Source organism: Mustela lutreola, chromosome 16 (genome assembly GCF_030435805.1).
Source record: "Mustela lutreola isolate mMusLut2 chromosome 16, mMusLut2.pri, whole genome shotgun sequence".
NCBI lineage: Eukaryota > Metazoa > Chordata > Mammalia > Carnivora > Mustelidae > Mustela > Mustela lutreola.
In genome coordinates, this window is record NC_081305.1 from 42438675 (window position 1) to 42506806 (window position 68132).

The 68132-nt window shown below is 51.4% G+C and overlaps 4 protein-coding genes and 1 pseudogene across 5 annotated transcripts; 2 read left to right on the plus strand and 3 right to left on the minus strand.

Moving 5' to 3' along the window:
• Positions 1-4557: 4557 nt before the first annotated feature.
• SBSN (suprabasin) lies at positions 4558-9039 on the minus strand. 2 transcript variants are annotated; one of them, XM_059152074.1, is made up of 4 exons: positions 8728-9039; positions 5614-5679; positions 5466-5510; positions 4558-4656 (listed from the first exon to the last, which is right to left on the minus strand). In XM_059152074.1, exons 1-4 carry the CDS (start codon positions 9013-9015, stop codon positions 4633-4635), a joined length of 423 nt encoding a protein of 140 aa, XP_059008057.1. In that variant the 5' UTR covers positions 9016-9039; the 3' UTR covers positions 4558-4632. The 2 variants fall into 2 exon arrangements, with proteins under 2 accessions (XP_059008057.1, XP_059008056.1); XM_059152073.1 differs by having other exon boundaries at positions 8641-9039.
• A 3980-nt stretch (positions 9040-13019) lies between these two features.
• GAPDHS (glyceraldehyde-3-phosphate dehydrogenase, spermatogenic) lies at positions 13020-22704 on the plus strand. The gene is made up of 11 exons (XM_059152910.1): positions 13020-13174; positions 15586-15760; positions 16469-16565; positions 16739-16845; positions 19559-19649; positions 19745-19863; positions 20200-20281; positions 20798-20949; positions 21110-21272; positions 22289-22386; positions 22470-22704. Exons 1-11 carry the CDS (start codon positions 13108-13110, stop codon positions 22540-22542), a joined length of 1224 nt encoding a protein of 407 aa, XP_059008893.1. The 5' UTR covers positions 13020-13107; the 3' UTR covers positions 22543-22704.
• A 164-nt stretch (positions 22705-22868) lies between these two features.
• TMEM147 (transmembrane protein 147) lies at positions 22869-24597 on the plus strand. Its single transcript, XM_059152911.1, has 7 exons — positions 22869-23053; positions 23122-23191; positions 23596-23655; positions 23741-23877; positions 24024-24108; positions 24196-24317; positions 24398-24597. Exons 1-7 carry the CDS (start codon positions 22977-22979, stop codon positions 24519-24521), a joined length of 675 nt encoding a protein of 224 aa, XP_059008894.1. The 5' UTR covers positions 22869-22976; the 3' UTR covers positions 24522-24597.
• Positions 24598-26668: 2071 nt separating this feature from the next.
• On the minus strand, positions 26669-39234 carry ATP4A (ATPase H+/K+ transporting subunit alpha). Its single transcript, XM_059153019.1, has 22 exons — positions 39166-39234; positions 38930-39070; positions 38785-38844; positions 38159-38362; positions 36750-36863; positions 36258-36510; positions 35804-36072; positions 35027-35225; positions 34566-34675; positions 34352-34486; positions 33704-33896; positions 32799-32974; positions 31551-31687; positions 31320-31470; positions 31066-31234; positions 30801-30955; positions 29622-29745; positions 29109-29254; positions 27723-27856; positions 27371-27472; positions 27188-27279; positions 26669-27014 (listed from the first exon to the last, which is right to left on the minus strand). The coding sequence occupies exons 1-22, from the start codon at positions 39175-39177 to the stop codon at positions 26986-26988; spliced, it is 3105 nt and encodes a 1034-aa protein (XP_059009002.1). The 5' UTR covers positions 39178-39234; the 3' UTR covers positions 26669-26985.
• Positions 39235-63361: 24127 nt separating this feature from the next.
• Positions 63362-63992, minus strand: LOC131818446 (large ribosomal subunit protein uL5-like; annotated as a pseudogene).
• Between the last annotated feature and the right edge of the window lie 4140 nt (positions 63993-68132).

Sequence of the window (68132 nt, forward strand, 5' to 3'; positions counted from 1 at the left end):
AGCGGTGTTACATGAGAGCTGGCCGTGGCTCCTGTGTTAAAAAAGGAGACTGGCAAGTCTGAGGGAGGTAGTCAAGGCACGGGAGCACAGAACTTGAGTCTTCCTCTCTAACATAAACAGAAAGCTTGAGGGAAAATTGAGAAAAGGGCAGGGCTCTCACTGAGTAATTCAGGCTTACTCAAAGCCATGTTCCTGAACCAGCTGGATTCTCCCCTGTGCTCCCATGTTCTGCCTTCTGGGGGAAACTGCCCTCAGGCATCTCTGGACCCAAGAGGTCAACTCACAAGGTCTGCAGGCATATTTATGAAATGCCTGTTGTGAACCAAATAGAAGGCTAAGTGCTTCCATATGCATGATCTCATTCAATCCTTTCAACAGCCTCGGGGCAGGGGAAGTAGACATTCCCATTTTGCAGGTGAGGTAACTGAGGCCCAGGGCTGGTCAATACACATATCAGAGGTATTTTGAAAATATGGTGGTAAAATGGTGGTGTCCAAATATGACCCAGGTCTGTCTGACTCCAACCAGCTTTTCCTACCTCATCCCCATGACTCCTTTGTGCCTGTACCGAATGGCATCCACAAATCTGACCTACACGACCTCACATCCAAGACCCTCTGATTTCAGCTTTCCTAAGTCACTAATTCATTCATTCTGCTAAGTATTTATTGAGTACCTTCTGTGTGTCAGACCTGTTCTAGGCACAGAGGATACAGCGTGGGAGATCATCTAAATCTCTCCCCTTAGGGAGCTCACATTCATTGTGAGGATGTTGGACAATTAACATAGCAGGTGGTGAGCACTAATGAAAAATACAGTGAGTATTTTAAATCGGGCAATCAGGAAAGGCTTTTTGAGATGTGACTTATGAATTGACACCCAAAGGAAGTGAGAGAGTGAGCCATAAGGATGTCTGGGGATAGAGTATCCCAAGCAGAGGGACGGCAGTGCAAAGGCCCTGGAGCAGGGACCTACTTACTCTATTTGAGGACCACTGACAGGAGCAGGGGGAAAAATGGGAAGTGTTGAAGTCAAAGAGAAATGGACCCAGACAGGAGGACTTGGGGCCATTGTGAGGACTCAGACCCTTACTCTGAATGAGGTAGAAAGAGTGGTGGGTTTTGATGGAGGAGGGCTGTTGTCTGACTCAATGTTAACAGGGTCCCTCTGAGGAACAGACTGGGGGGCAAGGGGCAGGAGGTGGGTACAGAGACCAGGGAGGAGGGTTCAGTGGGGGGAGGAGAGAGGCTGGACTCAAGCAGAGAAAGGAGATGAGGCTTTGGGTCTGGGTGCTGTCTCTGCTCCCCTCCATGGTGTCCTGAGCTTCCAGCTGGCATCTGCTGATCCACCTGTGCGCAGTACCTGTCCTGGAGCCCAGCTTCAGATCCTGATACCCCCCGTTACTAGCTGTGATCTTAACCTGTGCAGCAGTTTCCTTGACTGTCAGAGGCAGGAATGCGAGGGTGAAGGGAGGGAGTCCTGGTGGGGTGCCCAGAATGGTGTCTGGCACACTCGCATGCACGCGCTCTGTATTCTTGCTAGTGGTGGGCATGTTGGGATTGTTGGAGTGGTTTTTTGGCAGTTTAACTGTGAGACACATACACAGGCATGCACGTACCTCCTGAAGGCAGAAACTTAATTTTAAAGAGGACTTATTTTGAAGTAGCTCCTTCTCACTCCCCCAAGGGTCCCCGGGAGGCAGGCCCCCTCAGCAGCAGAGACCAGCAGCAGGGAAATGCTCGTGACTAGGAGGAGCCAGGGCCATCACCACTCACTAGCTGGGCGTCCTCAGTCTGGGAGGGGGACCATCATGGTGCCTGCCTCACCGGGAGCTCGGGCGGGTAGAATGAATCATGTCTGAAAGTGCTCGGCACAGACGTAGTCAGCCCCAATAAAAGAGGGCTGTGAGGGTCCCGCCCCAACTCCCCTCCCTGTTCTTCCACTTCTGCACAAACTGGCCCCTCCTCTCCTCACCCCTAGCCTGCCTCTGCCTGTCTATCTCAGATGCCTGCTTCCTGCTCCCACTTACTCCATGCCAATGGGAAAACCAAGTCCGCACAAGGCAGCAGACTCCCCCCTGTTAGCTGCCGGCCATCTGTGCCTGGCCTCAACCTCTCCTCTTGAACATGTTATTCTAGGGTGTAAATGGATGTTAAATGAGTAAATACCTAATTACACATCATCATAAGTGCCGTGAAGGAAAAGATCAGTGTGCCAGGCCAGAGAGTAGCAAAGGCAGCCCTCTGTTCAGGTGGTGTGGTCAAGGTTAAGATCACAGCTAGTAAAGGGAGAAGTCAGGATTTGAAGCTCAGCTCCAGGACAGGTACTACCAACACCTGCAGGGTCAGGAGGCGACAGCGCAGGGCCCAAGAGGGACATGGGGGAATATTCCTGGCAGAGGGAGGGACACACCAGACCTCAAGGCAGAAGTGATCCATGCCTCTTTCCACACTTGAAAACGGGCAAATAAACAGGTGATTGCCATTTACTTTGAAACACATTAAAAATATATTGATGATTTGCAACAACATGGATGGAACTAGAGCGTATCATGCTTAGCGAAATAAGTCAAGCAGAGAAAGACAACTATCATATGATCTCCCTGATATGAGGAAGTGGTGATGCAACATGGAGGCTTAAGTGGGTAGAAGAATAAATGAAACAAGATGGGATTGGGAGGGAGACAAACCATAAGTGACTCTTAATCTCACAAAACAAACTGAGGGTTGCCGGGGGGAGGGGGTTGGGGAGAAGGGGGTGGGATTATGGACATTGGGGAGGGTATGTGATTTGGTGAGTGCTGTGAAGTGTGTAAACCTGGTGATTCACAGACCTGGGGATAAAAATATATGTATATAAAAAATATATGTTTATAAAAAATAAAAAATAAAAAAAAAAATATATTGATGCATGGTTTGATGTATAGATATGTGACAGACGGATGTGTGATAAAGCAAGGAGAGTAAAATGTTAATGGAAGACTGTGAGTGGTGGCTACATAGGTATTCACTATGAAACTCATCTTTATGATGCATTTGCAACATTTTCAATTTAAAATATCGTAAGGGAGGGACGCCTGGGTGGCTCAGTTGGTTAAAATATCGTAAGGGAAGGAAAGGACCGCAGGTCATAAAATGATGATAGTCTACAAATCAGGAAAAAGGCAGTGACCATGAAGTGGCAGGGATGTCACCTTTATTGTACACACACAGCACACACCCCCCCCAGACCGTTCCTGGTGGCATCTGGTTCTTACTGATGCATTGCTTCGTATTTGTTTTCATATTCTGTTTATGTGCCTTGTATCCACAGGAAGCCTGTAAATTCCCCAAGGGCAATTTTTGGTCTTTTATTTTTGACCCCACAATTGATGGGATTTTGGTGCTGGAAGTCGTGTTTGTTGTCCCTTCTCTGCAGACACAACCCCCCCCCCCAATATATAGAAGGAAATTGTGGCCCCCAGAAGGGAAGGGAGCTGCCCACAGGTACATGGTCCTACTAGGAAGGCACGTCTCCCCACACCCAGGCCAGTACATGGCAAACCTTCTAGAGACTTTTTAGGCAACTCTGAAAGGTCCGTTTCTGGCAGTGGACAGCCAGGACCCTGACCCCTCTAAGCCTGTTTCCCCATCCATACAATGGGGATCACAAGAGGACTTCTGCCTTTGGGTTATGGGAGGCTTAAATGGTTTTAGCTCTTCACACAGTCCTGGAAGCTAGCTAGTGCATAGTGAACAGTCTCAGCTATCACACATCTGAAAACTAGGACTTCTGTGTCCCCATTCTTGTCGTTGTAAAGAGGCCCACCCTCCTGTCACCAGGGTGCCTTCCCCCTGAGCCTTTGGTGCTTCTCCCGTGCAAGGGAGAAGCATCCCTTTCCTCTCCTCTGCATGACTTCCCACTACTTGATACCAAACAGGAAAAGACTGTATTTTCAGAATGTTTTGTAGCTCTTAAGTCGCTTATCCTCCACTTCCTGACTATGTGACCTTGGTCATGTTTCTTAACGTGCGGGAACCTCCATGTGCTTCTCTATAAAAGGGGCGATACCTAACCAGGGGGTTGGGAGGATTCAGTGATGTCATGCATGGAAAGCACCCAGCAGGGAGCCCAGCATTGCACAATAAATACAAGTTACCATTGTTATTCCTTTCATGCCACACACCCCCCAACGAGGATGCTACCCCATTGGGCTCCACCTAGGTAGGTTCTGGCCATTCTCTTCACTAGTGCTTTGCCCCGACTGCTGGCCTGAGGTGGCCTTCTCTGCACAGTGCTGAGCACCCATGGATTTTGACTGCTAGCGAAGCCTGACTTGTCCCCCTGAACGCCCTCTTACATCTGACCTGCCTGAAGTCTCCAGCTCAGCACCTCTGTGCATCAGCTCCCAGCTCCTTCTGCAAAATAGCAAGGAAAGAGTAGCCTCCCCCCACCCACCCCTCCTCGGGGAGCACAGGGGATCATGATGAGAGTATAATATGTCATATTTATTCACAAATCCCAGTACAGCCCACTTCCGGGACTTAGGAAATCTGCCCACCCACCCACCCCCCCGCCCCCAGCTCCTCCGGGTCATTTCAGCTAGTATGATAACAGGAATGGCTGTCTGCTGAGTGAGGCCAGTGTGTCAGTTTAGGGAATGATGTTGGCGACGCTCTGGAAGAGAGGAAAGAGGGAATGAATGCAGGAGACACAGCCCTGAGGGGACCCAGACCTCTGCCCTCACGTCCGCGAGAGAAATGAGGGGGACATTGACATGAGCTTCTCAGACCTAGAAATTGCTTATGTTCTGCGGAATGTCTTAGGAGAGTGTCAGGGGCCTGTGGAGGAGCCAAGAAGCCTTGTCTGTTTTGCCTCCGAGGGTCCCCTGGCATGCCCATTGCCCAGGAATAAACAAGGCTGTGCCTTTGGGTTCAGGGCACAGTCCACGGGGCTGTTCCACACCCTCATCCTCTGCCATATGCTACATGCAAAGAGATAAATGCAAAACTAGGACTTTGCTTTGGGCCCAGAGTAGGGACCAGGGTTCCTCAGGAGGCTTTCTACTGCGGGCTCCTGTGAGCCAGGAGAAGCCCAGAGCCTCAGGTTCCTACCCCAGCGCACTGCTGTAAGGCAGAAGAGGGCCTCGTAGTGGGTTGAGGTAGGGAGAGACTCGGGGCGGGGGGATGGGGGGGGGTGATGAGACATGATGAGCACACAGAGGGATGGGTTCAGCAGCGCCTCTCTCTCTCTGGCCCCTGGGGGTCTGTTCGCCAGCTTACATTTGCCTCAGCAGGAACGGAAAGCAGGCAGAAGAGGAAAGCAGGGTGTCAGGGACAAAGAACAGGGAAGGCCAGAGCTGGGAAACAGGTTGGAGGGTTTGAGTCTGTCCCCAACGAAGTTGTCCATGAACACGCAGCGGGAAGGGAGTGTGAGACCATCTCCAGAGACAGGAAGCAGAAAGTTAAAACCTCCTGGGCACTCACCTTCCACAGAGCTGGAAAGTTGATGAAGGGCTTGTTGACCGAGGCCTGGAATTCAAGAACAAGAGGGTCGGTCACCAGCATCCATCCCCGCAATCCTAGGAGGGCTCCCCTCCCCCCACCGAGTCCTGGCTGCGCTCCGGAGACTTACTCCAGATGTTGCTGTTGTGGTTGCGCCCCCTCCGTGCTGGCCGGTGGAAACGCCTGGATGAGCGCCCTGCGGACGAAGCCCAGACTGTCATTATAACCGCTCCCCCCCCCCCCGCCCCGGCCCTTGAGGGTCTCTTTCCCCTCTTAAATCCCTCGAAAGTTCCTCTTCCCAGGTGACCTGCCATCCTCTAGGGTGGCTGGGGCCGGGGTGGAGGCAGAGGCTAACCCTCTACCCCCTCATTATGCAGAAAGAAACCCAAAGCCCATGTCACTGTGGGAATTCTGTGAGATGGAAGGAAAATCCTGGAAGGAAGGATGTCTGCCCCTACTGACTAATCTTCCCCCAATTCCCTTTTATGTCAGTGAATGAAATGCCCTCAGTCGCTGAAAAGGGCCTGACTGGAAACTGGAAAGGGAACCCAGGGGACCCAAGCAAATCCTAGGACCACAGTTTAACCTCAGCCCCGACCTCAGCTCTACCCCTCCTGTACCCCCTCTGGCCTGGTCCCTAACATCCATCCGTTGATCCCTGTCCTCGTTTTACGCCCAGATACTCAGCCATGCCTCTGCTCCTGCTGTGGCCAGCTCTGAATCCCATAACAAACCTCCCCCTCCTGACCCCTTCCCAGTGAAGACTGTCCACTCCTCTACTGGGTACACTTTCTGTGGAGTCCCTGCCTCCGCACTCACCCATCCCTGGGTCCCTGCCTGCAGCCCATGTGGCTATCAGCTTCCAGGTCTGGGCTGGTCTTCAAGATGGTGTCCCAAAGACTCCTCATGGAGATTGGAGAGTGGGGACTGAGGCAGGCAGAGGTCAGCCTTTTCCTATTCCCCAAGCCCCCAGCCCGGTCTGCTGTGACCCTTGCTTCCCCCTGGCCTCCAGTATTTGTTCCCTTTAGAAAGATGTTTTCTCTACAGAAATCCTCCAGGAGACCTCCCCCGAAGGGGCAGTATAGAGTAAGAGAAAGAACCCTGACTTATGATTCGCCAGACCTGCGCACTAGCCACCTGACCTTGGCAAATCCCCTTAAAACCTTACTGAGCTTCTGTCTCCTTATCTGAGAATCAGGGAGTCAGCCTCCTCACCCTGACTACCTCAGAGGCTTGTTATGAAAATTAAACCAAACAGGGCTTATCTCCCAGAGCCATTCCTCATGCTTACTCTGATGCTCTGGATTTTCTCAACACTCACTCTGTTTGCACTGCGCAAGATCTTGACTCAGTAATCGTTTCCTGTTCCCCAAGAGAGGCTTCACGTTCCTCTCTTTACACCTCCTCAACTAGGAGGGCAGCGCCCTGAAGTGTGAAGGTTCTTGCTGTCTGATCTAGGGCTTTGCGGACGAGATGGTTTGATCCATCTGACCGGCTGAGCACCAGCTCCTTTGTGAGGAGATGGAGAGGAAAAAAGAGAATGTGGTCATAGAGCTCCCCAAGCTTCTTTCACGGAATGAAGCCTACATGGACAACCCAAATGTCCCAGGGGCTTAACCTCTCCCTCCCCCAGCCCCTTCTCCCCATTTCCCCACCTCTGTTCACCTACATTCAGCAGCTGGTTGGCCTCCTTGCCGGCTTGGTTGACCCCATTATGAACATTCTGCTGCAACCTTTCCACCTCCTTCCCGGCCTGGCCAGCAGCATGGTGGACACCTTGGCCAAGTTTCTCCGCTTCCTTTCCAGCCTGGCCAGCAGCGTGGTTGACCCCTTGGCCAAACTTCTCTGCCTCCTTCCCGGCCTGGTTGACCCCATCATGGACCCCTTGGACCACCTTGTCTGCCTCCTTTCCAGCCTGTTCAACGGCATGGTGAACTCCCTGGCCAATGTGCTCCACCTCCTTCCCAGCCTGGTTGACCCCAGGATGGATCCCCTGGACTATTTTGTCTCCCTCTGCCCCAGCCTGCCCTGCAGCATAATTAACATCATGGCCAAACTTCTCTGCCTCCTTCCCAGCCTGGTTAACTGCATGGTGGACTCCTTGGACTATTTTGTCTCCCTCCTTCCCAGCCTGCCCAGCAGCATGGTGGATCCCCTGGCCAAATTTCTCCACCTCTTTCCCAGCTTGGTTAACCCCATGATGGACCCCTTGGATTATTTTTTCTCCCTCTTTCCCAACCTGCCCACCAGCATGGTGGATCCCCTGACCAAACTTCTCTGCCTCCTTCCCAGCCTGGCTAACCCCATGATGGATCCCCTGACCAAATTTCTCTGCCTCGTTCCCAGCCTGCCCAGCAGCATGGTGGACCCCTTGGCCAAACCTCCCTGCCTCATTTCCCGCCTGGTTCACCCCATGATGGACCCCCTGACCAAACTTCTCTGCCTCCTTCCCAGCCTGATTCACCCCATGATGGATCCCATGGCCAAACTTCTCTGCCTCCTTCCCAGCCTGGCTCACCCCATGATGGACCCCCTGACCAAACTTCTCTGCCTCCTTCCCAGCCTGGTTCACCCCATGATGGACACCCTGACCAAACTTCTCTGCCTCCTTCCCAGCCTGGTTCACCCCATGATGGACACCCTGACCAAACTTCTCTGCCTCCTTCCCAGCCTGGTTCACTCCATGATGGATCCCATGGCCAAACTTCTCTGCCTCCTTCCCAGCCTGGCTCACCCCATGATGGACACCCTGACCAAACTTCTCTGCCTCCTTCCCAGCCTGGTTCACCCCATGATGGATCCCATGGCCAAACTTCTCTGCCTCATTCCCAGCCTGGTTCACTCCATGATGGATCCCATGGCCAAACTTCTCTGCCTCATTCCCAGCCTGGTTCACCCCATGATGGATCCCATGGCCAAACTTCTCTGCCTCGTTCCCAGCCTGGTTCACCCCGTGGTGGATCCCATGGCCAAACTTCTCTGCCTCGTTCCCAGCCTGGTTCACCCCATGATGGACCCCCTGACCAAACTTCTCTGCCCCATTCCCAGCCTGCCCAGCAGCATGGTGGACCCCTTGGCCAAACCTCCCTGCTTCACTTCCCGCCTGGTTCACCCCATGATGGACCCCCTGGATCACTTTGTCTGCCTCCTTCCCAACCTGTCCAGCAGCATGGTTGACCCCATGGGCAAACTTCTCTGCCTCCTTTCCTGCTTGTCCGACGCCATTGTTGATCCCATGGGCTACCTTGTCCAAGCCGTTGTTGAGCCCCTGGACGCCTTTGTCCAGTTCCTTGCCGGCCTGGCTTCCCATGTGGCTAAGTCCATTAAAAACTTTCTCCACTTCCCTTCCAGCGTGAGTGATTCCATTATTGATGCCTTCCAGGGCCTTGCCCACCTCTCTCTCTGCATTGCTCAGCCCTCGGTTGATTCCTTCAATGACCTTCTCAATGGGGTCATCATTGGCTGCCCATCCAGGAAGGGCCCCCAATAGCAGTAGGAGGGAGCAGGAGCTGACCAAACTGGCAAGGTGCATGTTGTTGGCAGGGTGGGGAGGATGCAGAGAGGTGCAAGGGAAGCAAAGCTGCTATTTATACTCTAACTCCCTCCCATCTCCACCCCTCATGACTCAATTACCCCTGTGAGGCACTGACTTGGTCCCCAGTCAGGGAGGTATTTCCCAGGGAGCTTTGAGTTGAGCAACAAAGAGGAGGAGGAAGTGAAGGTGAGTCATGAATGGAGAACACTCACGTGGCATCTTTGCTCCTTGCCCAGCTCAGGCCCTCCACCCCAAAGCCCAGATGTCTGCTCTTCCAATCACCTCCTCTTTTCATTCCTCACCCACTATCCAGGCCTCCTCTCTCCCAACCCCACCTTCAATAACCCCCATCTCCAGGACCCAGGCCTGCTTCTCCACTCCTCTCAGGGGATCGAAGGATCCAGTTTCCCCATCAGCAAGAGTCTTGGAAGATGGGGGTGCTCAGCCAGGGGAGGGAGGGCATTCCTGGGGAGTTGAGGGCGTCATCAGACCTTGCTCTTTCTGTTCTCCTTGACTCCCCCCTATGCTTACCACATCCCAGCCCCACAGGTCTTCTTCTCCTTGGTTCTCAGACACACCAGGCTCATTCCTGCCTCATGGTCTTTGCACATGCTATGTGCATGGAAGATAGAACTCACATCTTTACATTGTGGGTTCTTTCTTATTCTGTTCTTGGTTCAAATGTCACCTCAGAAAAACCCTTCCCTGGCCATCCCTCAGTTATACTGGGTGATATCATCCTTTTGTTTTTACAAGCACTTACCACAATCCGAAATTATCTTTTATACCATGTGCCTCACCTATTGGATTGTAAACTTCTGGAGGACAGGGCTTTTGTGTTGGTCACTGCTATATCCCCAATTTTTAGAACATAGCCTGGGGTTCAGTAAATATTTATATATTGAACAAATGGATGGATTAAAAAAAAGGACTCCCAAAAGGTATGCGATGTAAGTGCACATAGTATGATTGCTAAGGGAAGCCCAGGGAAGACCAGTCAAGCCTCAGCCTGAGTCTCAGAGGGTGCTGGAGAGAAGGGTGCCTGGGCCCCCAGAGAAGCCTGGGGCCCCTTGGGGAGGCTTATAGATTTTGGAGCTGGGACACATTCTCATAACAGAACCTTGGCCTCCCGCTTCCCAGCCCTTGGGCGAGGGCAGAGGACCAATTGCCATGAGCTGGGACAGGACGCAGTGTCTCCTGAAAAGCCGGTTGAGGCAGCCACGGGGAGGGGCCTAAGACCTGCGGCAGCAGGAGACTGTCAGCCAGAACCTGGGCTGGAGGCCAGGGGCTCATCCTTCCCTCCTCCCCCTGGGACCTCCTCAGTCCCAACCTAAAGCTCCAAGCATTGACATGGTGGCACGGGTTGGAGGGGAACAGCTGGGAGTCTAGCCTGGGCATGAAGAGGGTCATCAGAAGGAAGGGCAGGTGGTAGCTGGGAGATCTGTGGCAGCATAGCAATCTGGGACTAGCTTAGAGGCTGGCCAAGACCAGAAGGGCAAGAGCCAGTGGGTGGGTAAGTTGGGTGCAGGGGTGCAAGATATTTGGGTTTTGGTGCCAAGGGGAGAGATAGAGAGGGGGTGGAGGTGGGATTGCGGGCGGGCAGGCTGGTGGGAAGGAATGTGTAGGGTGTGAGCTGGTGGGGTGGCAGAGTTATGTGTGTGGGCGCCTGGGTGTGGTGAGAATCTGCACGTGGTTTCAGGCTTTGCTCAAATAAGGGTGACCAGGCCCACTCCCCTTGGAGGACCCACGCTTCCACCCTGGGTCCTGGACACCCAGGCCCAGAGACCCAGGAGCTTCTGCCATTTCTAGGCACTGCCTATAGAGGGTGACTAATCAGGCCGTCTCTCCAAGCTTGAGCTCATTAAATCTGTTTCCCAGTTTCACGCTCCAGGGACAAAGCCAGATCCCTGGGCAACCTCAGGCGTGGCTCTTCTGCCCTTGTCCAGTGCCTAAATGAGGGAGTTTCCCATGCCAGGAGATTGCAGGGTGGGGAAGGGTGGGCGGTGAGCCGCAGAATCCCAGTCCACCCTGAGATGGAGAGGTGGGGTTTCTCCTTTTGAAATGTATTCCCATCTTCTCTTTCCAACCCTCTCTCTGCCCATCCCACCATCTTCCATCAGCCCCAATCCCTGCTGGTCCCATTCCCATTTGCCACTAATTGATTCAGAACTTTGGCATCTGTCCCCGTAAGAGATTGGCCTGGAGTTGTCCCTTGTTTGCTGCCCTCGGCTGGTTTGGGGAATGTGAGCCTGCTGCTTTGCCAGAGCAAGTGGAGGAGATTTCCATGGCCCATCGTCACAGCACTCCCGCAGAGCACTGCAGAGCGCTCCAGGGAAGAGTGCGGGCGGGTCTGTGTGTCCCTGGGGCCTGGGGGCCTCAGAGCGCGCGCCATGCCCAGAGCCTCACCTTGCAGAGCTGCCACCCTACTTCCCTACTCTGGTTGGGATCCGCACCAGTTCCCACTGGCTAGCAGACATTTGTTCCCAATGCTTTTTGGCAAATCCTGCCGATAAAGTCATCTGGATCTGGATCTGAATCAGCCTTGGGGAGAAGAGATCATAGCTCCAATTCTTCTGTTATTTGCCTGCTGAGATTTGCCATTTCTGTTTGAAGCAGGGTTGAGCCTTTATATTTTATAAGAGAAATTTTAATTGCATCTAGCTTCTCATATCTATTATTGTAAAGTTGTACGAAATTGACCCCTTTTCAGTCCTGTTTTTATTTGTGTGAACTTCCACACCCCGCCTCCACCCAACCTCCATCACGTGTGTTAAATTTGTCCCCTTTGTTTAATTAATACCTGCATTTTGGCCTTGGGTCATTGAAATTCCCCATCTGTACACTGGATTTATTTTCAGTTCCACCTCCCTGGACCATCCAAGGAGGAGAGCCTTGCCCTTACCCTGTCCCACTGCAGGTGCTTGGCGAACTGAGTTCCTGTGAAGACTCAGGGAAGGAAGAGATTATGTCATTCTGCCCCTTCTTGCTTCCACACCTCTATCTGGGATGATGACTCCTTCCTGGCCCAAACCCCCACACCCCCTAAATCTTGGTCACAGCTGTGTCAGCCAGCCCTGCAGGTGAAGGCGCGTATCTGTGAATCACAGGTGTGCAAATGAGTGCCCACCCCCAGGGCGTTAGAGGAAAGAGCCACCTGTCCTCTTCTTTCCCAGAAGCTGCTTTGTGCCAGGCAGAGTTCTAGGTGGTGGCGGAAGGCCCCATGGTGAACAACAGGACACAGTGAACAAGTAAATCAGTAACTAGATCATGACAAAGCTACATGAAAAGCCCCGAGGAGAAGAACGGGGTGCAGTGAGGGGATCTGGCTTGGAGGTCACTTAAAGATTGAGAGTCAGAAGGAATGGGAGGCAGTGATATTTACATATGCATTCTGGCACCCGCAGGTGCCAACCCTTCTAACCAATGGGATACAAAAGCGAAGGTAGACCAGCAGTCTGCCCTCCGAGAGTGTACAGTCCATTGGGCAGAAAACGTATAAACAGGATGATTTTGAGAGAGAGACATATGCTATGAGGAAAACAAAAAATATAGAGAGGGTAGCCGTGGAGTAGCTTTGCACACTGGAGCATCTCTCCCGTCAAGCAAAGTCAGAGGAGGCTTCTGGAAGATGAGCGGGTTGAGAGGGTGAGGGCTATGGTGACTGAGGGAGGAGAGAACTTTACATGGGGATTTAGAAGGACCCCTCTTAAAGGGCTGCACCTGAGGGAAACCAGGAGCCGGGAGCAAGGACTGGGCAGGGCTTTCCAGGCAAGAGAAAACAGCTAGGGTAGATAAGTATCAAGAGGAGGGTAAAAGAGCAACACAGAGCCAGGGGGAAGGAAGGTAAGGGGGAGAGAAAAGGGCTTTGAAGCCCAGTGTAAAAAGCTGGATTCTATGCTGGACGCCGGGGGTGGCCTGGGGACCGTGGGGCTCGACATGCGCTCATCACGTGCTTCGCCTCCGCCTCTGTGAAGTCATTGGGCACTGTGACGTCACAGCGAGAAGCTTCTGCCCCACTAGCCCGGGCGCCCCCGCACCGCAGTAACATCGCGGCGGTCCCCAGGCGCCTAGGTCATGAAACCTTAGACCATGTCGAAACGCGACATCGTCCTCACCAATGTCACCGTTGTCCAGCTGCTGCGACAGCCATGCCGGGGTGAGGGAGGCAACGGGGCGGCCTCAGGGAAGGGGAGACAGGGCAGTCGGGAGCCCCTGCGGCGCTCGTGTCCGCCTCGCTGTGTGCAGGAGGGAGCGGGCAGGAGGCCGGCTGCTGCGTCCCTTCCCTCCAGCTCTCCTGCCCCACCCTCCCTACCCCTGCCCTGCCGGTGGAGTGGTTTCTATAGCGATGGTGGCGGGCCAGGAAGAGGGTCCCCACCTGTCTTGGCGCCGCTAGCAAGCGGTGGAAGGGTGGAATCCGGGCCGGAGCCGCGCCTCCCTGCGCGCGTTTCTGGGGATGAACGCTCCGGTCGCCCAGCGCCAAAGGGTCGCTTGGGGGTTGGTGGGCTTTGTCCTCTTGGGCGCTAGCAACCTGCCGGGGCCGCGCCAAGCACTTTGCACGCGTGCGCGCACTGAAGCCTCACAACCCCCCCGGGGAGGCCAGTGTGTTTACTGTCGCCACTCACGGAGCGACCACAGAGGTAAGAGGGCGCAAGTCGCCTCCCCAGGGCTCTCAGCACCGGAATAGCAAAGTTGACACTCAGAGTCCCCTGGCTCGCCCCCACTGGGCAGCCCTACCCATCCAGCCAGAGTTGCACACACACTCCAGCCGGATGAACCCAGGTCGGTCCGCAGGGCAACACGCATTCCCTCGCTGCCTCCGCACTGGCGGGCCGGGCCGGGGTGGGCGGGACGGACGTCAGGGTCAGGGCGGTGGGAAGGACCCCCCAAGAAGCAGCGCCCGCCGGGACAGGTTCTCTGCTGCAGGCTTCGAACCTCCTCCCTTGCTCAGCACTCGCTCTGTGACCTCGGGCCTCGGTTTCCCCTCCATAAAGTAGTTTATAGCGCACGCCTTACAGCGCTCAGTGAGCTGGTGCGCGCAAGGGCTCAGCACATTGCCTAGCCCGTGGCAGCGCCCAGGAAGTGCGAGCGTCATCCTAATTAGGAGAGCGCGCGCCCTTGTCCTTGTTTCACCTACCAGGTGACGCTTCATCACTGAAGCTCCTTCAGGCTCTTCCTTCCTAGTGCAGCAGCTTTCCTCCCACCCAAGCACCCCACCCCTGGAGAGGAGAGGAGGAGAGGAAGCCTGGGGGAAGATGGGAGAGGAGAACCATCCAAATTTTCTTTTGAAAGGTCGAGAGGAGTGGGCTCGGATTCCCACTCAATCCCATGGACAGATCTTCCCCTTTAGTGATTGTGGAAGCAGAACCCCTAGGAATGCAAACATCCTAGGGTCACCAAAACCACAGGGTCATTGCTGCAAATAAACACTCATAATACCTTTAGGAACTGGTATTGCCATAGGAAACCCACAGCGCAGGCTCAGACCACATGGTCTGCAGCAGCCCCTAGAGGTCAGGGGGCCCCACAGGCCAGCTGGCCGGTGGTTTCCAGCCCACCTTCTCCCAGTGCCTTTGACTCTGGTGCCAAGAACAAGGGCCACCTTCCTCTTCCAGTCCCACTCCAACCTCTTCTCACTTCCTTTCCTCACAAATACCCTTAGTAGCAATTTCCTCCCTCTGTTGACGCCAGCATCTACCGGGTGGTGAGATCTGAGTCCTCACAGTAGCCCCCAGGCAGAAGGTCAGATGTGGCCCCAGCAAACAGGCAAGAGAGGTCATTAACTTGCTCAAGACTACACAGCTGGCAGGCGGCTGGGCAGGGCATGAGAGTCAGGCCTGACTCCCAGCTGGAAACCTCTGCCGACCCGACTGCTGCCTCCACATCTGCCCACCTCTCCTCCTTCTCAGCAGCCAGGCTCACACACATATGAGCACGGGGATTTTCAAACGCAGTATAGGAATGGGGGGGGGGGTGCATTTGCAGAGGTGGACGCTGCGTGTGTTTCCAGCCGTTTCACCTCTTATTTCCTACTCTGAGGATAAGAATCATCTGGAGTGCTTTTAGAGCCACGATTGCTGGACCTCTGAGTCAGATTTCCCTGGGAAGAGGTCTACCCTGGGGTTCTTATCATAACAACTTGTGCTCTGCTGAATTGGAGCAATTATCAGATGAGTTTGGGAAACAATCTTTGAAATACTCATGTAAGTGGACTCTTTCCTAGACACTCTGATAAGCATTACATCACCTCCCTTCATCATCAGAGTGACACTCAGAAGTACCATCATCTTCCTTTTACAGAGGAGGAAACTGAGGCACAGACAATATCACCCCAAGTAATTGTTAAAAAGACATGTGCACTGAGTTAGACTCTCCGGGGAAGGGGCCCTGGCATTGGTATTTTAAAGCAAGCCCAGCCCCTGCTCATTGTTTGGATCAGGTATTTGGGGAAACAGCTAGATGGTTAGCTGCCAGGGGCCAGGAGCCAGCAATGGGTTCTGGTTGGTCAAAATGGTTCATTCTCTCCCACCGTGATGGCGCAGCTCATTCCCCCCATCCAACCCCCAACAGTGACCAGAGAACCACCCCCTCCAGAGCCCAAGGTTGAAGCCGAGCCAGAGCCCCAGCCTGAGGCCGAGCCAGAGCCCCAGCCTGAGCCAGAGCCTGAGCCAGTCAAGGAGGAACCCCCACCTCCTCAACCTAAGAAGCCTTCTGTGGTTCAGAAGCTGACAGTGGGCATCAATGGGTAAGTTGGCCCCCGCCCAAGCCATGCCTGAAGTCTTAGGGCCCAGTCTTTCCTCTGGTTGCTGCCTGGGACATTTCCCCATTTCTCACCGTCAGTGTCTTCCTTCTGCCCACCCTTAGGAAACACAGGGGAAAGGGCTCCACCCTCAGAGAGTTCACATTCCAGAGGAAAGACAGCAATGAAAGAAGGAACATGACAGTTCAGTGACGCATGTTGTGAACAGTGTGGAAGTCGGTTACATTGAGACTGGGGAATGCAGCGACAGCCAGATCTGGGCTCAGTGCACTAAGAAGTCGGTGTGTGGAGCAAGCAAGGGAGGAAGGGGAAGGGAGGTGGGAAGCTGGCAGGGGCCTGGCAGCCACGGTAAGCAGTCTGGATCTGGTTTTACTGATTGAGAGCCATAGAGGTGTTCAGGCCAAGTGATACACCCTGACCTGAAGTTCTAGAGGCTCCATCCAGCTACAAGGTCAGGAATGCGAGGGAGCGATGGATGACTAGAGGAAGCAGGAAAAGCAGTTAAGAGCCTGGAGAGGACATCTGGGCAAGAGAGGACAGTGCCCACACTTTGCCTTCTTTCCCCAGACTGAGGAGTCCCACCCAGCCCCCTAGAGCGCACCTCCTCTATCATCCCTTTCTCTCCCATCCCCTCCTCTGCCTGCTGGTGGGTAGGATTCTGAGCACAACCCCACCAGCCTTGTCCCTGGACAGATTCGGACGCATCGGTCGCCTGGTGCTCCGCGCCTGCATGGAGAAGGATGTGAAGGTGGTGGCGGTGAATGATCCGTTCATTGACCCGGAATACATGGTGAGCAGCAGGCAAGGCGGAGACCCGGGAAAGGTGGGACACGGGTGGGGAGGAGAGCTTCCTGGAAGGCTCCCAGATGCCATGTGGAACCTTCACCAAGGTAGGGACTCCCTTGGGATGCTCGCACCTCCACCCTTGCCACCCAAGACTGGGAACCGTCCTGTCCCCCGCAGGTGTACATGTTTAAATATGACTCCACCCATGGTCAGTACAAGGGGAGTGTGGAGTACAGGAATGGAAAGCTGGTGGTAGACAAGCAGGAGATCAGCGTCTTCCAGTGGTAAGCACAGCTGGCTGGCGCCTACCCGTAGCATATTAATACCGGGGCTGTGGGGGGCCTGGAATAGGATTCCAACCTCTCAGTTGGGCTCCAAAACCTCCCAAAATGTGTGTGTGCATGCCTCTGGGTCCTGGGTCAGAGAGGGGTCTCAGAGAAGTCCCTGACCCCTAAAATGGTTAAAAAGCACTAATCTAGAAAGGTGTCCCACTCTACTCAAAATACTTTTTATTTAACACACATCTACATGTTTCCTCACAGGCGTGTCAGCTCAGTAAGTATAACACTCAACTTCTGATTCTCCTTCAACCCCCAAACCTAGTCACCTCCCTCCCCAGGAAATGGCACGGCCATCTAGCCAACCCTTTCCACTCGGTTCCTGCTCAGCAGCCACAGAGGTCTTTTACAAACGTCAAAGGACCCGGTAATTCCCGCACTCAAACCCTCCAATGGCTTCCCATCCCCCCATGAATAAAATCCCAGCTCCTACGGGAGGGCCCCAACACTATGCACTGCCCCACTGCCTTTTCTCATCATCCCAACTGCTCCAGCTGTCCACAGAACCATATGCTGTCTTTTTTTTTTTTTTAAGATTTTATTTGTTTATTTGATAGACAGAGATCACAAGTAGTCAGAGACGCAGGCAGAGAGAGAGGAGGAAGCAGGTTCCCCGCTGAGCAGAGAGCACGATGCAGGGCTCCATCCCAGAACCCTGACACCATAACCTGAGCCAAAGGCAGAGCCTTTAACCCACTGAGCCACCCAGGTGCTCCCATACCCTGTCTTTCTACTGTGAATTAGCAGCCTCCGTGGGCCGCTCCAAGGCATGAGATTTTCCCTTTGCTCTGGCTTCGTGCACCGGCCCTGGGGTGCAGCCTCTCCCAGCCTCGGGGCTTGTACCTGTGGGTAGGAGAGCTTGTGCTGAGGTGCTCGGCCTCTGGGTGTGGGAGTAGGAGGGTGGGTGGAGGTGGGGACTGGAGACTTGGTGCCAATGAGAAGCTGCCTGACCCAACTTTGAAATCTTAACACCAAACACAGTTCCAGCAGAGGAGTCGCTGTCCAGCCATCCGGTGTCCTTTCCTTACTCGGCCTGGCACTGCTGCCATGCAGGGCACTCTCCCTGTCTTCCTGGTCCCCACACAGCTGTCCCCTCAACAGCACCAGGTGCTGCCCTCTCTGGTGACTCCAGCAGCGTTTCCCATCTGCTCCACTCCACCCCTAGGCCGTGTTCTCTGGGCACTTGGCACAAGGCAGGTTGCTTGCATACTTTACTCCCACCTCACCCCTTCCTATTTGGGTGACTTTGGGCAAGAGATTGAACTTGCCCTAGCCTGTTTCATAGGGCATCTGATGGGCATGATGATCATAGCCCCCAGAGCGGGAGCGGGGAGCACAGTCGGAGGTAAAAGGTGTGTGGGGACACCAGGAAGGGCATCTCCCCGCAAAGCCACAGCTTCATCGTTGGAGGGCCCCCGCTTGCTTCACGTCTCCATCACAGACACAGGCCGTGACTCTGAGTAGACTCTGTACTTCCTTAAGAATGAATGAACACAATCTTCAAACCAGCCAGCCCTCTGGGCAGAAGGGCAGGGCCCAGGACAATCTAGACAAGGGGCCGGGGTCTTCTGGGGCTCCAGCTTCTCCCCTTCTCCCTGCCCTGGGGCTGGCTGGCTCTGAGAAATGCCAGGATTGGTACTTACTCCCCAGGTCACCAGGGTTCACGGGGTCAATACAGGTAAGAGCACTTAAAACATGAGCACGTGGCAGGTAATCAATAAACGTGTAGAATGGTTAACAAAACCCACATTGATTGAACCCCGCCAGGCTCAGTGGTGTAGAGTGGTCTAGAGGACAAGACAGATGTTAACAAATCATCACAGAAGAAAACACCACCGTTGGGATAAGCCCTGTGAGGGGGAGAAACCAGTATATGGTTTCTTTATTCATCGCTTGTTGGCTAAAGCCAACTAGTAGATGTTTAATGTTTCAAATATAAACATTTGATATCAAGTAGAAATGTGATCTTCTCAAACAGGAAACAAAATCTTTTCTTTTTTTTAATATTTGAGAGAGAGAAAGAGAGCAGGAGGTAGGGAGAAAGAAATCCAAGTAGACTCTAGGCTGAGAGGGAGCCCGACACAGGGTTCCATCCATGATCCCGAGATCTGAGATCCCAACCAAGAATTGACCACCCAGGGGGCCCTCCTTTCCCTTTCTAATGTAAACCACTAGCCACTGCTGGCCCCGGGGCTGCCTCAGGCTTCAGTCCTCCCCCCCAACCCCGGAGCTGCTCTCTGGGATGCAGTGTGTCTTCAGAGAGCTACCCAGCCTCTGGCAGCGGGAGCCATGTGGTAAGGAGGGGCCATGGGGAGGTTGCCAGGGCCCGGTATCAGAAGCAGCCAGCCGGCCTCACCTTCCTGGGGTGCATTCTGGGCAGCACAGGAGGAATGGGCCTGAGCTGGCTGGGAGCAGTCCGGATGGTTCCCCCTGAGGAGTCAAGAAAACTGGCCTGCAAGGCGGAGTCAGTGATGGAAGGGGAGCCCAGCAGGGTGGACCGCATCCGGACAGTGAGGATGTTGGGCTTGGGAAGAGATGGTTGCAGGCCAGGCAGGAAGGCGTCCGGCACAGCAAAGGCCTCTGGCACAGTGAAGGCCACAACTGCAAAGGCCAGGGCATGCAGAAAGAGACTGACTTGGGCGCCGCCACCCCTCCACAGCATGCAGCCCCGAGACATTCCCTGGAAGTCCGTCGGGAACCCCTTTGTGGTGGAGTCCACAGGCGTGTACCTGTCCTTAGAGGAAGCTTCAGTAAGTGGGGGACAGGTGCCTAGGGCTGGGCAGTGGGAGGGGGCGTGGAGGTGGTGCTCAAAGGGCCCCCCCTGACACCTGTGCTGCTCCTCTAGGACCACATCGAGGCAGGTGCCACACGTGTGGTCATCTCTGCGCCCTCACCCAATGCGCCCACATTTGTCATGGGGGTAAATGAGAAGGACTATGATCCTGGCTCCATGAAAGTTGTCAGGTAACAGGCAGCCAACATTCTCAAGAGCGTGGTCGGCACCCAGAGGACATGCCAGCCTCACCCTCCTCACCCCCACCCACAGTAGACCCCTAGGGCTGTCTTCACACCTCCCTTCCCAAAGCCTTAATGCCTGGCTGTTAGAACAGCAGGACTCCTGGAGAACATGCCTGGGGAGCTTCCCAAACCATACCTCTGGGCACCCCCATTGACCCCTCTCATCTCTATCCTGACTTTCACAAAACCAGGCCCCTGTGCATCAGCCAGGAGGGAGGGGAAGGTGCCGGGCTAGCTCTGTGACTCCCCTCACGGTGCTCTCTCACACCCGTGCCCTTTCAGCAATGCCTCCTGCACCACCAACTGCCTGGCCCCCCTTGCCAAGGTCATCCATGAGCAATTCGGGATCGTGGAAGGGCTGATGGTGAGTTGGGGAGAGGGCCTGAGGCAGGAGGGGTGGCAGAAAAACTCTTACCTCTTCTTCCCAGTATTGCTTAGTGTGGGGGGTGAACAGGGAGAGATAGTTTTGGTTGGAAGTGGTGAAGTCTCTTAAAACATCGGGCAACTTGGGACGCCTGGGTGGCTCAGTTGGTTAAGCAGCTGCCTTCAGCTCGGGTCATGATCCCAGCGTCCTGGGATCGAGTCCCACATCCGGCTCCTTGCTCGGCAGGGAGCCTGCTTCTCCCTCTGCCTCCCTCTGCCAGTGCTCACTCTCTCTCTCTCTCTGACAAATAAATAAATAAAATCTTTAAAAAAAAAAAAAAAAAAAAACACTGGGTAACTTGCAGACAAGTCTGGACCCTGGCCTGCACATGGTCCCCTTGTGGTCTGTGGGGATGGTCCCACCAGCCTCCACACCTGGGTCACCACCTCAGGCCTGAGAAAAAGAGGCAGGGGAGCTTAGGAGGAAGGGCTCACCTCAGCCTTCTTCTTCCCCAAGACCACAGTTCATTCCTACACTGCCACCCAGAAGACGGTGGACGGGCCATCAAAGAAGTCCTGGCGAGATGGGCGGGGTGCCCATCAGAACATCATCCCAGCCTCCACAGGGGCTGCCAAGGCTGTTGGAAAAGTCATCCCAGACCTCAAAGGGTATGAGGGCAGAAAGCTGCAATCAGGGTTGGGGATACACCCCAGGAGGACTGGACTGGCTCCCAATCCCTGAAGTGTCTGTTGAGGGGAAAGTAGAGACGATGTGGGATGGATGGAAAGATCCTGGGTTGACTCCCATCTCTAATGTGGGATTCTCCAGGAAGCTGACAGGAATGGCGTTCCGAGTGCCAACCCCAGATGTATCTGTAGTGGACCTGACTTGCCGCCTGGCCCAGCCTACCTCGTATGAGGCCATCAAAGACGCCATAAAAGCAGCAGCCAAGGGGCCTATGGTGGGCATCCTCGCCTACACTGAGGATGAGGTAGGGGCTGAGGAGAGGGACCCTGGGAGGAGCCCTCTGGGGAGAAAATGTGATTTTCCACTTGCCAAAGAGCTGTTACAATGTATCAAGACAGGGACTGTAGGGCTGGGAAGGTCTGCTCTTGCTGCCTCAGGGTCTTTGCACTTGCTGTTGCTTTGGACTAGGTAGCTTTTCTTCCAGGTGGCCACATAGTCTGCCCTCACCTTCCCTGTCCTCAGTAAGATAGTCTCTTTCTGGCCCTTTCCCTTACCTAAAATTTCATTTTATAGTCACTGTTGGCCCTGCTAGCAAGTGCACAAGAAAGCAGGGACTTTGGGACTCCATGGCTCTAGCCATCGTCCCAGGGCCGGCCACCCCAGCAGGTGCTCAATGTGAGCTTAGTGAACAAGACAGTGGCTCCTCTTTTTCAACACTTGTTCAGGGCAGGCCATGGCCAGGGGCCTTCCCTGTGAAGAAAGGATGTCACCGTGCATTTGCTGGTAGCCGTGCCCTCCCTGGACCTCCTACAGCTCCCCTCTCACACAGCCACCAGGATCTCTGGTTTTAAGGTTTTTAAGGAAAGCAGATCACATCCTCCCACAGCTGACAACTTTCCTCTGGGGCCTTACACTACATCACTAGGGCCAAACCCTCAGGGCCTCTGTGCTGTAGCTCCTTCCACCTCAGCCACTGCGGAGGGCCTGAGGTGACTAGATCCTCCTAGATATCCAGACCCAGCCTCCCCGTGTGCCCTCAGAGAGGGCCTCTATCCTGGCCCCCTATAATGGTGAAGGCCTGCATCACTGCCAGAAGTGATGTGTACTGGTGCAGCATCAAGGGGTCTGTGGTCTTCGTCCTCTGGCTGCAGACAAAGCCTCTGCGTGCCTTCCTCTCGCCGTCCCCAGAACCTGGGCACAACAGGGCTCCACCAGATTTTGTAGGTGAAGGGATGGCCCATGTAACTAAGAGTCAGAGCCTGGGCTCCTGGAAGGCCTTGCTCCACGACCCACACTTATCTTTGAAATTCGGACGCCCAGGTCGTTTCCACGGACTTTGTGGGCAACACCCACTCGTCCATCTTCGACGCTAAGGCTGGCATCGCGCTCAACGACAACTTTGTGAAGCTAATTTCCTGGTGAGGGGAAAGGAATCCCCGGGCGTGGGGGGCGGACCAGGAGCGGTCGGGAGGGATGACCAACCCGCCGCCTCCCTCCCCAGGTACGACAACGAATACGGGTACAGCCACCGGGTGGTGGATCTCCTCCGCTATATGTTCAGCCGCAACAAGTGAAGCAGGATGGTCCTTCCTCCGCTTCCCCGGGTTCCGGGCCCTGGAACCCTTACCTCCCGTTCCCGCTCTCGCCTCCCTGGGGAAAGGAGGGCGCCCCGCTGTAGAAATAAAAACACAGAGTGTCACAGGCGCACCCCTGTCTCTGCGCGGGTCACTACGGGGTCACGGCACGCCCGGCACTTAACCGCGCTCTACCTGCGCCCGCCAGCCACCGCGCCCCACCTCGGAGCCTAGCTCCGCGCGGGCGCACTGGGGCTCCTCAGGCTCCGGGGGCCGGCCGCGGGCCGTGACGTCAGTGCGCCGCGCCACCGGCCTCGGGTTCCCAGAAGGCCGCGCGGGTCGCGGCGGAGGCAGGTGGGCGGCGGGCCCGGGCACGGGCGCCAGGCAGGCCGAGGCAGAGACCCGCGCTCCGGCGGGCCCGGGCGGCCGGCGCCATGACCCTGTTCCACTTCGGGAACTGCTTCGCCCTGGCGTACTTCCCCTACTTCATCACCTACAAATGCAGCGGCCTGTGAGTGCGGGGCGTCCGCGGGCGGGAGGGCGCGGGCCCGGGCTAAGCCTCACCGCCCGCTCCTGCAGGTCTGAGTACAACGCCTTCTGGAAGTGCGTGCAGGCCGGGGTCACCTACCTCTTCGTGCAGCTGTGCAAGGTGAGGACGCCTGGGTACCCCCGAAAATACCCTGGAAGACGTGCTCCGGAAGGGGTGGAACTGGGGAGAGGTCCCCGAGCAACTTTTGTATAGCATCTTAGTAAAATGGAGAAAACTCAGTTGAGTGAGGGTCCACTCGGTGCTGCTGACACTGCTGGGCTGTGCCCGAGCCCTGGCACCTGCATGCCTTACCCGATGGCCTGGGATCACCACAGAACCCAAACTTGAGACCCCTATCCTCTGTCTCCCTGATCCTATAATCTCGTCCCCCCTTCTGATGGTCTCTCTCCACAAGGGTCCCCTAAACCTCAGAGCCTTACCCTCCACATCCACACTGATTTCCTACATATTCCACTTGGTTTATTCTCTTCCCCTGCAGTGATCTCTCTGTTTCCTGTTCTCAGATGCTGTTCCTGGCCACTTTTTTCCCCACCTGGGAAGGCGGCATCTATGACTTCATTGGGGTGAGTGGGGCAAGGGAGGGGGAGGGAGTACAGGAGTGGGGCCCCCTGGCACCTGTGCTCACTCAAACCTCAACCTGACCCACAGGAGTTCATGAAGGCCAGCGTGGATGTGGCAGACCTGATAGGCCTAAACCTTGTCATGTCCCGGAATGCAGGCAAGGGGGAGTACAAGATCATGGTTGCTGCCCTGGGCTGGGCCACCGCCGAGCTCATTATGTCCCGGTGTGTGCAGCATCCTGGAGCCCAGAATCCTGAGAAAAGAGACCTGGGTTCTAGGGAGGTGCTGGAGGGCGGGGGCTCAGATTCTGAGTGTGTTTGGATCTAAGGGTGTTTGGATGCTGGAGAATCCCTCCCTTTGCCTTCCTCAGCTGCATCCCCCTCTGGGTTGGAGCCCGGGGCATTGAGTTTGATTGGAAGTACATCCAGATGAGCATTGACTCCAACATCAGTCTGGTACGAAGTCTCACTCTCCCACACACCTCCTTGCCAGTGGCTGTGCTCTCCCTCAAGGCCTGGCCCTGACTTCCTGCCTCCCTGCAGGTCCATTATATCGTTGCATCTGCCCAGGTCTGGATGATAACACGCTATGACCTCTACCACACTTTTCGGCCCGCGGTACTCCTACTGATGTTCCTTAGCGTCTACAAGGCCTTTGTCATGGAGTGAGCTGCATGGGGTTTGAGGTTGGGTGCCAGTGGGGGTGGATTATCTGTTCTCCTCTCATGATGATGTTTCCCCACAGGACCTTCGTCCACCTCTGTTCCCTGGGCAGCTGGACAGCACTGCTGGCCCGGGCAGTAGTGACAGGGCTGCTGGCCCTCAGCACCCTGGCCCTCTATGTCGCCGTTGTCAACGTGCACTCCTAGGCTTGGTGCCCCAGGCATTCACATACCCTTTCTCTGCCTCCAGGTTTCAGTGAAGTAAACAGTATTTGGAACATTGTTTCTGCCTTCATCTCTGTCTCTAGAACGATCTACCAGTACCACGCACATTGGGTTCTAGAGGCCCTTGTTCTGGCTTTGAAGCCAGGTAGACAGGCTGGAAACTGGCCAACACTGGTTGGTTCTGTGTTCTGCAGTGGTTCCCCAGCTCCTTGTTTTCCCCGGATAGAAGGGGTTAGAGTAGAGGGATCATCTTTGAGCTGCTGCAGAGACCAGGGCTCTGGGGCAACAGGTGATATAAGGGAGCCAGAATCCAGGAATACAGTTCTTGGAGGCTTTTCCTGTCAGCCTTAATGTGGCCCTTCCCTGGCTGCTTTCCTCTGGGGCTCTCAGTCCTGCTCTCCTCTTCTGACCCACCCTTCATATGGCAGCCAAAGAGATCTGTCTGAAATCCCAGTTTTATTAGTGACCCTCCTTGTCTACAACCATCTGAGACCCCCCATTGCACACTGAACAGTCCAGCCACCTGCACACTCGGGTTCGCTTTTGAGAGCAGACATCCGTGATTCCGAGCTCTTCCATGCTTTGGGTCTGTAGCCCTCCCATCCAGTCCTGGCTGGAGTCTCCTCAGGGTGGGGTACGGACACCATTGCGGCCGACTAGCACGGTAGCTGAGCCCACCAACTTGGATATTGTCCCAAATGTTGCCCTCCCTACCTCTTGTTTCACAAACTCTTTGGGAGCTTCTCAGGTGCAATCAGAAACTGCCCCCATTAGGCAGAGGGCAGAGAGGAGAAAGGCAGCCACTCCAGGTTGGTAGGTGGCGGGTTTAAGAAGCAAGGGAACTTTTCAAGGCTTTTCTTTGGGTTGCAAGACACCTAGATCTCTGCACCCACCTTCCAAATTTTAAAAGTTTAGATCGGGGCCTTAACTGGGTTCAGTCATACACACCATCTAATACTGCATCGCTATCTCAAGGCCATGTCCAGCATCTGGGAGGGGCAGGAGAATGCACATTCCCAGGACTAAGGGGGTGAGGAGCCTCCCAGCTCAGGTCAACCTGTCACGTTCACAGGCTCTCCAGCTCCAGTATCACCCCAGCCTTTCCCCAGTGGAGCCAGCTGCCTGCCCCATTCCCTCCCCCTCCATGAGGGACATGGGTCAGAAGCAGGGCTTTGAATGTCATGTTTATGACCACCCAGGAAGGAGCGCCCCAGCCCTGATGGATCTCCCAAGGCACCTGCAATAGGGCCAGTGCCCGCTCCCTCCGTCCCTCTGGCTGGCAGGTCCTGCCACACTGTTGCTTAATCCTGGGCTAGGAAGGCACGGAGCACAGCTGTGCTGTGAGTCTTGGTGTGTTCAGAGAGCGTGTTTGCCCTCAGGTGGGGCAGCCACCACTTAGCCCTGCACCCTTATTCTTGTGTCCCAGAGAAGCAGTCCACAGGAGTCCTGGGGGAGGGGTGGGGAGGCGAGCGATTGAATGGTCATGGAGAATACGGGCACTCCCCCAGTCCAGTGGGGTGGACCTGTGATAGGATTGCGCTCCCACACCTCCATCCCATCCCCTGCCTAGCCTCGGACCAGTATAGGGACAAGTGAAGGTTGCAGAAATGATTTCAACTCTTTGCTGAGCAGGGACTCTGATCCGGAGCCCCTGTTGTTGGCTGTGTGCAATAATCCCAGTTTATGTGGGGAGACCAGAGCGGCCAGGGCTGAAGTGGGGGGAGCAAAGGCCATATCAGCGCTGGGCTGGGGGTAGGAGGAGTTCCCTGGAAAAGGAGATGGGAGCTGAGACCTGATGAGCTTTGGGGGCAGGAGGAAAATCCTGGTAGTGGATCCTGTGTAAAGGCCTTGAGGTCAGAGAGCAGGCCTGGCTTTTCCGGTGAAACAAGAATTGGCTAGAATAAGATCGAGGTGGCTTGTGAGCTCACTGTGAACGCTGTCACCCCAGGCAAAGGAATGGGAATTCATTCCCCCAAGGAAGGTGCCGAGTGTCCCTACTCTGCACGAGGCTGTGTTTAGGAACTGAGCTGCAGCTCTGAGCAAACAGCTCCTGAGCTGGAGGACTGTGGGAGACGAAAGGAGATCAGGAAAGACACTTGGACAGGCGCTGGCACCAAATGAAAGCCTGGTTCGTGTGAGCAGGTTTATTACTACGACGCAGCACAAGTGTGTGTGTGTGAAGAGCCCCAGGCAGGGAGCTCCCACCCTCTGCCCACCCCGCCAGAGCACCGGGCCCGGGACGGCTCTGCCAGGTGGTGCAGGGTGCTCTCTGTGGATGGGGAAAGGGAGTGGGACGGTCTCTCCAAGGTTGGGGTGCTGTGGGCCATGGGAGCAGACACAGGTGGTGCTGGGGCTCTTGATCGCTTAGATGTTTGGGTGGCTGCCCAGAGGGTCCCCCCACCTCTGCTGTCGGGGGTGCAAGGGTGGCTTGAACGCGGCAGTCCCTCTAATAGTACAGCTCCTGATCCCACCAGCCTGGGAGAGAGAGAGAGAGAGGACTCAGGGCTGCGAGACGTGGGTCAGAGGCACCAAGGGCTAAGAGGTATGGATGAATGGAGAGTCAAGGGCTTGGAGGTCAAAGGTTAAGGGCAGCTGTTCTGAGGCTCTCCCAGCACCCCCAGCCCCAGGCCCTTGGTCTCCACACTCACTTCCTGGGCAACAGCGAACTCCCAATTTCCGAAGCTCATCATAGACGAAGATGAGGAGGCCAAAGGGCATGGGGACCAGCCACCACTGGTACCTGAAGGTCCAGGCGAGATGACAAGGTGAAGGCTACGCTCAAGTCTGTGTCCCTGTGCCCATCCCCCTACTCGCAGCTCCCAGCCCCTCACCGGATGGGCATGAAGTTGAAGATGTTGGGCATTCCGGGGCAGTAGCAGAGGAAGCAGCCGATGCAGACCTGGAACACGATGGCGATCACCAGGATCTTGTTCCTGTGGGCGGGTGGGGTGGGACAGGCTCAGCCCGGGGGTTCAGGACAAGAACAGGCTGCAAGGAGCGGGGACCACATGTCATCAGCAGCAGGGAAAGTAGGGAGATGCTTCAACAGTGGACTCGGGTCCTGTCCCATCTCCCCCTTGGTGAATAAAAACGGAGGGGCCGGGAGCTGCGGAGGCAGGTGGTGGGAGCTGGAGCAGGGCTGGGATAGAAGTGCCGGGGCGGGGGTGGGCCAGCTGGGGACACCTGAAGAAGCCCTGCTGGAAGGCGGAGAGACGGCGCGTCTTGCGGATGAGGACATCAGCTATCTGGCACATCTCGATGCTGATGAAGAACACGGTGTAACAGGTGTACTGCTGGTACAGGCGCTGCCCGAACGTCTGCAGCCAGAGGGGAGCAGAAACAGCCTGAGCTGGGATGGAGACGGCCTGTGGCCATAAAGCCCTCCCATCAGAGGCTGGTGTAGGGGAGAGGAGGGAGACGATGTTTCTCCCAGGTTTGCCGGACCCTGGAAGTTGGTGGGCGGAGGGGGGAGGGTGGCTGGAGATCGTGACCTTGCAGAGATTAAACATCACACCTGGGCACATGGGAGCTCAGGCCAGTCACTCTCACAATGAAGAAGCACTACAGCCTTTCCCGCACACGGGAAGGCACCTGGGAAAATAGAGTCAGACTCCTATGGCGGAATTTGCAAAGTCCAGTGACTCTGATGCCCAGGCAGATGGCCAAAATGAGTGATGGGGCCAGAAGGGCCTTTGGGGAACAGGACGCATGCCCCATTTAAAAAGAGCAACCACTACTCTGACCATTTCTTCAATGTAACTGTTTAGAATACCAGCTAATTGTGAGGAACACACACTATGCTTCAGGCCCCACGTGTTACACATGGATTACCGCACTGAATCCCCCCCCCCCGCAAAATCCTACAAGGAAGATCCGGGGGGGGGGGGCAGACTACAGTTTCCTCAGCATTCTTGGAAGGGCTAGCTAAAACAGCCATCCAGGCCCCATGCCCAGAGGTCTGCGGTGGGAGCTGAGGATTTGCCTTTCAAACAAGTTCCCAGGTGATGCTGTTGCTGCTGGTGTGAGGACCGCACTGCGAGGTCACGGAGGCAGAGAGCATCTCCACTTACAGATGGGAAAACCAAGGCACAGAGAGGCAGAGCAACTTGCCCAGGGTCACACAGCTGGTGAAGAATGCTGGCAGGCCATGAATCCAGGCAGCCTGGCTCCCAAGGTCCGCATTCCCAACTGTGATCGTCAATGTTTAAGGGGAACATCCTGAACTGTCACAGCACAGGGCAAACTAACAACCCCTGCTAGCCAGATCTCGACTCTCCGGGCTCCAAACCTTCATTAAAGGCGGCCATGCAGGCGAATACTCTGTAAGTGATGCCGCAGTCACAGTGACAGCATCAGGATGCTATCCATCCCAGAGATGACAGGCCACTGCCAGGCGAGGGGCTGCTGTGACCATCAGCAGCAGGAGGGCAGAGCTCAAGGCAGTGGTAGGAGAGGCCCCAGGAACCCACACAGAGTCTGGGTACCTGGGATGCCCCAGCTGAGCTCCGTCACGAGTGGACAACTGGAAATGAGGGAGCCATGGGACGGGGATGAGGGGCTGGGGCTCACCCACTCCTGGCCGTAGCTGTCCTGCAGATCTTGTAGGTGGTGGTTCTCCCAGTATGGTCGCAGCCCCACACACAGCAGTGGGAACCAGCCCTCCTGGGCCATGGCCGTGAAGTAGTCAGTGAAGCCAGCAAATGACTGGATGGCACCTGAGGGGCAGGAGAAGTGACATGGGGAGACAGAGATGGAGACCCAGACAGGGACATGGAAAGACAGGGACACAGATGCCACAGAGAGAGGGTCAAGGACACAGGATCACAGACAGACAGTGCCAGACACAGAGAGACACAGAGACAAGGATCCCAAGAGTGATCAACAGGGGATGGAAGAGACAAGGCAGAGAGAGACAGAGAAGGGACATGGGGATCACAGCAGACAGACTCAGGAAACAACAGGGAACCAGGATTGAATGCCAACCCCATGATCCAGAACAAGCCACAGCTCTGGTTAGAGACTCCAGGGCAGGTGAGAAGCCCTGTAGGAAACCCGAGGGTCCCTGGCCCCACGGACACTCACCAATCTGGAAGTAGGAGTAGGCAGCCAGGGGCTCGTTGACCAGCCGGTCGCGCTTTGGGTTCCGGGGACGAAGATGCATGATGTCACTCTCTGCCTTCTCATATGCCAGGGACACGGATGGGAACTGGCCAGGAGCGGAAAGTGTTGGGATTATGGGTTTGCCCATCCCCTATGTGTCCAAGTGCCCTCCACCAGGGCAACCTCCCATCCCAGTGGAGAGAGACAGGACTGAGCTTGGGAAGCAGGTGGCCGTGCAGGCACACCTGCCCAGACAGCACAGACCAGCTGGCCCCCAACAATTCCATGTTGCCATGTCCCTCCACAGCTTTGTCCACATCTGACCAGCTGTCCATCTCCATCAGAACATCTGCCACTACCCACCCCTTCCTCCCCTACTGTTTTTTTGTCCTTGTCTCTTGTCTCTTTCTCTGTGACTGTCTCTGCTTTTGTATCCGTGTGTCCTGTCTCTCCCCGTCACTCTCTCTGCATCTCTTCCATCTCTGTGCTCCCCCACACTGTCCTCCCCACCCCCACCCCATCTATCCATCACAGAAGAGTGGCCACAGTGTGGCCTGGTCAAGAGCAGAGGCCCTGGGGCCCCAGACTGCCTGGGCTCCAACCCCAGCGTGCAACTTATTTGCTGTGGGACCAGCCGCTCAACCTGTCTGTGCCTCATTTCGCTCGTTGGTAAAATGGTGATGACAAATAAATAAAGCTGCTCCATAGAGTGTTTCTGAGGACAAAATTAAGGAAATTAATGCCAGCCTGGCCCAGAGAAGACACTAGGTGAATGCTGCTGAGTAAGAAAGTCAACATGGCCACGTCCCCGGCTGCATTCATGCCTGTATCTATCGTTCTCTGTCTGTCTGTCTGCCCTGGGGCCTGACAGCATCTGTCCACGGCTGTTGAAGGATGTCTGCTGTGATCCAAGTGTCACCAGAGATATGTGTGTGTGTGTGTCTGAGGGTCCTTATCTGAGTCCATAGGTCGGTCTGTGCTGACCTGAGTGTCCACCTGCGCGTCCATGTCTGTAATTTTGTCTGGGACCACCCGCCGGCCTGCCTGCATGTCCCCGTCTGGCTGCCTTTGCACACTGCGTCCAAGGGCGTCGTCCATGACGTCTGTGGGCAGTCAGGGGTCCGTGGGCCCCAAGCAGGGTTGGGGGGTCGGGAGACTCACGATGTCGGTGCAGAGTTCTATGAAGAGGATGGTGATGCAGCCAAGGGGCAGGGGCACGCTGACGGTGATGTAGATGAGGTACGGGGTCAGCTCAGGGATGTTCTTGGTCAGTGTGTAGGCGATAGACTTTTTCAGGTTATCAAAGATCAGTCGGCCTTTGCAGGGGGGTTGGGGGAAAGAGCGGGCACCTCAGCCTCCTCGCCACCCACCGCCTCCTGCGCCCACGTCGCCTCCCCTTGGCCCCCATCTCCACCCTGGCACAGACCCTGCTCCACGCCCGTCACAATGGAGGCAAAGTTGTCATCCAGCAGGATCATGTCTGCTGCATTTTTGGCAGCATCCGAGCCAGCAATGCCCATGGCCACGCCGATGTCAGCCTTCTTCAGGGCTGGGGAGTCATTCACACCATCCCCTGTCACAGCCACAATGGCACCCTGTGGGGCGGGGGCGGGGAGTCAGGGAGAGGCCCATGGAGGGCCAGCCGAGCCCACTGGGCTGCCTCCCTCTGCAGAGCCGTACCAGGCGCTGGCAGCTCTCCACGATCACCAGCTTCTGCTGGGGACTGGTACGAGCAAACACCATCTCGGGGTGAGTGCGCAGTGCCTCGACCAGCTCTGACGGGTCCATGTCCTTCAGCTGCATGCCATTGATGACGCAGGCACGGGCATCCCTGGGAAAGGGGGGTATCACCAGAGTCACCATCTACGCGGGCTGTGGGAAGAACCACGGGGAGGGCAGCAGCGTCCTTACTTCTTATTAACTTGGTCCACAGGCACACGGAGGCGGGCAGCGATGTCCTCCACAGTCTCGCTTCCTTCCGAAATGATACCCACACTGGCCGCGATGGCCTTGGCTGTGATGGGGTGGTCACCCGTCACCATGATCACCTGTTGGGGAGGGGACCATCAGACCCCTGATGCCTTCAGTGCAGCCCACTCCCATCCCTCCCTGGCGGACCTCTACTGATGACCCATTCACTCATTCAACCACTGAAAGTCAGGGACAAAAGAGACGAAAATCTCTGTTCTTGTGGAGCTGACCCTCTTGTGCGGGAGACAGAAGAGACACAAATTAAGGGGACAAATGATACAGCATGTTAGGAGAGGAGGAAAGGAAGCTGAGTAAAGGAGATGGTCAATGTTGGGTGGAGAAAGTGGTGTCAATTTTCAGTATGTCCAGGGAAAGCCTCATTGAGAAGGTGACAACTGAGCGGAGGTATGAAAGAGGTGAGAGATTTGGCCACATGACAAATGGAGGGAAGAGTGTTCCTGGCAACAGGAACAGCCAAGGTGAAGGCCTGGGGTGTGAACATGAGTGAACTGTTGGAGCAACAACGGGGAGGCCAGCACACTGGAGAGCAGTAAATGAGAGGTGGGGGGGCTAAGGAATCAGCTTAGAAAGGTAACAGGACCCAACCCTTATAGGGCTTAGAGACCATGGGGAGGACGTGGGGGGTGTTTGCCCAATCTTGGCTCCCCAACTCTTGATTTGTCTATCAGGGACCACCCCCTTCCCCCAGGGTTAAAGGTCAGTCTCTGGCCAAGAATGGGCAAGTAAGCCCAGAGCTGGTCAACTAAGGTATCCCCATCCTCCCAGCCACAGTGACTGGGTTCAGAAAGGAACCCGGGCACCAATCTGGGACAACAGCAGAAGAGGTGCTCTTTTCTGTAGAGTGGCTAAATAGGTGGGATATAGGTTGGAGCTTCTGGGGGATGATCATCTTTCTCCACCCAAATGAAGGAACTACTTGAGAATAAAGCCACCAGAGAGAAAAGGAGAACCGAGACATGGAGAAAGGCAAATTCCTAATGACACTCAACTCCTAGATCCAGCTATACCTGAAGCTTCAGTCCCCAGAACTTTTCAGTTTTGTGAATCAGTATATCCCTTTTTTGGTTCAAACGACTTTCAGGGAGTTCTCTGTCACAGGGTTCCTTGCCCCCAGATACTGTCATTATCTGTTCTCACCCCTGCCCCCTCCTTTCCCTGGTTGCATACCCGGATGCCTGCCGTGCGACACTTGAGCACCGCGTCAGGGACGGTGGCCCGGGGCGGGTCTATCATGGATACAAGTCCTGCAAAGCACAGGCCACTACTTGGAAAGTTCATTGCCTCCACGTCGAAGGCATAGCCAGGCGGGTAGTCCTTCTCACTCAGGTACAGCTGGCAGAAGCCTGACCAGAAAACAGGGAAGTCAAAGAGAAGTCCTGGGCAGACACTTGCCTAGCATGGCCAGGTGATGGGCAGAATCACCAGGCCCCTCACACCAAGCACCTACAGATACCTGACCCTGTCCTGAATCCTTCACATGATCAGTCTGTCCTCACCACCAGCCAGGGAGGCTATTAGCATGCTCATGTTGCAGATAGGGAAACTGAGGTCTAGAGAGGGAACAATCCTTGCCAGCGGTCCCACAGCAAGTAAGATGAAAGATCCAGAACTGAACCACATGTTTGCGCCTCCCAGGGTCGAGGCAGTGGTTAGGGAAGTTTAGCAGTCCGGACAAAATGTTCAGGGAGGTCAGAGGTCAGGACAAGGACTGGAGAGGAATGAAGGGTCAAGAGGAGGACATTGAAAGGTGGAAGTAAAAGTGATGACAGGTCAAAGCTGGGGCAAGAGCTGGGAAAAATCAAGGGATATCAGGTCAGGATAAGGAAGGTCCCAGGGAAAGGACAGGTGGGGAGGGCCTGGGTCAAGGTAGAAATTGAGGATGGGAAAGGGTCAGCCCTGAAACAGGGAAAGTCAAATGTGAGTGTGTGCACTTGGACAGGTTAGCTGTCAGGGGACCTCAAAGGTCATGGTCAGGGCTGGGCCAGGAAGGTCGGGCAGGTTCTGTGCTAGCTCCTCCTCACCCACAGGTTTACCATCTACTGTGGGGGCTCACCGAGCCCTGGGGGTCTCACCAAGCACACGTTCACCCAGGCCTCCCAGGCTAAGGTAGGCAGTCTGAAAAGCCTCGCGCCATTGCTCGTCCAGCGGCAGTTCCTGGCCCTTGATGAGGATGGAGCTACAGCGTTCCAGCACGCGCTCGGGGGCGCCCTTCATCACCAGCACGTGCCGGGGGTCCCGCGGGTCCTCCAGTGTGTGGATGGACAGCTGCAGGCGAGGAAGGGACCGGTGGCTAGGAGGCGGGCCGGGGGCGGGGCTTGGTAGAGGGACGGGGCTGACGGCTAGAAGGTGCCGAGGGTATAGAGGGTGCTGTGTGGCTGGGGTGAGGCGCTAGCTTGCTGAGCATGGCTTTGGTGGGGATTGAGGGTTAGGGGCTCAGTAAAAAGCCTGGGGGCTGGGATTGGGCAGAATTAGGGTCGGAGTTGGGCTGGGGCGGGATGTGGATTGCGAGCCACCCCGCGGAAGGCCTAAGAGCCCCAGCTAAGGGACTGTGAGAGTCCCCTGAGCGCAAGTGGGCAGCGGCTGTGGGAAGAGCCGGAGATGTGGGTGCGTGGAGAGGGAGGAAACAGAGAGAAGACCCGCGATAGGTCAGCCCCGAGTGTGGGTGGGGCCTGCGGTGGGCCCAGTCCCTGTGGGCGGGGTGGGGCTCGGCGGGAGCACACCTGGAACTTGTTGGTGGAGTTGAAGGGGATCTCGCAGACTTTGGGGAAGCGCTCGCGGTACCCCATGGCATTGCCCAGCGTCAGCTCCGAGAACTTAAGCAGCGCCGTCTCGGACGCGTCCCCGATCACGATGCGCTGGAAGCGAGGGCTGGTGTCAGGGGCGAGCCTGGCTGCACCATCTCCCAGGTTTCCCCGGAGTCCCCGGGGATCTCACCTTGGGCACCGGCACCGCGTCCTGGCCGGACTTGAAGGCAGCGCGGTTGCACAGGGTGAGCACGCGGCATAGCGCCCGCCAAGTCTCTGAAGACTGGTCAAATGTCTGCCCTGGAGGCCAGGCGTCCAGGCTGGGACCAAGCGGGGTGGGCCCCAAGCCCGGAGCAGCATTCTCCCATACCAGAAGCGAGCCTCTCCCCCTAGACTCATGAGAAGGTCCCCTCCCAGACCTGGTGGGACCCAAACCTCTTCTCACACCCCGGGGCTCTTGTCTCCAGAGCCAGTATTGAATTTCCTAGGACCTCTGATACCATGCCGCTTTGCAGACCTGCAGCTTCATAGACCCTGTCCCTGATCCGGAAGGAGCCCCTCTCCATCCAGGCAGAGCCCTCCCCAGAGTTCCCTTCCCAGTCTGCCCTCTACCAGATCCTGGCCCAGCCCGGTCTCCGCCCACCGCCACACCTGACTGGTCTTCCGTAGTGTCCGCAGTGTGAATGTGGTTGTCAAACCAGAGATGGGACACTGTCATGCGGTTCTGAGTGAGGGTCCCTGTCTTGTCCGAGCAGATCACTGACGTGGAGCCCAGTGTCTCCACAGCTTCCAGGTTCTTGACGACACAGTTCTTGCTGGCCAGCCGCTTGGCTGTCAGGGACAAGCAGACCTGTCAGAAGGGTCGAGTAGCGGTTAGGGGGCGCAGTCCTTGCTTCTGGTCCTCCTTCCCTTCTCCCACAGTGCAGGGAGCCTTGACCCCAGCCACCATACTATGTACACAGCATCCCTCCGCAAAACCCATGCTTTTCTTGCCTCAGCCTTCTTCCCAGCCTGTGCTTGCCACCTGGGATGCCTCCCCAGTGGGCCCGGATGAAGGTAGCTCACTAGGCCCCTCACTAAGCTGCCGGAGCTGAGGTTCTCTAAGTTCTCTCATCAACACAACCACACTGAGAAAACAAACATCCTCCGAGCCTTCTCTGGGGCTGGTCTTGCCCTGGGTGCTGACTGTGGAGGGCTGCCCTCGGCATTCAGTCTAGGGTGCGGCCCAGAGGGGCCTCGGTGAGTGATGGCTGAGTGGGCGAATAGGTGGAGAGCAGGGGAGGGGGGAGGGTGGCTGAGGGAAGGCACAGGCGGGCAGGTGAGTGGGTGGGAATGGCCGGAGATGATGGAGGCAATCCTGGGAGAACGCACAGAAGGATGGATGAGCCTTTTGGCTCTCTGTGCCTCTCTTCTGTCTCCCCCACTCACCGTGACAGTGGCCAGCAGCCCCTCGGGCACATAGGCTACCACGATGGCCATGAAGAAGACCATGGCCCTCAGGAATGTGTAGCCAATGCACATGGCCACCACAAAAAATGTGGCGCCGAAGAGGATGGCCAGGCCCGCGATGATGTCCACAAAATGTTCGATTTCAATAGCGATGGGCGTCTTCTCATTTTCCACTCCCGATGCCAGGGACGCAATGCGCCCGATGATGGTGCGGTCACCCGTGTTCACCACCAGGCCTTGTGCTGTGCCTGCAGTGGGGTCGAGAGGGCGCCTCAGGGCCTGGCAGGTGGCAGCAGGGCTGTGTGCATCGTGGGAACTGAAGCCGGGTGGGGGGTGGGGGAAGGCGGGGAGGCGGTGTGGCTCAGTATGGGGCGAAGAGGGGCAGGGCAGACAGCATGGTCAGCTGGGGGAGGCAGGCCGGGGCCTCACGGACCCTCAAGGCACATGGTGGAGAAGAAGGCGATGTTGCGGGTCTCCAGTGGGCTCTCGTGTGTACACTCGGGCGAGCGGGTCTGCGGCTCAGACTCTCCAGTCAGTGAGGAGTTGTCCACCTTGCAGCCCTGCGCCTGGAGGATCCTGATGTCTGCAGGCACTCGGTCCCCGCCTTTCATCTCCACTAGGTCGCCCACCACAAGCTGATCTGCGTTGATCTGGAACTTGTCCCCATCTCGGATCACAGTTGCTTGCTGTGGGGCAGGAGCACAGAGTTGAGCTGGGCAGGGGATGGGGGTGGAGGTTGCGGAGTGCAGGGGGAGGAGGGGAGGGCCAAAGGGGGAGCGTTGAGAACCCAAGGGGCAAGCCAGAGGCCACGGGTGCAGAGCAGCTTGGGCCTGGTGGGAGGGCCCACACAGATGCCAGGAGCCTCACTGTGTCTCCTCCCCCAAGTGCAGACCCAGAACTGACGTGACGGGGCTGCAGCACCCACCTGGGGCACCAGGTTCTTGAAGCTGGCAATGATGTTGGTGCTCTTAAACTCCTGGTAGTAGCCAAAGCAGCCGGTGACCACGACCACGGCAATGAGGGCCAGGGCCAGGTACAGCTGGGTAGAGGAGGGAAGGGGACCGGGCGGATGAGAAGGGGCCTGAAGCTCCCCGCACAAGGGCCCCTGCCTGCTCCCTGTCCACTGGTATTCTTGGGCTCACCTGGGGGTTTTCCCTGCTCTGCTAGAAAGTCACATGTGCTGTTCCTGGGGTCTCTTCATGTCCCTTTCTCAGCTTCCCTGTATTCTCAGTGTCCTGTATCCTTGTCCCCTGCGTCCCATATTCTTTGCATCCCGGATCCTACCTCCCCTGTGTCCCCATATCCTGTGGCTTTGCGGTGGCACAATTCACCTTTTCCTGTGTCCTCCAAGTCTTGTGCTCTGCATGTCACTATCCTTTGTCTCATATTTCTCATGCCCTGTACCCTGTGCTCCAGCTTTTGTACTCTGTGTGGTCATCATCTGCTCGCTGTCCTCTGGGTGCCTTAGGCCGTGTCCCCATTTCCATGTTTGTGTGCTGTCCATCTTACGGTGCATACCCTGTAGACTCCACGATCATGTTCCACATTCCAAGTCCCTATGTCCAGTGTCTCCCCACGTCTGTGTACCTCTAAGTCTCCATCCTGTGTCATATGTCCTGTCACTTTCTTTTTTTTTTTTTTAAGATTTTATTTATTTATTGGACAGACAGAGATCACAAGTAGGCAGAGAGGCAGTCAGAGAGAGAGGAGGAAGCAGGCTCCCTGCTGAGCAGAGAGCCCAATGCGGGGCTCGATCCCAGGACCCTGGACCCAGGACCCAGGACCCTGGGATCATGACCTGAGCCAAAGGCAGAGGCTTTAACCCACTGAGCCACCCAGGTGCCCCTACCCTGTCACTTTCAAATGCCTGTCCAATGCCACATGTCTTTAAGTCCCCATGTCCCTTATTCCGACCTCTTGTCCTGCGTCTCAATATTCTCTGTCTCTGTGCTTCCTTATCTGTGCTCTGTCTCTCCTGAGTCCAATGTCCCCATGCCCTTGTGTCCCATGTCTGAGTCCCATGTCCCCTGTGCCCTTGGTCTGTCACATGTCATCTGTTTCCCAGTCTCCTATCTTAAGGATCACATTTCCATGCCTTTGTATCCCCACCTGTGTCCATCATATCTGAGACACATTCTCCAGGTCCCCCGTGACCTGGGTCATTGGGGCTGCCCCACACCTCAGTGTCCTTCAGCGCCCATGACCCATGTCTTGACTGAATTTCCACATCTCCATATCCCCATCCTGTGTCCCTTGCATCCTGAGTCTATGCCCAGTATCCTCTCTCCTCCAGGTCCCTGTGTCCCATATCAGCCCGCAGCATCTGCCACTCACATTGTCGTCGGTGGTGAGGTCACCCTCGCTGGCCTGGATGCCAAAGGCGATGAGGCAGATGGCGGCAGCCACCCACATGAGGCACTGCAGACCACCTGCCAGCTGCCGCGCGAACTTGACGTACTCAGGGGTGCCCCGCGGCGGCCTCAGAGCATTGGGCCCATCCCGCAACAGCAGCTCAGCGGCCAGGCCAGCAGACAGGCCCTGGGGATGGGGCAGGCGGTCATGGTGGCTGCTAAGGGCTTTCCTTTCACCGCACGCTCCTCCGTGAGGGGAGCTCTTCTGCCTCCTTTCCCCCCTGATGCCCCCCCCACACCGTCTGTCTTGTTTCTCTTCTTCATTTCTGTGTCCATCCTCACCTCCGTCCTGCCCCTTCCCCCTGCCCTCCGCTGTGTCTTTCTCATCTTTCTGCCTGGCTCTCTCCTCCTGTTGTCTCCGCTCTGTTTCTCTCTCTTACCTGTCCCTGTCTCTCTGCCTCTTTTTATCTGCTTCTCCTACTCCATCTCTCTCTCTCTCTCTCTCTGTGGTCCTTTCCCTTTCTCTCTAATGCATTTCTCCCTTTTCTCCCTCTCTCTCTCCCTCTCTCCCCTTCTCTGCACGCCCCCCTCCCTCTGCACCCAGCTCACCTTGGTCGCACTGGTCTGATATTTCTGTTCCAACTCTGCCACTGACAGCTGGTGGTCGTTCTGTGGGGAGGGGCAGGACACTCACTGTCCAGCTCTCACCAGCCACGCTCCGGTCCCCCGCCCAGGCCCCCGGCCCCACGCTCACGATCTCCATCTCCTTCTTCATGTTCTCCAGCTTGTCCTTCTTCTTGCCTCCTTCCTTGCCTGCCTTCTTCTTGCTCATCTTGGCGGCCATGTCCCCACCAGGGCCAGGACCCAGCTCTACCGAGTACATCTCGTAATTCTCCTGGGGGATGGGAGGAGGGGGGAGGCATCAGATCCTACTGCAACTCCTGCCTCCAGCCTCCATCCCCCCGACCCCTGACTCTGGGCCCCACTCACTGCCTTCCCCATGGTGCCCAGGGCAGCCACCCTCCTTTGCTCAGACAGAGCCTAGGGTCTGGACCAGCCCTGATATACCCAGGGAGGGAGGGGGTGGAGCAAGACAGGCCCAATTAGAACTGATTGCGGGGCTCCTTGGGGTGACCTCCAGGCCTAAGCAGCTCGGGCATTAACTACTAGGCTGCCCTAACGTGCCCAGACCCATCTCTACCTGCCACTGAGATCAGGGGATCTCTGAGTAGGTCCATGGTAACAACAACAAGAATATCAACAATATGGTGTTTATTGTGTGCCAAGCACTGGGCTGGGGGCTTTCCTGTAGTAACTAATGGAACCTCCCAACAACCCTCTGAGGCGTGTACCATTCTTACCTCCCCCTACCATAGGGATGGGGAAACTGAGGCACAGGGAAATTAAGTCACTCGCTGGTTGGCCCTAAGCTAGGATGGGAAAGAGTCAGGACTCAGAACCAGGTAGCGGGGCTGCAGTGTCCTCTTCCAGACCACACTGCCCATGTCCGACTCCTGGAGGGGGAAGGTGCTCACAACGGTGGCTGTAGCAGCTGTTCTTTAGGGAGGACTTCCCGGGTCGCGGGTCTGCCCAGGGATGTTTGTGCTTTCAGTTCAGGTCATGATCTCAGGGTCTTGGAGTCAAGTCCCGCATTGGCCTGCCTGCTCAGCAGCAAGTCTGCTTTTCTCCCTCTCCCTCTGCCCCTCCTCACCCGCGCTTACGCTCGCGCTCTCTCTCAAATAAATAAAATCTTTATTAAAATAATAAATAAATAGGGGCACCTGGGTGGCTCAGTGGGTTGAGCCTCTGCCTTCAGCTCGGGTCATGATCTCAGGATCCTGGGATCAGGCCCCGCATTGGCTCTCTGCTCGGGGGTGGGGAGCCTGCTTCCCCTGCTCTCTCTGCCTGCCTCTCTATTCGTGATCTCTCTCTCTCTCTCTGTGTGTGAAATAAATAAATAAAATTTAAAAATAATAATAATAAATAAATAAAGTTGTGGTGACTAAGTGTCAGGAGAGGGTTCTAGCCCAGGTCTGACCCCAGAGCCTAGTTCTCCCATGGGGCCACTGACGAGAGAGCCCAGACCTCACAGCAGCCACGGTGATTACGGACCAGGCGCTGCACACTGTGACCCCCAGCGTGTGCCACCACAACTGTGTTGGTGGCACTATCACTCCCATTGCGCACAGAGGGTAACCAAGGCTTGGAGGGGCTCAGGGAGGGTCCCAGCGGTGCCCCACACTTCCAGCTGTAGCCATCAGAGCTCTGTCATTCCCATCTCCACCCCAAACTTCCCAGATGGGGAAACAAAGGTGCAAAGTAGGGGAAAAGAGGTATACAAGGTTCCTGGGCTCGATCTTGGTATTGGTGCCATGGTTGAGGTCCCCCATGCAGGGAACTCTGTGGGCCGCAGTGAGGGGCTGGACCTCTGGAATAGCAGGTTCTCGGTATCTCCCGTGTGGGCTGCACAGAGTGAATGTGTCCGATAAGATAATTGCTAGGGCGATGTCCTTCTCTTCTGGGGCAGGTCACCTGGGAAAGGCTAAGCTGCTGAGCAGCCCAACCTCCTCCCCAGAGCCACCAAGCTGGTCACCCCAGCCCACTACCGGGGACCCCCAGAGAGGAAGCAGGTGGGGTGAAGTCACACCGACAATGAGTCTGCCTCTCTGAACTGTACATGTGAAACGCCGTGTGTTGCGTCACTCCCCTGCTTACAACCATCCAGAGGTATCCATTCTCACACAGAATAAACTCCACAACCATTCCTGCAAGATCTAGCCCAGTCTCACCACCCCTGGCCCAGTCTCTATGACAATTCCCCTGGCACTGGCCTTCTTGCTGCGCTTCCTACAGGCCAAGGTCATTCCTGCCCCAGGGCCTTTGCACATGTGATCCCTTCTGCGTGATGCTCTCTTCTTTAGATACCTGCACGGCTCTTTCTTGCTGTGAGGCCTCAGTTCAAATGTCATCTCTTCAGAGAGTCCTCACTTCTAATATGGGAACCCCCTCAGGCCCCACCCCCCTTACCCTGTTTTACCTATACCCCTTGTCCAACCTAACACTGTATTTTATTTTCATTTGTTTGGTATCAACCTTGCCACACTAGAAGGAAGACTGAGACTTGGTTGTATTTGCTGTTGTGTGCACAGCACCCAGACCAGTTCCCTAGACACACTGTCGATGGTCAGTAGACACTGCTGGGTGCCAACTAGTCACTAACAAACCTGGCGCTCTGGCCAGGCCCCCAGGAAGTCTCAGCCGTTGGGAGTTCCTCCAGTGCCTCTGGCTCTCTCTAGCTCTTCCACCATGACCACCATCCCTGAAAGCATCCAGAGCCTGGGGCAACTATGGGACTGTGTATGCAAAGATTCAGGAGCAACCTAAGTCACAGTGGGGAGACCGGGACACCGTCACCAGCAGCAGGTGACTGACCCTCTACATGGGCAGACGTCTGTCAAAATCGGACTATCCTTCTCTATTCTCTGCCCCATTTGTGGCCCACCCCCGTTTTTTAAATTTCTTAGTTTTATTACGTTAATTTTCAATGGTTTACTTTAAATATTTCAGACCCCCAAGTGACAGGGATAGTAAAACCAAGACCTGCCTAACCTTCAGCTAAATTGAATAATTTTCCCATATTGTAGTTTCTACATAGACAAGAGATGAAGGAAAGAAGAGATTCTTTTTTTTTTTTTTTTTTTTAAAGCTCAGGCTGGCCCACTTGAGAGTGAGTTTGAGACGGGATGCTTGTTTCCCCATGAACACGTCGGTGTGGGTCTCCCGTGAATAAGGACACTCTCTTACATAACCACAGTCTGGTGGTCAAATCCAGGACATTCACATTAAGAAGTAATCCGGAGAATATATTTGAACTTCACATTTTCCAAGTTGTGTCCTTTTCCTGGTCCAAGATCACACTTCGCACCTAGCTGTCATGTCTCCTTGGTCTCCTCCAATCTGTGACATTTCTTTACTCTTTCCTTGTCTTTCATGACCTTGAAATTTTGGAAAAGCATCAGTCAGTTGTGTTGCAGAATTCCCCTCAGTTTGGCTCAGTTCAGGATCAGATTCAGGTCTTGTGCGCTGGGCAGGAAGGCGGCAGTGATGTGCGCCCTTCTCAGACCTTCTCGGCAGGATGGGCCCCATTTTTTAGTCTTCAGGCTGTCTGGAATGGGGAGCACATTTGGAGGTTTAAGGAATGACTAGAGGGCTATTCAGTGATCTCTTTATTTTCTATTTAAAACGCTGTCACAGGGGCGCCTAGGTGGTTCAGTCAGTTAAGCATCTACCTTCTGCTCAGATCATGATCTCGGGGTCCTGGGATCGAACCCTGCCACCGGCTTCCTGCTCCATGGGGAGTCTGCTTCTCCCTCCCCCACACTCATGCTCTCTTTCCCTCTCTCAAATGAATAAATAAAATCCTAAAAAGAAAAAATAAAAAGAAAATTAATGGTCAGAATTGAGTTTTTCTTTTTCCTGAGAAAGATAGGGCAGAGGACAGACTCTTCAATGGCTGGTGAATATTGAATGGGTTTTGCAGGGCAATCAGAACAAGAGTGTCCTGGAATCATGGCCACACATAACTCAGCCCCCTACAAGGCCTGGCCATGCCTCCTTCTCCATGCCTTCCCCTTTCATGCTTTGGGATGAAGCCCTTGCAGTCCTTCTGTTTATCAAAACTATTATTTCAAGATCTTGGCCCGTGAAGCTTCCTCTGCCTAAAACACTCACCCTGCGCCCTCCCTACCTTCAGCTACTCCCCATCTTTTGCTTTATCCAGGGAACCTCCCGGGACCACCCATGTACCAGCTGGGGCAGGTACCTCCCCTGGGTTCCCAGAGCCCCTAGGCTTCCCTATCCCAGCCCCGACCCCTCTGACCCGTAATTCCTCCATCACAGGCTCTGGGCGGTCACGATGTGATGATGTCTCATTGGACCCCAGGACGCCTGTGGACGGGACCCAGGATGTCTCAGTCGCCCCCGCGTGCCCTGTATCACCCAGTCTGGGGAGTGTTTGCTGACTGAAAGAACTCATTGTGACCGTGACTTTTGGTTTGTGTTTGGATTCTCTGATAAGATAGTGCATTCAGCAATGCCCTTCGCCTCCTGGGCAGGTCACCCATCCCCCGCCATCTCCAGGCCCTGGGAAGACTGAAGAGAGGGGCAAAGCCGGAAGGAACCTTGCTTCTCCCTCCCTTTCAGGCTGGTCTAGGAGCAAGCAGTGGGTCAACAAGTCAGGGACAAAGTCTGGCCCCAGCCTGGCTAAGCTGGCAGCCAGGTCTCCTGTGTTCTGTTCCTCTACCAGCTTTTTCAGATGTGGAAATGTCAATCACCCTCAAGAGATTTGCATGGCTGTCCTCATCTGGGATCTTAAAATCATATCCAGAACCCAACCATCTCTCCCTTCCCAGCTCCCATGCTGGTTCCACCTCTGTCCCTTTCTGCCTGCACATCAGAGCAGCCTCTGCCCCAGTCTCCCTGCTCCTGTCCCTGCCCCACCCACCCCCCACCCAGAGCCAGAGGCAGCCTGTGAACCCCTGGAGTCTGGGCTCTCCCTTAGCTCCACTGAACTCTTGAAAGGAAATCTGCACACTGGTGCCCAGAGCCAACGGCCTGGCCTTGGCCTCCCAGACCTGCCCCCTTCCTCTGCAGCCACACTGGCTCCCTGCTCTGCCTCAGACACCGCAAACAGCCTCCTGCCTCTGCCTGTGCCCTTGTCCTCCTCTTGGAATGCTCTCCTCCCAACGCCTGCATGGCTCCCTCTCCCCCTCCAAGGTCTTTGCACAAATGATGCCATCCCAGTGTGAGCTCCTTGACAGGCTGAATTCACATTGTGACTTGCAGTTCCCCTGCACCTCTGTCCCCTATATCTTCTCGTGCACTGGGTCATTGCTCTCATCTGTCAGGTTCCTTGTGTGTTTTCTAAATCCCCCTGACAGAATATGAGCTCCACGAGGGCAGGGATTTTTGCCTGTTTTTTGTTTTTTGTTTTTCCGGACTGATGTCAAATGGCAAATAATAGGCACTCAAGAAACTTTGGTTGGAAGAAATAAATCTCAGGGTCCCCGAGACACTCCACAACATGCAGTAGCAATCCTAGCCGCAAATACTGACATGGACACATGGTCCTGCCTTTGGGTGATGCACTTGGCTCCCCAAAGACACACTGCCCCAACCTAAAGCAGAGGGACAGGCTCAAACAGCCACAATGACAGGAAGCCTGTGATAAGAATGACGCTCACTAAGAACTCACTGCCCTCGGGCCCCAGGTGAGTGTGTCACTTATGTGAGCCCATTTCATCCTCCCAACAACCTTATAAGGAAGGTACTGAAATTTTACTGTGAAGAAACTGAGGCCCAGAGAGGTTATCCTACTTGCCTAAGGTCACACAGCTAGTAAGGGGCAGAGGCAAGATTTGAACCCAAGCAGCCAGGCTAGAAAGTCTTCCACTGTGGGTACACAGAATCACGCCAGACACCATTTCATAAAGAGACCTCCAATTAAAACTGCACTCTGTCCCATGACTTACGGAATGTTGTTGGAGCATCTGCTATGCGCCAAGCTTTTTGTTGAGCCCCGGGATTTGCAGGGAACAAAACAGTCATGGTCCTGCTTACACTCCACTCTCCTGGAGTAATCAAACCAATGAATCTTCACTGGCAGATTAGAGCACTAAGGCAAATCACAGGGTCCTGGAGGAGAGAGGCAGAGGGGAGAAAGCTGATAGACTAGGGTATCAGGCAAGGGGCTCTGAGGAAGTAACACCTGAGCTGAGGCTTTGAGGATGAGGAGACAGTCAGGAATAAATGATATAGGGAAAGGAACAGAGAGAACACAACCCAACCAGTTGGGAAAAGGGCTGGGAACGGGGTGACAGTAAGAGTCAACCAGGAGCGGTGGTGGAAAGGCTGGGTGAGGTCAGTGAGGGGAGGGCGGCACAACCTGAGGGCGGGGGTCAGTTTATGTGCGACCTTGTGGACCGGGGGGAGGAGTTCGGATTTTAGTCTAGGAGCAGCAGAAGGCATTTGAGGTTTGATCAGAAGAGGGGCATGGTCAGGACTGAGTCTGAAAGATGTCCCCACTGCCTGCCATGTGGAGAACACTCAAGGGAGGCTGAGATTAGAAGCTTCCTCCTGGGGAGGACGCTGGGCGAGGGAGGCTCAGGAGATCTCCTATGTGGACATGGGCTGGGGCAGGAGGTGTCTGGCCTGGTGCGGAGTGGGGGGGGGGGTGCTCCCCTGGGATGGGACCCAGGAGGAGGGGTAGGTTTGAAGAAGGGCTAAAGCCTACATAGGAAATGGGGGACCCGGAAGCTATGGGACAACTGGGTCTTGGAGCTTCTGGAAGAAGATGGAATTCATAACTGTGATGAGGGCCTTGTTAGTGTGGAAAGGGTAGACTGAGGTAGGGGAGGTGGGACAGCCTCTGGCAAGGGTGAGGAGAAGAGCTAGGAGGGGAGCCAGTGTTTATTAAAGAGATAAAAAGCACAATATGAAAGGTAGAGGAAGAACCAGGAAGGGGTGGGTGGTAGGGGGGTCAGGAGGCAAAGGAAAAGGGAGCCTCAAGAAGGAGGATGGGTTCAGCTGTGGTTGGGTTCAGCATTCCTGAGTGACCCCCGTGCCCAGCACAGAGCCTAGCACACAGCAGCTGGTTCACTTTCTGCTGAATGAGGGCACACATGGGCGAGTTGAAGGCAAAACTCACTTAGATACAAACCCTGAGGCCTCCAGGGCCTCATTTTATGCCTAGGGCAGGCCATCTCCCCCACTCCCCACCTCTGTCAGGGAAGCTTGAGAAAAATGGAGTTAGAAAAGGTATCCTTGAGGGGTGCCTGGGTGGCTCAGTGGGTTAAAGCCTCTGCCTTCGGCTCAGGTCATGATCCCAGAGTCCTGGGATCGAGCCCCGCATCAGGCTCTCTGCTCGGCAGGGAGCCTGCTTCCTCCTCTCTCTCTGCCTGCCTCTCTGCCTACTTGTGATCTCTGTCTGTCAAATAAATAAATAAACAAAATCTTTTAAAAAAAAAAGAAAAGAAAAGGTATCCTTGGATGAAGACGTATGCAAAAGCTCAGAACAGGGCTCAAAAACCAAGTATGAGGGTATGAAAGGTAATCAAGGGAAACTTCATTTAAAATAGTAGGCCTGGGCGCCTGGGTAGCTCAGTTGGTTGAGCAACTACCTTCAGCTCAGATCATGATCCTGGAGTCCCAGGATCAGCTGGGAGTCTGCTTCTCCCTCTGACCCTCCCCCTTCTCATGTTCTCCCCCTCTCTTATTCTCCATAACATAACATAACACAACATAACATAACATAACATAACATAACATAACAACATAACATAACACAACACAACACAACACAACATAACATAACATAACATAACACAACACAACACAACATAACATAACATAACATAACATAACATGGTAGGCCAGAAGGGGGAGCTCTCCTGCTGTACAGCTCCAGGTTAATTACAGGAAGTCCTGTCAAGTTCAGACCCCAAGGAAAGACTTCTTCTTAATAGGAAAGAATCATCAACTACAGGGGTCAAGGGGGAAAGAATGTAGGTTGCATCTCCTACTAGAAATCACCCCCCCCTCCCCTGCAACTCAGTCAATGAGAAACCAACAGCACCCTGGACTCATGCCTTTTTTCCAGTGGACTCTGGTTCAAAACAACCCCTCCAGGGGTTGAACCACTTGGGTGGCGCTCTGAAGCATGGGACTCTTGGTTTCTGCTCAGGTGTTCATCTCAAGATTGTGAGATCAAGCGCAGCTTTGGGCTCTGGCTTGGGCGAGGAGCCTGCTTAAGATTTTCTCTCTTGGGGTACTTAGGTGGCTGCTTCCTCCTCTCTCTCTCTCTCTCTCTCTCTCTGCTTGCCTCTCTGCCTACTTGTGATCTCTGTCAAATAAATAAATAAAATCTTTTAAAAAAAATATTTTCTCTCTCGTTCTCATTCTGCCCCTCCCCCCACCACAGGTGCCCAGTTTCTCTCCCAAAACAAAACGAAACAAAACACACAACCCCTCCCAGCTTCCTCCCTCTCTATAAAATAAGGTCCTTTCCTTTGATTGCCAGATTTTCCTATTTTTTCCCCAAATCATAATTCTCTGTTATTCCTGAATAACCCATTGGCTTTGGTAAAATAATATTTTATTTTTAAGCTTAACAAGGTTGGTCATCTAATCTAGGAGCCAAAATTCATAGGTGAGGGGGTTGAGGGGTAATGGTACTTCTTCAGACAAAGTTTATTCCAACTTCCAGCCAATTACAAAGGCAGAATCAAGATTGGACCAACCCAATCAAGAAAGTAAGAAGGTCTCTATCTGCTGTCAGCCAGTTGGTTAAAAGAAGGGATGGGGTTGGGCAGGGAAGCCAACCTAATCAAGATGGTGGAACTAAGCAGGACCCCTGGTCTCTGTCAGCCAATCACAAAAAGAGAACAAAATGAACGGGCTGAACCAGTGGCTTCCACCCAGGTCAAGTTCCTAGGCTAAAGGCCCTTGGTTTCCTTCCTTCCTTTCTCCTTCCCTTCCTCCCTTTCTTTCTCCCTTCCTTTCTATCCTTCCTTTCCTTCCCTCCCTTCCTTCTCTCTCTTTCTTTTTTAAAGATTTTATTTATTTGTTTATTTATTTGTCAGCGAGAGAGAGAGCACACAAGCATGGGAAGAGGCAGGCAGAGGGAGAAGCAGTTCCCCCTGAGCAAGGAGCCTGACTGAATCCGGGGACCCTGGGATTATGATGAGCCAAAGGCAGATGCTTCACCCACTGAGCCACCCAGGCGCCCCAACTCCATTTAAAATAAAGTCTCCTGGGGCGCCTGAGTGCCTGGGTGGCTCAGTGGGTTAAAGCCCCTGCCTTCAGCTCAAGTCATGATCTCAGAGTCCTGGGATCGAGCCCCCCTCCCCCCATCCATCGGGCTCTCCCCTCAGCGGGGAGCCTGCTTCCTCCTCTCTGCCTGCCTCTCTGCCTACTTGTGATCTCTGTCTGTCAAATAAATAAATAAAATCTTTAAATAAAATAAAATGAAGTCTCCTTTTATTAATTTTCACACCACTTAAGCAAGAAGGGTTCCTAAGTTCTGGAATGCAGTTCCTTTAGACTTATATGCATCCCCAGCTGTTTGCTGTCTTTAAAAGATAAGAATTTTTTGTTTCTCCTTTTCCCTCCTAGCTATTATGGTAGGAGACTGTGATATTATATTGTGATTTACAATAAGAAAAATCTTGGGACACCTGGGTGACTCAGTTGTTAAGCATCTGCCTTTGACTCAGGTCAAGATCCTGGGGTCCTGGTCGGGGCTCCCTGCTCAACGGGAAGCCTGCTTCTCCCTCTCCCACTCCCCATCCTTGTGTTCCCCCTTTCACTGTGTCTTTCTCGGTCAAATAAATAAAATCTTTTTAAAAAGAAAAGACAAGAAAAATCTTGGGTCTTCCACCCATTCCTGGCTCTGAGCTCCTAAAACCCAAGGAGTTTCCTATGATAAAAGCAATCAAGGTGCCTTTTGCTATGTTCATAAGGTGACTTTTGGCAAGCTCTTAGGTGGCCTAAGGGTGGGGGTTGGTTGCAGGGGAAGCAATTCTGTGATTAGAGTTGGACCTTCAGTACCTCCCCTCAACCTCCAGGGAGGGGAGAGGCTGGAAGTTGAACCAATCACCAAAAGGCAATGTCAAATCACAGCTGTGTCATAAAGCCTCCATAAAACCCCAAAAGGCCAAGGTCAGAGAGCTTCTGGGTTGGTGAATACAGAGAGATTCGGGAAACGTCACATGCTCAGAGAGGGTATGGAAGATCCACCACCTTTCACCACACTTCCCCTATCCGCATCGGATAGAATGGCTGAAAGAACATTTCTCCCGGTGCTGAAAGTTCTGTTAGACATCACTGACCTACAACTACCTTGTTGCTTTACATTTGACCTTTTTTCCTGTGTCCTCTTAATATACCATAAGTTTTATAGGCGCAAATATCTCATTTATCCATCAGCACCGAACCACTAAGGTCACACCCGACAGCAGTTGCTCTATAAATGTTCACTGAATATATGGATATGCCCTGTGGTACTCAGCAACTGTGGACGCACAAAAGCATTCGAACACATGTGCGTTGAACAGAAAGCAGAAGCCACCTCATAAACTTTACTGCTCTTAACAAATGCTAATGGAGAGGAGACTTCCTCCAGTAGAGGCAGGTTATTAATGTCCAAATTCAAAGGCTCCAGAAAGTGCAGTTTATGACTCTTTGAGGGAGGTGAGCTTTCAATACGATCTCATACTTTACGTTTCAGGACTCCAACTATAATGGAGCAAATGATCCTAGCGCACTAGGATGCTTGAGATGCTGAAGCCCATGGCCAGTCTGGAACTGATCTGTGCTTTCCTCTGATTCCCATGAAAGTGGGCTTGCCTGGTCTGTGGGGATGAAGGCAAGCTGGTGGGAGTGTTTCCAAGGGAAGAGGGAGATAAAGCAAGGACATCCCAGGGGAAGGTGGGGAGTTCAAGACCAGGAATGGGGGTGTGAGGGAGGTAAGGGCAGGGCTCAGTCCCCCAGCGGGAAAAGGAAGAGGAGCAGTGAGGGGGACCCTGGGGAGGAACAAGGGCAGCTAGATGGTGAAGGAGGGAGTAAATTCTCCAGGAGGAACACGAAGAGGTCCCTAGGGAGGAAGAGAAAGGAGTGGGGAGGGAGGGAGGAGGCACATTTGGGAACAACGGGAATTGGTGGTAGCCAAACAGTACCCACCTTGAGGGAGAAGAGGAGGGCCGGGATTGCCAGCAGAATGAAGAAGAAGAAGGAAAGGATGGAGAGAAATAAATAACCTTTTCGGGGGGACTCAAGGATATCAGCACGTCTGGTTGTATTGGTGTGACCTTGAACTCCAGGTTCCTGGGCTCAGTCATAGCTATGGACCTTGGTCTGAGGAGGAGATGCTGGGTGGGCAGAATCTGCAGACGGGAAATGGGTCCCAGACAGGGAACATCTACATTTCCAAGAAATGAAGATCAGCTAAACCATCCCCTCTGCCTAGAAAGACACTGAAAACAGACACTGCCCCAAGCCAGAACCCACTACACCTCCGTGTTCCTGTATAATAGCTTTACTGGCCTATGAAAAATTCAACCCTCCTCTACCCTCTCATAATTCCTCTCTGTACCCTCATTACACCCTCCATGTCTTCCTCCAACTGGTTCACTTTCGTCTTCTAAACTCTCCCCACCCCACTCCATGCACATACACTTAAACTCACCACTCTTTTCTGATTATCCCATCTCAAAACTAGATAACGGCCCTAGGATTTCCCTGGGCTTCTCAGTTCCCGAGAATGTCCAGGTGATTTCTGTCATGGGGCGTGGGCTTCTCTACTGGCCACCACTCATTAAGATGAGGGGCTCAGGTTAGATGTGTCTCAAGCGCTCAGACCCAGCTTCTGATTGGCTCAGTGTGTGTAAGGGGGGGTTATGTAGCCACTGCCTTTTCTTCTCACCTTCTTAATCAATTCAGTGAACAGGGGGACTGGGTTAAACCTTTTTTGTTGTTGACCCCAGTCTGAACTCCTGACTGGTTCAACATATAGTGTGTGGGTCCCACTTCTAGACTGGATCTAAGTGCGATGGGCAAATTTACTGGTAGTCCCACAAGGAGCCTACTGTATGCATGGCCCACGCGGGGCTTGGAGGACCAGGTGGTGACTACAGTCAACAAGATCACAGCTCTCCTGGAATCCACAGCCAATGAGATAGAAAGAGGGAAAACACCCAAATAGATAAACGAAACAATTTAAGGGAGAACCAAGGGCTCCAAGGAATAACTAAAATGAGAAGGAAGAGGGCATGTGTGCTATGCATGAAAGACAAGATAACTGTCACAAATACTTATGTAGTGAGCTACATATCAGCTACATCGTGAAAATGAAATTTGTATAAGCCCACTAGAAATACAAGGAGAAATATCTAAAACCACAACCTTAGTGTGAGATCTAAATACGCCTCTTAGAAAATTTGAAAATGAAGTAGAAAAAGAATGCAAAAATACATACAGGATTTGAAGAATTTAACTAGTAAGTATAATTATAGAGTTATTTAGAAAGCTGTGCCCTAATTACCGCACCTTCTTTAGTTATATCAAAGAATATTTTTTTGATATAGAGATAAATAAAGAAATATTTACAAATTCATCAAGAACCTGGCTGCAAATAGAAATTTCAAAATGTGGAGTTCCTGAAACAAAAACAAAAACAAAAAAAATCAGAAGTAAACAAAAAGGAGACTTAGAAATATTCCTATTCACAAACTAAGAGACATTCTTATAAATTACAGTCATAACCCTCGGAGATACTGCAGGTTGGGTTCCAGGCCACTACAATAAAGTCAGTATCACAATAAAGCAAGTCAAATGAATTGTTTGGTTTCCGAGAGCATATGAAAGTTATGATCACGCTATACTGTCGCCTATTTAGTGTGCAACAGCACGATATCTGAAAAAAATGAGGCACACACCTTAACTTTAAGATACTTTATTGCTTAAATTTTAAAAATACTTTATTGCTAAAAGATGCTACCATCATTTGAGCTTTCAGTAAGTCATAACTCTTTTGCTGGTGGAGAATCTTGTCTCCATGTCCATGGCTGCTGACTAACCAGGGTGGTGGCTGCTGAAGGTTGACATAACTGGCAATCTCTGAAAGTAAGACAAACTGAAGTGTGCTGTACTTCATGGATGATTTCTCTGCAGCATGTGATGCTGACTGACAGCATTTTAACCAGAGTAGAACTTCCTTCAGAATTGGAGTCAGTTCTTGGGATGCCTGGGTGGCTCAGGTGGTTAAGCTGCTGCCTTTAAAATCTTAAAAAAAAAAAAAAAAAAAAAGAATTACAAGATGGAAACCAACAACACAATTTAAAAATGGGAGAAAAGATTTGAACAGATCCTTCACTAAAGAGACTATAAGAACATCAAATATGCACAGGAAAATTTTTCAAAATCATTAGGTATTAGGAAAATGAATATTAAAACTTTGATTAGAATAGTTCAAGTCGGGACGTCTGGGTGGCTCAGTTGGTTAAGCAGCTGCCCTCAGCTCAGGTCATGGTCCCAGCATCCTGGGATCGAGTCCCACATCGGGCTCCTTGCTCGACGGGGAGCCTGCTTTTCCCTCTGCCTGCCATTCTGTCTGCCTGTGCTCGCTCTCCCCCCCCCCTTCTCTGATAAATAAATAAAATCTTAAAAAAAAAAAAAAAGAATAGTTCAAGTCAAAAAGGGTAACAATATCAAGTGCTTGTGAAGACGTGGAGACCTGGAACCCTCATTCACTGCTTGCAGGAGTGAACAATGGTATAGTGTTCTGCAAAAACAGATTGGAAGCTTCTTATAAAGTTAAACACACATTTATCCTATGACCCAGCAACCCCACTGCTGGGTATTTACCCTAGATAAATGAAAACATGTTCACATAAAGTTTTATGAGAATATTTACAAATACCCTATTTGCAATCTCCAAAAGTGGAAACAATTCAAAGGTACCTCAATGAGGGGGTGGATAAATAAATTGTACAGACTGATACATTGGAATATTACTCAGAAATTACATGGAACAGACTGGTGATATACTCAACAACTTGGATACATCTCAGAGGCATTAGGCTGAGGGAGAGAAGCCACTTTCAAAAGGTTATATACTAAGAGTGATGTCCATGAGTAAGGAATTTCAAAATCCCATCCCCCCCATGAAAGCAGTGAATAAACCAACAAAAACTGTCAAAATCAACTTTATCAGAATCAAGGGTTTATAGCAAGCAGGCAAATGCTTAATTAGGTGAAAATGAAACCCCCAGTGTCAGTAAGGGAGCGTTGTGGTGTTTTACCTTATTCTGGAACCATCTCCCATTCCCCACATCACTTGTAGCCTTGAAGACAACAGCCCTCATTCCCAGTACAAGTTCTTAGTACCTATCCTAGGTACTAAGATATAAAATTTTATATCTAGGTACTAGATATAAAATTCATTCTCAAAGAATCATGGTTGTTGCTCTGACCTGTCTGGTGGCCCCCTTAAAGACCAGCTCAAAAGACTTGCCTTTATTTCCTCTAACTGAGAACAATCTTAGGGATGAGGCAGCTGCTAGAGGTGGGGGAGGTATCCAAGGCAAGTTGGACAACTAGGCTAGAGGGAAAACAGTTGGGGCAAACCACAGACAAACCAAAGAGCTTTAGAGGAAAAGCTGGGGAATGAGATGCTTGGGAAACAAGGGGGTAGAAAAGCTCCCACATATTTCTGGGAATATACCAGTCTACATGTTTGTCCACTGGGCGCAGAGTCTGCTTAAGATTCTCTCTCCCTCTGCCCTCTTCCCCACATTGTGCAAGCATCCACACATGCTCTCACTCTCTTGAAAAAAATTAATAGACACATCCCTGAGGAGATTCAGACATTAGATTTATCAGCTAGAGATTTTTAAATCAACTATTTAAAATAGACTCAAAGAACGATAGGAAACCATAAGAATGTGAAATACATAAAATTGATACAGAGAAATCATAAAAAGGAACCAAATAGAATTTTGGGAGTTAAAAAAGACATTATCTGAAATGAAAAATTCAGTAGAAAGATGCAAACGCAGAATTGAGCAAACAGAAGAAATGATCCGTGAACTTGAAATAGATCACTTGAGATTACCTGGCTGAAAAACAGAAAGAGAAAATTATGAAGAAAAATGAAATCACCTAAGACACCTGTGGGACCCCATCAAATGCATCAATACATGCATAACAGGAGTATCAGAGGGAGAGGAGAGAAAGAAAAGTGAGTGATACGGACATTGGGGAGGGTATGTGCTACGGTGAGTGCTGGGAAGTGTGTAAACCTGGTGATTCACAGACCTGTACCCCTGGGGCTAATAATACATTATATGTTAATAAAAATTTTATAAAATGGAAAAAAAGAAAAGTGCATGAAGAACATTTGAAGAAATAATAGCCAAAAAACTTTCCTAATTTATTAAGTTTTTTTTTTTTTTTATAGGTGGTGGGGGAGAAAGAGTGGGGGTGGGGAGTCTGCTTGAGATTCTCTCACCCTCTGCCCCTCTCCCACTTGCGCTCTATAAATAAATTAAATAAATAAAATCTTTTTAAAAACATACTCCCAAAAAAATGCTCCAAATATATACTGTCTACACTTCAGAGCCAAAGACATAAATAGGTTGAAAGTGAAAGGATGGGAAAATATGTTCCATACAAATAGTAAGCAAAAGAGAGCTGAAGTCACTACCCTAATATCAAAAAAATAGACCCCCGGGGTACCTGGGTGGCTCAGTGGGCTAAGCCTCTGCCTTTGGCTCAGGTCATGATCCCAGGGTCCTGGGATCAAGCCCCACATCAGACTCTCTGCTCGGTGGGGAGCCTGCTTCTCCCTCTCTCTCTCTGCCTACTTGTGATCTCTCTCTCTGTCAAATAAGTAAATAAAATCTTGGAGAAAAAAAAAGAAAAAAGAAAAATAGACCCTAAAACAAAAATTATTATGAGATAAAAAAGTACATTATAGGGATGCCTGGGTGGCTCAGTTGGTTAAGCTGCTGCCTTCGGCTCGGGTCATGATGCCAGAGTCCTGGGATCAAGTCCTGCATCAGGCTCCTTGCTCAGCAGGGAGCCTGCTTCTCTCTCCATTGCTGCCTGCTTGTGAGCTCTTTCTCTCTCTCTCTCTCTCTCTCTCTGACAAATAAAATCTTAAAAAAAAAAAAAAGGACATTATGTAATGATAAAAGAGACAATCCATCAAAGATATACCAGTCATAAACATATATTCATCTAACACAGAATTCCACAATATATGAGGCAAAAACAGAAGTGAAGGAAACCAGACAGCCCAACAATTAGGATTGGGCTATGTGAAATAATACTTCAAATAATAATAATAGTAATACTTATATTAATTATGTATATATGTGTGTATATACACACACACACACATACACCCCTCAGGGTGCCTGGGTGGCTCAGTGGGTTAAGCCTCTGCCTTCAGCTCAGGTCATGATCTCAGGGTCCTGGGATCGAGCCCTGCATCGAGCCCCGAGTTGGGCTCTCTGCTCAGAAGGGAGCCTGCTTCCCTCTCTCTCTGACTGCCTCTTTGCTTACCTGTGCTCTCTCTCTGTCAAATAAACAAATAAAATCTTTTTTTAAAAAATGAAGAAATATTTCAAATCAACAACCTAACCTTCCATCTTAAGGAACTATAAAAACAAGAAAAAACTCAACCAGAAGCAAGCAGAGGGAAAGAAATACTAAAAATTGCAGAGGCAATAAATGAAACCGAGAATAAACAGAGAAAATCAATGAAACTGAAGTAGTTCTTTGAAAAGAACAACAAAATTGGCAAACTTTAAGCTAGACTGGCCAAGAAAAAGAGAAGACCCAAATTACTAAAATCAGAAATACTTTCAAAAGTGAAGACATCACCACCAACCTTAAAGAAATAAAAAGAATTATAAGAAAACACTATGAACAATTATATACCAACAAATTAGATAACCTAAATGAAATGCATAAATTCCTGGAAAGCCATAAACTACCAAAGCTGACTCATAAAGAAAACAGACATTCTGAGTTAACCAATAACAAGTAGAGAGTAAATCAGTTTAAAACCAAGCCAAACCAAAGGACAACAACAAAAACTTCCACCAGAGAAAATCCCAGACCCAGAAAACTTCACTGGTGAATTCTATCAAATGTGTAAAGAATGAAAATGAATCCTTTTCAAACTCTTGCAAAAAAGAGAAGAGGACAGAATACTTCCTAACTTATTCCATGGGATCAATGGTATCCTGATAGCAAGCCATACAAAGTGGGGCACCTGATGGCTCAGTGGGTTAAGCCTCTGCCTTCCGCTCAAGGTCATGGTCTCAGGGTCCTGGAATCGAGCCCCACAGCTTCCCTCTGCTCAGCTTCCCCCTCTCTCTCTGCCTGCCTCTCTGCCTATTTGTGATCACTGTCAAATAAATACATAAAATCTTAAACAAACAAACAACAAAACCCATACAAAGATATCAGGAGAAAAGAAGAACAGACCAATATCCCTTATGAATACAAAGGCAAAGATCCTCAGCAAAATACTAGCCAACCAAATCCAGCAGCATGGCAAAAGGATTATACCCCATGAGCAAGTGGGATTCAGCCCAGGAATGCAAGGTGGTTTAACATAGAAAACTCAACCAGGTAATACACCACATTAATAGAAAGAAGGGGAAAAAACAGGATTATCTCAACTGGGAAAGAAAAAGTGCTTGACAAAATTGAATATCCCTTCATGATTAAAAAAAAAAAAAAATCAGGGCGCCTGGGTGGCTCAGTGGGTTAAGCCACTGCCTTCGGCTCAGGTCATGATCTCAGGGTCCTGGGATCAAGTCCCACATCGGGCTCTCTGCTCGGCAGGGAGCCTGCTTCCTCCTCTCTCTGCCTGCCTCTCTGCTTACTTGTGATCTCTCTCTCTCTGTCAAATAAATAAATAAATAAATAAATCTTTAAAAAAAAAAATCAGAATGTTAGAAATAGAGGGAAACTAGCTCAGCCTGACAAAGGGCATCTAGGGAAATCCCACAGTTAAGATCATATTTAATGATAAAAGACTTGATGCCCTTCCCACTAAGATCAGGAACAAGACAAGGACATCTGCTCCTACCACTACTATTCAACACTGAATAGTTCTAGCTGGGGCAATTTGGCAAGGAAAAGAAATTTAAAAATCACCCAAATTGGAAAGGAGGAATCTTTAACAATTTCTTTTCACAGATGACATGATCCTATGCTTAGAAAAGTTCTGAAGAATACACACACACACACACACACACACACACACACACACACCTGTAATAGTTATTAAATTATTTCAGCGAAGTTGCACAATAACTAAGATCAACATGTAAACATCAATTATATTTTAGTACACTAGCAATGAACAATCTGAAAATGAGATTAAGAAAACCATCCCATTTACAAAACCATCAAAAAGAATACTTAGAAATAAATTTAATCAAAGGAGGTACAAGACTTGCACCCTAAAAACTATAAAACATCTCTTAAAGAAACTGAAGAAGGCCTAAAATAACTCAGATCTCTTGCGTTCATTGATTCCAAGGCTTAGTATTTTTCAGATGCTAATACTCTCCCAATTATTCTACAGGTTCAGTGCAATCTCTACCAAAATTTCAACTTCCTTTTTTTTTTAACTTTTTAAAAGATTTTATTTATTGAGAAAGAGCATGAGCAGGGGAGAGGGACAGAGGGAGAAAGAGGTTCCCCACTGAGCAGAGAGCTGGATGTGGGACTCTGTCCCAGGACCCCAGGATCATGACCTGAGCCGAATGCACTTAACCCACTGAGCCACTCAGGGGCCCCTCAACTGCCTTCTTCGCAGAAATGGACAAACTAAATCTAAAAATCATACAGAAATGCAGGGGACCACAAATAACAAAAACACTCTTGAAAAAGAAAGTTGGAGGATTCCCATTTCCTGCTTTCAAAGCTTTGATTACAGCTACAGTAATTCCAAAGAGTACTGCACCTGCCTAAGGGTAGACATATTGATCACTGCAGGAGAACTGAGATTGAAATAAACCCATGCATCTATGGTCAGTTTTGGTGTACCAAGGGTACCAAGTTCAGGGATCCAGGGACAAATCACCACCAGGGTTCTGGGGCATGACCTACAGGACCTAAAGGGCAGCAGACTGAGGATGACCATGGCCAGGGAAAGGGTCTCAGCACAATGGCAAGAAGAATGGACAGCAGAGACACCAGTGAATGGAGACCAGGCTGAACCAACTCTGCAGGTCAGAGGAGCCCTGAAAGGAGGGGCAGCCTGGCCCCTACACCACCCCACTGCCCCAGTATGTTTCCTTACTGTCCTCTATCTAGAGTTTCCTGATTTCCCTCCCTTCTTGATTTATCCTTCCTGTCCCCATCAACTCTCCCTGACAAAGGCTCTCTCCCTATCCTCCATAACACTGTTTCTGTCCCAGTGAATGTTCTCTGTTCTCATTTAAATCTTCCTATAATTTTTTCATGTCTCCTTATGACTTTGCCTTTTGCCATTAGGATGACACTGTCTCCTGGTAACACCCCATACACACTCTTTATCCCTCTACAAAAGCTCCCCCATTTACCCTGCAATGTGTCCCCTATAAGCTCTCCCAGTCCTCCTATGACCCTCTCCCATTCCCCCAATCACCCCTTCTCTGTCCTTCCTTAATTTGACCCTGGTCCCCTACCAGTCTCCTTTCTTTATCCTCTAACTAGCTCTCTTTCTTCCTCACCCCCTCTCTGTCCACACACGGTCCTACCCTGGTCTTCAACTTCCCCTCTTTTCCAATAACGCTCCTCTTAACCTCACTAAGGAACTAGGGCCGAGCCTCCAGTCCCTCAGGCCTGGAAGTTGCCACGTTGGGGAGTGACGTCATGGGGCGTGGTCTCTATGCTCACTTCCTTTGCCCTTATTTCCTCGATGCAATTGGCTGTTAAAATAGAAAGGGTGGAGTCCAAAGTGTTCAGTTCGGACCTCTGCTTCTTTCCCTTGAAAGTGAGGCTGACACCTAGGAAAACCTCTTCCGCTGAAAGAATTGGGTGGGGCTTTAGTTATTTGCATTTATCCTCCAGCCTGAACTCCTGATTGGTTCAACGTGTAAAATATGTGGGTCTCCCTCACCACCAGGTATATTCGTGATTGAACTTCTGATTGGTTCCATGCATACAGAGGACAGGATTTATTAATTAATTTATTTATTCATTAAACATATTTTAATTAGGAGCCTACTGTGTGTCAGGTCCCGAGCTCAGTCACCAGCGAAGAGTGGTGACCAAAGCAAACAAGGAAAGGCCATGGTTCTTCTGGGGTTAACAATTCATGGGGGAGATGGAAGATAAACAGCCTGATAACTCAGAGAACTTCAGAATAGACCAATGGCTATGATGGTAATAGAAGGAAGGAGGGAGGCCTGACAGAGAGGGAGGGACCATTTGAACTCAGATGGGCAGGATGAGCTAGCCAAGAGCAGATCTGGGGAAATGAGAGTTTCTGGCAGGAGGGCAGCAGGTGCAAAGGTCCTGAGGTGGGAGGGAGTTTTGTGGGTTCCAGAAGCAGGAAAAAAAAAAGCCTGTGGTTGGAGTGGGGGGAATCGTGAGGGGAGGATGTGAGGGAGAGTAGAAAGTAGACTAGGCAGGGTTTGGACATCTGATTGGGGGTTTGAATTTGATCCTAAGAGCCACAGGAACGTCCTAGAGGCTGTAAATCTGGGAGAGATGAGATATGATTTAGATTGTGAAGAAGCTCTGGCTGCCTTGAACAGAATGAAAAGTGGGAGGCAGTAGGTTCCTCATTTGCCAGGAGCCTCAAACCCTCACAAAGCAGAAGCTGCATCAAGGGGTGAGCAGAGCAGGTGCCAGGAAGGTGCCCTCACTTCCAACCTTCACAAGAGCATTCTCTGAGATAAGGCATGACTGGCTATGGTCTGTCCAATTTCCAGCTAACCTGGGTCCCTTTCCTGCCCTGCTCAACCGACTTTGGTGTAGATCCAGGAAAAGCAAAGTCCTCTCAACTCTTATCCTGGGGTCTTAAGAGTCACCAGGACAGGGGCGCCTGGGTGGCTCAGTGGGTTAAGCCGCTGCCTTCGGCTCGGGTCATGATCTCAGGATCCTGGGATCGAGTCCTGCATCGGGCTCTCTGCTCAGCAGGGAGCCTGCTTCCTCCTCTCTCTCTCTCTCTGCCTGCCTCTCTGCCTACTTGTGATCTCTCTCTGTCAAATATATAAATAAAATCTTAAAAATTAAAATTAAAATTTAAATTTAAAAAAAAGAGTCACCAGGACACACTTCTTCCTCTACCCTATACAAATCTGTATCACCAGTCCTCTGCAGACCTCACAAACCTCAGCTCTACCCTCTCTTCTCTGACTCACTTTACCCCAAACCAAAGCCCCCTGAAATAGTGTCTTGCCTTGCCATTGGAGCCAGGTGCAAAAGGAAAAATATGCACCCTATTATGTACATGTTTTTAACCAGTTAGTTTTTTTCAGAAAATGAAAGTAGCTAAAAATATATTTAAAGAAAAGCAGTTATATTAAAACATACAGTTGGGGCGCCTGGGTGGCTCAGTGGGTTAAAGCCTCTGCCTTCGGCTCAAGTCATGATCCCAGGGTCTTGGGATCGAGCCTCACATCGAGCTCTCTGCTCAGCAGGGAACCTGCTTCCCTTCCTCGCTCTCTGTCTGCCTCTCTGCCTACTTGTAATCTCTGCTGTCAAATAAATAAATAAGATCTTTTTAAAAAAACAGTTATTTTTAAGTTTACATATTTTACTTATACTCTTATAACTAATTTGTTACAATCTTACTTTCCTAGCTTTAATGAAAGCAAACTCATCAATAATATTTTCAAAATATCTTTATCTTGTTTTTAACTGAGAGAATTGCCATATTGACAATTTCCTTTGAATAAATAAATAATTTTAAAATGACTTCAGCTTACTAAAACATCTTTTTTTTTTTTAAAGATTTTGCTTATTTATTTGAGAGACAGAGCAGGTGAGAGAGCACAAGCAGGGGGTGCAGCAGAAGGAGAAGCAGGCTTCTCACTGAGCAGGAAGCCCAACGCGGTGCTCGATCCCAGGACCCCAAGATCATGACCTGAGCCAAAGGCAGACTCATAACAGACTGAGCCACCCAGGCATCCCCTGAAACTACTTTTATAAGACATCAGTGTATTGTTAAAAAAAAAAAAAAACCTCTCAAGTTCACTTTCGAATTTGGATAAGATTGTACTAAGCAAAATTTGTGCATGGGGTTTAGAAGATCCAAACCTGACACTGATAAGACAAGTTATTTATATACCATATTGCTGGGATGCCTGGGTGGCTCAGTTGGTTAAGCAGCTACCTTCAGCTCGGGTCATGATCCCAGCGTCCTGGGATTGAGTCCCACATCGGGCTCCTTGCTCAGCGGGGAGCCTGCTTCTCCCTCTGCCTCTGCCTGCCATTCTGTCCACCTGTGCTTGCTCTCTCTCCCTCTCTCTCTGACAAATAAATAAATAAAATCTTTAAAAAAAATAAAAAATATAACCATACTGCTTACAACTATTTCAGATTAAATGTCACACTACTTGAAGCACCAGAATATTTAAGATCCAACTTACCAGAAGATTAATTTTTCTGTGGGTAAAAATTTTAAATCTTAAGACACAGTAGGTTCAGCATCTGCCTTCCACTCAGGTCATGATCCCAGGGTCCTAGGACCAAGCCCTGGATTGGGCTTGCCCCCAGAGGGGAGTCTGCTTGTCCCTCTGCCCCTCCTCCTGCTCATGCACACCCTCTCCCTCTCTAATAAAAAATTTTTAAAGAAAAATTAAGACAATTTAATTTTTCATATCTCCATTTCAATGTGAAGCTAGGATGTCTATAATCTACTTAATTTGTATTGATTAATTACATTATAGTTTTTTTTTATTTGACAGAGATCACAAGTAGGCAGAGAGGCAGGCAGAGAGAGAGGGGGGAAGCAGGCTCTCTGCTGAGCAGAGAGCCCGATGCGGGCTCGATCCCAGGACCCTGGGTTCATGACCTGAGCTGAAGGCAGAGGCTTTAACCCACTGAGCCACCCAGGTGCCCCGATTAATTACATTATAAAAGTGATGAGCACTATGATAATCTCTAGTGATTAATACATTTTAAATTTTTTTACATTGCTTTTTTTGTTTATATTCAAATTTGGCACATCTGTTCATATCTCTTGCTGTTCATCTAACATATTTTCAAAGTAACTTTCATTTATTGTAAGCAAAGGATTCGACCTTCTGTTAAGTGTAGAGCTTTATATACAGACATCTTTTACAAAGTATGGAACTTTACTCACTTTTCTACCTGTTCAATAGATTTTCCTGTACAGATAGATAGCATAAATACTAGTAATCTATTTGCACCAAAATGTTCCTGATTTCAGCATAATGTATTTTGTCATCTGATCTCCTATCTTTTAACGAATTTAATTTTTGTGCAGTGCCTTGATTTCTTTTAATCTTGAAAGTCACTGAGTATCCATATGTGTTTTTACACTGAGCCACCCAGGCGCACCTGAAGCAGGATTTTTGCATATTAAATTAAGAGTATGAGCCGGGCAAGATTCAAACTTAGCAGAATCACGTTTTGGGGAGATACTGCTTTGTACATCTTGTACATATTTGCTCTGTTATCATACCTTACTTTATACTTAACTGTCATGTCTCCTAGGCCTCCTCTGGTCGGTAAGAGTTTCTCACTTGTTTTTAATAACCTCGGTGTTAAAGTCAGGTATTTAAGCATAACACCCCGCTGAGCAGGGAGCCCAGTTCAGGGCTTGATCCCAGGACCTTGAGATGATTACCCTAGCCAAAGGCTGACATCATCATGTCATATAATTACTATGTTGTTTTTGGTGAGAACATTTAAGATCCACTCTTTCAGCAACTTTCAAGTATATGATAGATAATGTAACATAATATAAATATAACATATAATCACTATGTTGTACATTATATCCCCAGAACTTATTTACCTTCTAACTGGAAATTGCACCCTGTGAAGGCTCAGCTCTTCACTAGCCCTGCTGACAGACGAGGGAGGAGGGGGGTACATCCAGACGACTAGAGACAGCCTCCACATCCAGAGCCCACTGGTATTATTCAGACAAGTCAGTCTTTAGCCTGCTTGCCCTGCTTTGGCATGCCTTTCCTGCCAAAACCACTAGAAAGGCATTTTGCTCAGGTCAGCCCCTCACCTCCTCTGTGTCCTGGCTAACCTTGGCACTTCTGTTGCTCTGCACAGCGTGGCGTGCCCCTTCCTCTTAGGAACTATGAGTAAGGATCTATCTTTTCGATGGCAGTCATCTCCTGATCTGTTGGCCTTGCCATGCCTGAATAATAATAAAGCCTACATTTTATTTATTTTTTAAAAGATTTTATTTATTTGGGGCGCCTGTGTGGCTCAGTGGTTTAAGGCCTCTGCCTTCAGCTCAGGTAGTGATCCCAGGGTCCTGGGATCCAGCCCCACATCGGGCTCTCTGCTCAGCAGGGAGCCTGCTTCTCTCTCTCTCTCTCTCTCTCTCTCTCTCTCTCTCTGCCTGCCTCTCTGCCTACCTGGGATCTCTGTCTGTCAAATAAATAAATAAAATCTTTTTTTTTTTTTTTTTTTTTTTTACATTTCACTGAAAAGTTTTTATTGGCCTTTTGGATAGAAACGGGAATTTATTTGCCAGGAAGGAAGGATGATCCCATCATACTTCTGCTGGAACCAGCGCATGGCCTCCTCTTTGCTGATTCTGTGTTTGGCCCCAATGCAGCCTGTCCTGCGCTTCTTGTCTGCAATGCTGAAACCTGGCCTACCCAGCACCACATAGAAGTCCAGGCCGTAGATCCCAATGCTTGGGTCATACTTGATACCCAGATCGATGTGCTCCTGGATCCCAAAGCCAAAGTTTCCAGTATCAGAGAAGTTATTTTTTCTTAACTCATACTCTCGAACCTTTAGACCTTTCTCCAGGATTTCTTCTGCCTTGGCCCCACGGACTGTGCAGTGGACAGCAATCTTTTCATTTCTCCTGATACCAAAGGATCTAACCGTGTATCTAGCTTTGGAGAACACGGGGGTCTGGCCTGGAGCTGCTCCAACACCTTGGCTGCCCGGGTCAGTCTGTCTCCACTCTCCCCCACGCAGATGTTGAGGCAGAGCTTGCGGATGCGAAGTTCCCGCATGGGGTTCTCCTTTTCACCTTGATCCTGCGCCATGGTGGAGAACAGGAAGAGAAAGTGAAGCTTCCGGCCCAGGGCCTTATGGGTCGGGCAATAAATAAAATCTTAAAAAAAAAAAAAAAAGATTGCCTTGCCTCTTCTTAGGACTCTGGATTTCCATATATATTTTAGAATTAGTATAACAATGTCCACCAAAAAAAAAAAGGTTATATACATCAGTTGGGAGAGTTGATATCTTTATTGTACAGTTTCTAATCCATGAACATGGTCTAATCCTTCCTTATATTTGGGTCTTCTCTAATATTTTTCACTGATGTTATATAGTTTTATGTGCAGAGGTCCTAAGGGGGAAGAAATCATAAGAACCTCTAATTTGTGTGCCAAGTCAGGCAGAAGTTTTGGGCAAAACTACTACTACTTGCAATTGGTGTGCAAAGAGCAGCAGTCTTCAGGGACTGAGCCTTTAACCTGTGAGATCTGATACTATGTCCAGGTAGACAGTGTCCAAATTAAATCACAGGACATCCAGCTAGCACCGCCGAACTGCTTGCTGTCAGAAAGATCCCTACACATTTGGTGAACATAAGCGTCAGAAGTGGAGTATTCTGTATGAGTAGTAAAGGAGGCAAACAGAAAGAAATACTGGGATTTTCCTTACACAGATGTTAATTTGGTTTTTTCACTCTCATTTTCTCATGCGTATAGTTTTGCAAGAGCTACATGTTGTGTGATACACAGCAACAGACTGAATGCAGAAGCAGGTGTGAGAATCCAGTTATCTTCAATTCCGCGAGACATTAAAGAAATTTGCAGAAATGTAAAACAATGCCACTCTGCTCTCAAATGTTTTGGAACATAGAGTTATTTTCATGACAACACTGTTACTTGTATTAGCATGCAAAGATTTTTTACTGTTATTTTAAAATTAATAAACAGTTAATTTTTCCAGCTTTAACCCCGAAATAGAAAATTCCAGTAGATACAACTCACATAAGGGAAAGCTTTTGGAGGGTCCTCAAAAAACTTAAGAGTGAAAGAGGTCTTGAAACCAAAGAGTTTGAGAACTGATGTTTCAGGGTCGTCATCAGCACTTGGTGGCATCCCGCTTCCAGGCTCCCTTGCCTGCCATCAGTGCCACACACTGGAGGTCGGAGGAACTGCAGGGAATCACCTGCTCGTCGCCTTAATACCTACTGACTGGGACGTACCTTATCTTCAGAGATCTGGGCATCAGCCACCCAGCTCCCCCTTCTCTAAGTCCTGTAACACCACCTCTTCGTTTTGTCCTCCCAGCTCTAGGAGTAGGAGGAATGGAGTTACCTTAGTCTTTTTCTTTTGCTCTTACAGGATTCTAATCCCTGTGTGGCCAACCTCTGTTTCAAATCCCCTCTTTTGCAAATACCTATGGTGTCTGTTGGCTTGACTGAATTCTTTTTTTTTTTTTATTAACATATAATGTATTATTAGCCCCAGGAGTACATGTCTGTGAATTGCCAGGTTTACACACTTCCCAGCACTCACCATAGCACATACCCTCCCCAATGTCCATAACCCAACCACCCTCTCCCTACCCCCCTCCCTCTGGCAACCCTTAGTTTGTTTTGTGAAATTAAGCATCTCTTATGGTTTGTCTCCCTCCCCATCCCAGTTGTTTCATTTATTCTTTTCCTACCCCCAAAAAAGTAAAAGAATGAAATAGAAAAAGAACAAGAAACAATAGATACACAGTAAAGAGGTAATATTCATCAAATCTGTCCACTGTCTTTAGTCGTCATAACTTTCCCAGGTTAATCCCAGCTGCTGTCTACACTCTGAAGCCTGGGCACTGTCATCACTGCTCAAGATCTAACCTCCAGAATATACAACCCATCCCCACTCTTGTATCTATTTCTGCCCAGAAATGAGCACTAGAAGTGGAAGATGTCCTAGTTCTTAATTTGATGGAGATCCTGAATAGTACTCTCAATTCATTCTACAAAGCCACTCATTCTTTCCACCATTATCCCCTAATAGATCAAGAAAGCCAACTGGGAAGCAAACTGTTTCACAGCAAGGACATATTCAGGTCAAATGCTTTTCCCGAGTTTACCTGCTATTACGTGCACACAAATACACCTTCTATTTTCAGTATCTTATTAGCTAACCTTCCAGCCAAGGGACACACCAGCTAAAGATCACAGTAGTCAAGAGATTCAGCTCATGAGGGATTCCTGAGCTCAGAAATACCATATCAAGTTACCATATCAAAGCCACCTCAGACAAAAGATTCACTAGTCAAGAACACCTCATCCCCAATCCAATGTTCCCACCATCCTTGGGACCTGCCAGAAACCAATCTGCATTCTTCATCCCACCCAACTTTGAGTTCTGTCTCCCCTCACCTCTTATTTTTTGCCTTGGAATATCCAGCTTGCCCCTTTTAAAATGCTCTGAGCTAATTACTTATTCTGTCAAGCAGATCACCATGCACTAGTTACCAATAAAAGGAGAGGGCTCAAAATACGTGGAGGGTAGCAAAGATCATCACAATGTCAGAAATACAAGTCCAAACACTTCTGCCCACTGAATCTTGGTCTCAGAGTTTCCAAGGAAGACACAATAAAGTCCAGCACTGGAGGAGACACTTCTGCTCACGTGAAGAAGAGACAGCACAGGACCAGCTCCAACAGTGGGTGTCTGGGCAGCACGTGCAATTGGCCTTTATGAAATCCTCTTGGGCCACAGCAGAAGAACCCTGATCCCTCCTTCATGGAGTCTGAAATACTAAAAGCTGGGGTCAGGCCTGAGGACACAGGCACTTAAGCAGAACAAAGGAATACACGATGAGCCTGAAATAGGGAGAGATATTCCCACATGAGGTGAGGAACCCTGCAGGCTGTGTGGGCTTTTTAGCTCTTGGTCAGACAATATTCCACACCCAAGGCCTATTCTTCTGTGGCAGGCATAGGTTGAAAGACTCTGCACATGAAGACATTCCCTGAAGACTTCCCTGGCCCCTGGAGTGTGTGTCCCTTGGGCTGTTCTTCGTGCTTCTAAGTCCACGCCTGGGCTTCAATATGGTTGTGTCTTTGACAAATCACCCTGGAATCTGTATTTGTGGACTTCACTGTGTCATCTCCTACCCACTTACAAGTCTCTACAGATTGGCTTCTCACACCCTCCACTCCCTTGAAACAGCCAGCGAAGGGAAATATCAGCTAAAACCCAGTGGCATTAGCATCCATTGATAGTTCTTCCCTGAATCAGTAATGACTAAGGTGTTTGAAATGGCTGCCAGTTTTCTTTTTCTTTTTTTTTTTTTTAAGATTTATTTATCCATTTGACAGAGATCACAAGTGGGCAGAAAAGCAGGCAGAGAGGGAGGGAAGCAGGCTCCCTGCTAAGCAGAGAGTCTGATGTGGGGCTTAATCCCAGGACCCTGGGATCATGACCTGAGCTGAAAGCAGAGGCTTTAACCCACTGAGCCACCCAGGCACCCCCAGCTGTTAGTTTTCTAATGATGGATAACAAATGCCCTCAAATTTATTTATTAACTCACAGTTCTCTAAGTCAGAATGTCTGTGTTCTCTACAACATTCAGAATCTCACAAGGCTAAAATCCAGGTAGGTGTTGGCCAGTCTCAGGAGCTAGGATCCTCTTCCAAACAAATATGGTTATGACAGAATTCAGATCCTTGCTCTTACAGATATAAAATAGGTCCTGTTTCCTTGCTGGGTATCAGTTGGGAGCCACTTCAGCTAGGGGCTGCCTGCATTCCTTGCCATGTGGCCTCCTCCATCTTCAAGCTAGGAATGGAGAATCTCCCTTGACTGCACTCCATCACAGGCCTTGAGTCATTTTTGCCCATAAGACCCAGTCCCACTGAAGAACTCACTGGATTATGGTTGTCCCATGGAGGATATTTTCACTGTCTTAAAGTTAACTGATGGGAACTTAACTCCAAGAACCAAACCCCTCCACAGCAGCACATAGATTAGTACTTGAATGAATAACAGGGAACACGTGTGTGTACACCAGGGAGCAGGACTCTTGGGGCCATCTTAGAATTCTGCCTACCACCATGTTGAATTCCCATTTCCATCATTCCATCCACACTTACTAGATGGCATTCTACTTAAAAAAAAAAAAAAAAGTTCTTTTTCACCTCCTTTCTCTTTCAGTCAGTATGAACTAAAGAATTCTTTTCTAATTCAATATTTTGTAATCTA

Excerpts from the sequence above, each read along its gene's own strand:
- SBSN (XM_059152073.1), bottom strand. The coding sequence starts at position 9,015 with ATGCACCTTGCCAGTTTGGTCAGCTCCTGCTCCCTCCTACTGCTATTG. Across the intron at positions 5,680-8,640 it reads TCAACCATGCTGCTGGACAG|GGCGCTCATCCAGGCGTTTC; the intron begins GTTGGGAAGGAG and ends CTTCGTCCGCAG. Across the intron at positions 5,511-5,613 it reads CCACAACAGCAACATCTGGA|GCCTCGGTCAACAAGCCCTT; the intron begins GTAAGTCTCCGG and ends CTTGAATTCCAG.
- GAPDHS (XM_059152910.1), top strand. The coding sequence starts at position 13,108 with ATGTCGAAACGCGACATCGTCCTCACCAATGTCACCGTTGTCCAGCTG. Across the intron at positions 19,650-19,744 it reads TGTCCTTAGAGGAAGCTTCA|GACCACATCGAGGCAGGTGC; the intron begins GTAAGTGGGGGA and ends CTGCTCCTCTAG. Across the intron at positions 20,282-20,797 it reads GGATCGTGGAAGGGCTGATG|ACCACAGTTCATTCCTACAC; the intron begins GTGAGTTGGGGA and ends TTCTTCCCCAAG.
- TMEM147 (XM_059152911.1), top strand. The coding sequence starts at position 22,977 with ATGACCCTGTTCCACTTCGGGAACTGCTTCGCCCTGGCGTACTTCCCC. Across the intron at positions 23,878-24,023 it reads GCCGAGCTCATTATGTCCCG|CTGCATCCCCCTCTGGGTTG; the intron begins GTGTGTGCAGCA and ends TGCCTTCCTCAG. Across the intron at positions 24,318-24,397 it reads TACAAGGCCTTTGTCATGGA|GACCTTCGTCCACCTCTGTT; the intron begins GTGAGCTGCATG and ends GTTTCCCCACAG.
- ATP4A (XM_059153019.1), bottom strand. Across the intron at positions 32,975-33,703 it reads CCTGGGTGAACGTGTGCTTG|GCTTCTGCCAGCTGTACCTG; the intron begins GTGAGACCCCCA and ends TTTTCTGGTCAG. Across the intron at positions 31,688-32,798 it reads GTCGCACGGCAGGCATCCGG|GTGATCATGGTGACGGGTGA; the intron begins GTATGCAACCAG and ends CCTCCCCAACAG.